The following is a 71805-nucleotide window of genomic DNA, read 5'->3' as shown; positions in this document are numbered from 1 at the left end:
TTATACAGTCCCTGGGACTGCCTGGAGGATCTGCCATGTCATTTGTGGAGGAGGTCCGAATTAGTTACAAAACAAACTTGATTGCCTTGCTATGTCCTGCTTTGGATGGAGCTCTTTTCCTCAGGGGTTGTGATGATTGGGCTAATCGCAGCCTCAGTGGGCGTGACATGCACGTTGCACTCTTCATCTTTCTTTCATCTTAAAATTGTACATGCCAACTGCGTTCCTCGTGTCATTCCACTGACTTCATGGGGGCTGCAGTGAGAATGAGCTTCAGGCTGTTTCTGAGTGGCATCAGCAGCATGACAGGCTCTAAAGGAATCTAGTCTGGTCCTTTCCATTCATGCTGGTCGTAGTTAGGGGCATGGGGCAGTTCATTCTAAACCGGCTAAGAAAGTGGGAGCCACTTTTTTGCATTCTTTTGAACTAGGTCTTAACTCTATTTCAGTGAAAATGAAACAGCCCTGACTTGTGTGGCTTTTAAGTGATAACTTGATTCACAGAATGGAACGAGGGACCTTGTGCTCCGTTTCATTTATAACAACTCTCTTACTTATTGCACAGGTGTCTAATCCCCAGAACAATGTATTAGTGTTCCAAGAATACAGCACTTTTCATGTGTGAAACACCAGTGAGTATTTGTGAGGGGCTTTGAAATCTTGAGGGAACTTCCAGCTTCTCACTTGGGGTTTATTTCTGACTCTGCCAATCACTCCTCTCTGACCTCCAACTCAGTGTGTCTCCGTTGACCTGCGGGGTGAACAGGTATAATTATAACTCTCCTGGTGCACTGCCTGAGGCTTCCTCTGATCTAAGCATTTCAAAGCACTTCACAAATGCTCATCAAGTGTTACAGGGCCAAAGAACTGTATTCATTATAGTAACTATAATAACTTTTTATTAGCTTTTGACGTTCCAAGCTGGAAGATTAGATTGACTTTAAAAATGCGTGTCAAGTTCCCAGATGTCATTCTGGTACTGGGCTCCTGATTTCTTTAGCCTCCGAAACTGGGGTTCTTTGATTTTCGTTACTGTTCCTTTGCATTTCCCTTTTAGATATATTGTAAAGTTGAAGGGTAGATGCTTAGCCAGTGAAATCAATGGGAATCATCAGTTCCTGCATCTCTATCCATGAGTACCCCAGAGCACTGGGTCTTGTGAGGCACTTCAGCTAATACAGTTAAAGAAGAAGCACAAGAAAGATAGAGCTAAGGAGAATTTCTTCAACGGTCACATTGCTTTGGGATTAGATGCGATTAGTTGGCAGAATGATCCCAGAAATGTTATCTGGCCCATACAGTTTTCAGAGGAAAGAGAGCTGCAGAATGTAATGTGCTCCTCGCCCCATGTGGAATTAGGAACAAACTAATCATCAAACACAGAGGAAAAAAATTCTGTGAATGGAAGGAGTTCTCAAAGTTTGGTTTGTAACTAATTGGGCCTTCAGGAACAAAGGGCCTCTCAAGCCCTCCCCCAGCCTAAAAACCTGTCCAAAACCACTCATGACTCAGGGGTCTTCTATCAGCTTTATCTAATTCTCCAATGTGAACTAGGGAATCCTGTTCAACTCGCTCTCTCCATAACCATTCAGGCGATGTGCTAGTGATCATTTTATTTAAGGAAGCCTCTTGCACAGACACTCTGTGATTCTGAACAGTGGGAAGGGTTTGGGGCATTTGTTGTTTCCCCTCGTCCCTCCACCCCCCATTCTTGAGTCGCAGGCATTTATTTCTTCATAGTTTAGAACAGGGGCATGCGGCCCATCAGGGTAATCTGCTGTCAGGCTGTGAGACATTTTGTTTACATTGATCGCCCGCAGGCATGACTCCCCACAGCTCCCAGTGGCTGCAGTTCTCCTTTCCTGGCCAATGGGAGCTGCAGCTGTCTTTCCTCTTTCTCTTTCTTCTGAAAACGTGATGGGACAACTACATTCCTTCAATCATTCTTCTAACTTCATAGATGCTTCACTGGGATATCCAGAAGCCTCGAATGGGAACTGTCCAATGCAGTTCAGGAGCAATGGGAAGTATGGGGAGGAGTAGTCACAATGACTGGTTTTATTGCTGACTCTGCCACTTGCTCCCTGTGTAACCTTCATCTCGATATGGTCTCTCAACCATTTTTTGGTTTCTTTCTGAAAATCCTGTCTCTGTCTCCCTGCCTCCTGCACCCCTTCAGAGAGAGCCCGCTCCCTGGAAGGTGGGTTGGGAACGCATCGGCCCACTGTGGAGTCCCAGATTCCCCGTGCCCTGGCCAGGGAGGAGTGGAGGAGCTGCGTATGGGAGAACCCCATCAATCGAATAATACAACCGGCTCCAAAGACAAGTCAGACAGCACCTATGGCTCTGCGCACACCTGCTTCGCACGTCTGTGGAGCCGCGGCCCAGAACCCCCGAGGAGGCTGCGTGGTGCAGGGTGCCTACCCCTGCTGGTGGCAGCAGCACAAATATCAAGGTGGCGCGTCGCGCTGCCCTTGGTAACTGTTAGAGATCTTATTCCTTCTCTCTCCCACTTGCCTGGTCCTTCTCGCATGAACAGAGAGCTACAATACCCGAAGTCCGAAGGTGCAAACAATTCGATGTTTATTGGGGTGAACTTCCAGCAAGCTTAAATACAAGCTCCTTTTTCCTCATTTTCTAATCCCAACTTACTTCCTGTTTGCCCCTAATTTATATAGTAATATTCTGAGCTATACCTTAACCAATCATTTTACTGAAATTTAACTAACCAATCCTAATATATTGTAACATGATTAGCTAACCAATTATATCCCACCACCTTAATTAGTTTACACCCAGCAAAATTAATTATACGGCAGATAGAAACAATCACAGAACCAGACAGAGACCATGCCAATAAACAATAGCAAAGTGGGAACTATAATGACAAAACAATGCAGAAGTGAGGATTTCACAACTACATCTATAAAGACATAAGAGTTTCCCAGCTGTGTCTATGGATAAGTGAGTTCTTACCAGACAGAAAACTGTCAACCTAAATTTCCTTTTACATCTTCTAGGCACTTCCCTTTTTCTGGAGGGGATAGGCATTATCAGGACAGGATTGTATTCCTAACAGCCCAATAGCACCTTCTTTCAATGTGACTAGTTTGGAATGTGAGGATGTGACCAGTCGCTTCCTAGCTTATGGCTGCCTCTGTCTCTTCGCCAAAGGCCATAGCCTTTAAGGTTTCTGATGTCATACGACTATTCAGTGATGATTCCTAGCCTCAGAATTTGGGGCTATTTGATTTTCATTCCAAAAAGGTTTACATTCCCATTTCTTTAACAAACGTTTCCTTGTAATACTCCGGGGCAGATCCTGAGCCACTGCACCTTAGTAGAGCTCCACAGACTTCACTGACTTCTGTGCCTTAAAACTGAGCTAAGGAGTTTTATCCTGCTCAAGTTAGAACCAATCCTGATAGAGGCGTACTTTCTACTTCAAAAATCATTCTAATAATGGCTGAAAAGCTTTCTGTCAGAGAAGAGTCTTGCACAATTCTGTAGGTTGGTCAGTCTTTCAATTAATCACATCTAATCCCACAGCAGTGTGACCTTTGAAGAAGTTCTCCTTATCTCTATCTTTCTTGTGCTTCTTCCTTATCTTTATTTGCTGAAGTATCTCACAAGACCCAGTGCTCTAGGCTACTCATGGATAGAGATGCAGGAACTGATGTTTCCCATTGATTTCACTGGCTCAGCATCTACCCTTCAACTTTACAATATATCTAAAAGGGAAATGCAAAGGAACAGTAACGAAAATCAAAGAGCCCCAATTTCGGAGGCTAAAGAAATCAGGAGCCGAGTACCGGAATGACATCTGAGAACTTGACACACATTTTTAAAGTCAATCTTATTTTCAAGCTTGGAACATCTAATGCTAATAAAAAGTTATTATTGCTATAAGGAATACAGTTCTTTGGCCCTACAACACTTGATGAGCGTTTGTGAAGTGTTTTGAAATGCTTAGATCAGAGGAAGCCTCAGGTAATGCAGCAGGAGAGTTATAATTATACCTGTTTACACCACAGGTCAACGGAGATACATTGAGTTGGAGGTGAGACAGGAACGATTGGCAGAGTCAGAAATAAACCCCGATGGTTGGGACGATTCATGCCAATACTACCCTCTATTTCCTAAACCTGTCTGGATACTTAGCGTCCACGGCTTCCAGATACCTCCCTGACCTGGGAGTAACTCTTACAGAGGCTCATTCTGGATATTTTTTTATTTGGTTTTGATAATTTTAGAAGGAACTTTTGGGTGAAAGATCTTCTCATCTACGTGTGAACAATGATGAACCATCAAACCTCTTCCAGTGCCCTTTAACTCTCTTTATTTGAAGGTGTTGGCTCAGTGGTGGATATTTACACTTCAGCAGACATAAATTGTCTTGTCACAAAATTTTTCCCATTCTGAATTCTATATTGAGGTTTTTTTCTTTTAGTACACATTAAAAAAATTCAAAAGTACACACTTACAATTCCTTTGGACCATTCTTATCCTCAGGTATAAAGAAGGCCATGTGGCAGACATAACCTGTGCTGTACCTCATTTCACAAACCAGAAAGAATTCATTACCGTTGCCTGACTCTGACCCACTACAGAGATGTATTTCTAAGAAAAGAAAAAGTGGTACACACGGGGCATGTGGTGACTTCATCCTGACAGGTGGTTTGACTTAAAGCAAGTTTGTGATGGTTGAATTACATATGGAGATTTCCAAGGCCACCGCACTCGTGGAGAAAATTGAAACTGACAGACTTGTAATTCCTATGGAGAAGTATTATCCTCATGTTTAAGAAGACACAGTGAAAGTGGATCAGAACATTAGCCATTTTCTCTAATTGTTGGTGCTTAGATCCAAGGATACAAACATTTTTAACCCGACATGTTACTACGCTTGTCTTGGAACACAGTGTAACAGGGATCAACCTAGGGCTCAGCCTGTGGTAGGATGCGTCAGAAGTATTAGGGTGTATTTCTGTTTCTGCCGCTGAGCCCCATGTGACCTTCACCTCAATGTGCCTCTGTTTCTAGGCCTATGAAACAAAGAGAGTCAGGGTGTTAAGGCTGGAAGTTCTTCAGGGTGCTTCAAACACAAGATTTCAAAGCCCCTCACGAACACGCACTGTTGTTTCACACATGGAAAGGGTAGTATTCTCAGCATATTAATAAATTGTTGTGAGGATTACACAACTCCACACTGATTAACAGAGTTATTATAAAAAAAGTGGAGGCCAAAGTCACTAGTATCCTTCTGTGAATCAGGTTATCACTTAAAGCCACCCAATTTGGGGCTGTTTCATTTTCATTGAAAGAGAGTTTTGCATTTGGTATTGTGAGGGGGCAAGGCCCACTAGCTATAGAAAAGTAGTAGAAGATAGATATATTAGCTCCAGGCTAAACAAATCCCTGGTACCTGGATAAGTGAAATGGCAGCTGCTCCAGGTCAATTAAGATACCTGGGGCCAATGAAGAGCTTTCCAGAAGGCAGGGAGGATGCTAGGTTGATTGGGACACCTGAAGCCAATCAGGGGCTGGCTGAAACTAGTTAAATGCCTCCCAGATACTCAGGTGGGTGCACATGTCAGGAGCTGTGGGAGGAAGCTGCGCTGTTGGAGATACTGAGCAGTACACACCATATCAGGCATAAGGAAGGAGGTCGTGACGTAAGGGGGAGGTGGAGCCTGAGGAAGTGGGGGCTGTTGTGGGGAAGAAGCCCAAGGAATTGTACGTGTCATGTTTCTAAAAGGTCAGCTACTATAGCTGATACTATTAGGGTCCCTGGGCTGGAGCCCAGAGCAGAGGGCAGGCCCAGGCTCCTCCCCTTTGCCCCCCTGATTAATCACTGAGACTTGGAGACATCAGAGACTGTGCAAGGGAGGATAGCTTCTCCTCACCTCCCTCACTGGCTTATGTTGAAAACGGCTCAGTAGACTGTGACCCTTGTCTCTAGAAAGAGAAGGGCTAGGTGGAGGGTCAGAGTGAGCCTCTGAGGCGAGCGAAATCCGCCAGGGAACGCGGGACCCACGGAGGAAAGGACAGAGCTTTCTCACAGTATATTTACAAAGATTGGTATTGGAAAATGCAGGTGCTCTCTTGGTGTAAATCAGCACAGCTGATTCAACTTCAAAGAGCTTCAAGTGGTTGCTTGAAATCAAAGGAAGATACTTCTGAATTCCTCCCTCCACATGGGACCCACTCTTGAGGACACATTTTACACTTCAAACAACATTCTGGTTCTGGCAGGAATGTTTACTGCAACATGCCCTGTGGTTGGTCAGATTTTATCTCAAATCTCATCACACAGCCATCTCTTCCTTCTCCAAGAATACGTGATTTTTCTCTCTTCTGGTCTTGTTGCTGGTCTCAGTCAGCTGAATTGTCTTACAACACCTCAATTTCTTTCTATAAAAGAGCACTGCTTTCCTTCACTCTCTGCCATCCCTAGACTTGACCCATGAGCAAAGCTGCTGGACGAAGCCCTTTGAGACAGCATTGGTGACCCAAATGGAGGTCCAGTGGTAAGTCAAGTTGTACTCATCATAGGGTGAAATTCACCCTGAGCAGCAGGTCATCGCAAAGTCCCAGGCTCCTCTGAAGTCCCTGATAAGATCTAGTTTATAAATTCATTGTGGGATTAAAGTAGTGTATAGGCATCATACTATCCCCTGTGCCAAAAGGGGAATTTCAGACTAAGGGTCCAGACAGGAAACACACTGGAGGCAATGAATGAAAGGGATTTGGATCTGGCCCACTGGAGATGGAGCTGGTAAGAATGCAAAAATGTGGCTCCCACTTTCCTAGCAGGTTTAGAATGAACTGGCCCATGCCCCTAACCACGACCAGCATGAATGGAAAGGACCAGACTAGATTCCTTTCATCAGAGCCTGTCGTGCTACCACTCAGAAGCAGCTTGAAGTTCATTCTCATTGGAGCCCCCATGAAGTCAGTGGAATGACACGAGAAACGCAGTTGGCATGTACAATTTTAAGATGAAAGAAAGATGAAGAATGCAACGTGCATGTCACGCCCACTCAGGCGGTGATTAGCCCAATCATCACAACCCCTGAGGAAAAGAGCTCCATCCAAAGCAGGACATAGCAAGGCAATCAAGTTTGTTTTGTAACTAATTCGGACCTCCTCCACAAATGACAAGGCAGATCCTCCAGGCAGTCCCAGGGACTGTATAAAAGCACACAAGACTCAGCGCTCTTCTAAACACTTCTCCGGACTTCATCTCCTCAGTGAATTGGGTAAGTCCATTTCGATCCAATCTCTTACTAACCATAGAGATGTCACAGTAGGGTCCATTTCTATGTAGGACTGAATCTTGCACTTACTCCCTGTGATTTTTGATCAGCGATCAGAATTTTCTTCCACTTTTATGTTGTGCAGTTACTCATTTGCAGGTGCTAGAGGATTCATGATTCGAAGCTGATTGGGGAATTTAGGAGCAACATATGCATTTGGGAAACATAATTCCTGTTAACTGGAAATAGAATTGGGGCATTTACATCTTCTCGGTAACTTTAGGAAGTCCCTTACCATTTTTCACTTAGTTGGATTAGGAAGAAACTTGTTCAGGTTAGTCCAGAAAGAGCCAATTCAGTGGTCTTCTCCTTCCTAATGCTGCTGTTACTCCTCACTGTTGGAGACAGGAGAATGGATGAAGCTGACAAGTGGTGTGATTCAATCTAGCAATTCCTATGTTCTTCTGAGCAGTAATACCCATTGCAGGTGCTTCTTCTCAGATGGTGTAATTTAGTGTCACTCCATGGAAATCAGTGGACCTAAACCCATTGTACCCAAGCTTGTCCTTAGTGATTTCTTTGGAGAAAAGCAAAGTCTCTGTTTCTTATTCATCAAAGAACTACACTGTGATACCGGACTCAACTGAGTTGCAATGCAGAGGTGAAATCCTCAAACAAAGAGATTCAGGTACCATGAAACCAGCCATGTTCTCTTTGTGAAATGTCTCAAATGAACACAGAATCCTAGGTGTCCAGCATAGAAATAGTTCCCGTTATTCCAGTCGGTGTTTTTTAGACAAAGTCATTGAGAGGGGCTCAAAGGGGCCGGTTGGGAGGGAAGTTCAGTGCGAGTGGACAAGAGGCATAGAAACAGGATATAGGAAGAAATAGGTGGCCATAAACATAGGGACTAAGGAAACTTATCTCTCTCTCGGGCCCCAGAAAGATCTCGCTGCAATAGTAACTGAGATTTGAAGCCTTTCATCCACTGGCACTTGTACCTTTTCTTTACTCTAGTCCCTGGTGTGTGTGTTACAGGTTTACCTCCATCCCAGAAAGATGGCTTTCTCCGGCCTGTGCTATCCAGAATGCGGGGTGGCCCGACCCAGTCCAGTCACTGGCAGCTGCAACGTGCCGTGCGTTAGGCAGTGCCCTGACTCTGAAGTGGTGATTAGACCCTCACCGGTGGTCGTGACCCTCCCAGGACCAATTCTCAGCAATTTCCCTCAACACAGTGAAGTGGGAGCCATAGGAGCACCTGTGGTCGGACCCGGTTTCGGGGGCTCCTTCGGTCCTGGGGGATTGTACGGCTATGGAGGCCGTTACGGAGGATGGTATGGTTTAGGGGGTTATGGTGGTTACGGTGGCCCTTGGGGTTACGGGAGATGTGGTTATGGGGGATTAGGTGGTTACCCATGCGGTTATGGTTACGGGGCGGGAGTATGCGGTTCCGGGGTATCTTGCCATAGGTACCGTAGTGGAAGCTGTGGGCCATGCTAAAGCCAGGAGGAACATCCGTGGATGAAGGAAGAACCAGAAAATGAACAGCAAGATCCAGATTCACCGCTGACCTTTTGGGCATGGCTTTCAGAAGTGCTGTGCAAACATGGCTCCACTTGAAGTCAGTGGGAGCTGTGTGTGCTCAGCACCTTGGTCTGATAGCCCTGCTGCATTTCTAATGTTACGCTTTAGGACTCTTTCTGAGTGGGGAAAAGAGACCTTGCTGTCAAGCAGAATTAGGCCATATATGTTCTATCCTTTTCATCAATCCGTATCTCTGGTGTCTTGCTTTGACCTTTGCTGCCGCAGATGTCTTATGGAGAAGCTGCATAGTTCCTGCTTCTCTTTTGCTTTGTCTCATTACACATGGATTGGGGTAAAACAATAAACTTAAATTGGTTATAAAGGAGACTCGTATGTCAACCTCTGCAGCTGCACCAATGCAAAAAGAACATTGTGTCTGAAATACATCCCATTGAGGCCTTTGATCAGTCACAGCTCTCCTTGAATCACTGGAAATACATTCTTTCTGCTCTGTATAATTTCTTCCTGTAACTCTGTACTGCCAATTGCATTTGCATTAAAACCTATGCTGCATCATAAGATCAGTCTCTGGTTCTCTTTGTTCCTCCCTCCTCGTTTAAAAATCGCGCTGGAGGAGATTCATCCCTTTATCAGCGGCAGCACCAGGTACTTCTCAAGTTGCACCTTTTCGAAGCCATGGAGTGATCGGAGCCATTGAAGCGCTTCAGTTCACAGCATTATGAGGGCCGTCCATACCATGGTGGAGTTCCTCCTTGGTTTACCTCTTTTAGCAAAGGCTCTTTATCTGCAAAGACCAGACAGCTTTTTCATTTAAGAATGGAAGTTTTCCTATGGTTTGAAGAAGACCAGTCATATGGCTCACTATAAGAGTGTTTGTGAGTCTTTGCAGGATAGTGACCCTATCCTGGTTTTCAGGTTTTCAGAAGGAAAAGAAAAGTGGCCACCAAATGGCTTGATTAAGGCAAGGTTAACTGGAGCCCCAAATCCTTTCCGGACAGGCTGATTTTGCTTCTGGAGTGCTTTGAAAGATTACCTCTTCACGAGAAAGGTCTTCTCAACCTGAACTCCACAGGCCACCCACCCTATTCAATGGAGCCTGCCTTCCCTGGCTTTGGGTGTTTCAGTAGGGATTATTCATACAGACAAATGCTGGGAAAACTTTGGTAACCTCACCATTTGTTATGGGTACTATATAAGACAGAATATATCGTATTGCCTCTAGATAAATCTATCCATCCTAAACCAGTTCTTTTGAATCCTTGTTTCTACCTTTCTCCTAAAATGCTACCATTTCAAAGAAGTATAAATGTGTAGAATTTTTATCATTAATGCTTGGGATTCATAGTCCGTTAAAAAAATATCACGCAGAACATGCCTGGGATAGCATTAATAATGCTGGTTTCCTTCTTAGGATGTAACTTCTACTTACAAATGAGTTCAGTCCAGCATCACAGTGCAGTGCTCTGGTTTGTAAACCGTAACGAGACACCAGTACTAGCTGATGAAAGAACAAAAGTGCGATTTTTTCTCTTTACAAAAAAACCCACTGAACACTAAACCCACTAAACTCCTTCCCGGGTGTAAATCTGCAGTGTTCCGCTGGCTTCACACTGGAGCTGCACTAAGTTAGACCAGATGAGGCTCTGCATGTATAATTACTTCTGCACACGAGAACATAATTGCCAGGCTGCAAAAGACGAGAACAACCAGTCTTCCCATAGCGGCACACCACGGCGAAGACAGACCAAGCCCAAGCCCAGCCAGCCAGCTCCATGACAGAGGTGCTGTCTGTCTTGTCTCTGGTGTCAGTTGTTGTCATGGTTTTTTCCCCACTCTGAACTCTAGGGTACAGACATGGGGACCTGCATGAAAACCTCCTAAGCTTACTTTTACCAGCTTAGGTTAAAACTTCCCCAAGGTACAAACTATTTTACCCTTTGCCCTTGAACTTCCACTGCCACCACCAAACATTTATCTGGGTTTATTTTTATTAAGAAAGCGTAGTTTGGAAACGTCTTTCCCCCCAAAATCCTCCCAACCCTTGCACCCCACTTCCTGGGGAAGGTTTAGTAAAAATCCTCACCAATTTGCATAGGTGACCACAGACCCAAACCCTTGGATCTTAGAAGAATGAAAAAAACATTCAGTTCTTGAAAGGAAACATTTTAATAGAAGAAACAGTAAAAGGAACCACCTCTGTAAAATCAGGATGGTAGATACCTTACAGAGTAATTAGATTCAAAACATAGAGAATCCCTCTAGGGAAAACCTTAAGTTACAAAAAAGACACACAGACAGGGATAGTCATTCTATGCAGCACACCTGTTTTCTCAGCCATTTAAAGGAATCATAATCTAACATATACCTAGCTAGATTACTTACTAAATGTTCTAAGACTCCATTCCTGTTCTGTCCCCGGCAAAAGCATCACACAGACAGACCCAGACCCTTTGTTTTTCTCCCTCCTCCCAGCTTTTGAAAGTATCTTGTCTCCTCATTGGTCATTTTGGTCAGGTGCCAACGAGGTTACATGTAACTTCTTAACCCTTTGCAGGTGAGGGGATTTTTCCTCTGGCCAGGAGGGATTTTAAAGGTGATTACCCTTCCCTTTATATTTATGAGAGTTGTAGTATTCGATCGACGGGGCTCTCCCATGTACAGCTCCTCCACTCCCACCTGGCCAGGACACGGTTGAGAAAGCCCTTTAATTCTAATCCACAATTTGGGGGCATATAATCCAAGGAAAAAATTCTACTATTAAAATAATACATCCCTATGCACACACACAACTTTAATGAGCCTCAAATGCTTTGAAGTCCTTTGATTTGAGGAAGCCTGTGATTCTCGAGCAGAATATCACTATTCGATCTGGTTGATGTGGAAATGAACAAGCACATTGAGGTGAAGGTTACACAGGGAGCGAGTGGCAGAGTCAGCAATAAAACCAGTCATAGTGATTACTCACTCCCTGCTCACCACTGCTCCTGAACTGCATTGGACGGTTTTCATTCAGGGCTTCCGAATCTCCCACTGCACCATCAGTGAAGTCAGTAGAATGATCCCAGCAATGTAGCTTACTCAGACAGTTTTCAGAGGAATGAGCTGCAGGGTGTAATGTGCACCTCACCCCATGTGAAGTTAGGAACAAACTCATCATCAAAACTACGGAGGAAAAAAATTCCATGATTAGAAGGAGTTCTCAAAGTTTGGTTTGTAACTAATTGGGTCTTCAGGAACAAAGGGCCTTTCAAGTCCTTCCGCAGCCTAAAAACTGTCTAAAAACACTCATGACTCAGGGGTCTTCTATCAGCTTTATCTAATTCTCCAATGTGAACTAGGGAATCCTGTTCAACTCGCTCTCTCCACAACCATTCAGACGATGCGCTAGGGATCCTTTTATTTTAGGACTGCCTCTTGCACAGACACTCGGTGATTCTGAACAGTAGGAAGGGTTTGGGGGTTTTGTTGTCCGTCCCCGTCCCCGTCCATCTCCGTCCACTCCGCATTATTGAGTTTCAGGCCTTGGTTTCTTCATGGTTTAGACGTTAAGCCCTGGATTTTCAGAGCAAGACATGGAGTTGGGACACGAGAGCCTTTTGAATTTAGTAGGAACTTGGGCATTCAAATCCCTTCGGGAGCTCTGACTAATCTCACCCCCAATTTTGCATTTCAGGTTTAGGAAGAAAGTCTCTAAATTTGCTCCATAAATGACTAATTCATTATTCTTCTGCTGCCTTCTGAAGCAGCTGGTAAGTGATACTCATTAAGACAGGATACTGGCTCTGATTGGCCACTCATGTCTTGCAGCCTGGCAATTACTACATTCTCATGTGCAGAAGTAATTCTAGGTGCAGAGCTTCATCTGTGGATTAATGTAGATTTACAGCAGGGGAGGACGTGGTGGTTTGTGTTTTGTTTTGAGTAAAAAATCCACCACTTTTGTTTAGTCATCAGCAAGTGTTGGTGACTTCCTAAGGTTTACAAACCAAAGAACCGCATTGTGATGCTGGATTGAATTCATTTGTAAGTAGACGTTACATTCTGGTAAGGAAACTGGCATTATTAATGCTATCCAAGCCATGTTCTGCGTGATATATGTTTTAATGGATTGGAAATCACAACCATTAATGATACAAATTTGACATATTTATACGTCTTAGTGACAGCATTCTTTAGGACAAGGAGAATCAAAAGGATTCAAAAGACCTTGTTGCATTATTCTTTCTTTCTTTCTTTCTTTCTTTCTTTCTTTCTTTCTTTCTTTCTTTCTTTCTTTCTTTCTCTTTAAATTTTTTATTCCACTGACCCATGTACCTTTAGTTTTGTGTTGCCTGCTGTGTCTTTACAATTTATCTCCAGAGCAGAAAGATCTCTTACTTCACAAACATGTGCAGTGACATTCCACAAAGCAGGCGTAACAGCGACAAGAAGCCAGACGTAAGGCAGTGCCCTGACTCTACAGTGCTGATCCAACCCCCACCGGCTGTTGTGACCTTCCCAGGAGCAATGCTCAGCTCTTTCCCAGGAAAGCAGAGTGGGATCCTCAGGAGCAGCTGATATCAGAGGTGTTGATGGGGGCGCATGTGGTGATGAAGACTTATAAGGTTATGGGTGGATGCTAAGGTTATGGGTGATCCTGTGGTTATGAGAAATTATCTGGTTATGGGGGCCCATTTGGTGGTGGGAGATTATATGGTCACAGGGGTGCAAATGGTGGTAGGGGAATGCAGAGTTAGGTAGTAATGGGGCCATTGGTATCTTAATAGAAACTATGGGCCATGTTAATCCCAGCAGGCATATCCATGGGAAAAGAAAGAGCCATGAAATGAAAGGCACGATACGTATTTACATCTGAGCTGATAGGCCTGCCATATGTGTGAAGTAGACCGAACTCTGGCAATGATATAGACTCTTGTGCTTCAGGGTATCGTCCATTAATGGAAGTAGATGTGATTGATGGGGGAGAGTGAAAAAGTTATTCGATGGACAGGGATCCCATACCTGTGTTCTACTGGGTTTCTTGCACTTCCTTGCGAAGTCTCTAGTACTGCCCACTGTGGGAGAGAGGCCTGATCTTCTGTACCAATGCCTATGTTCTTGCATTCCAAGGAGTGGTCCATAGGCATAGTCTGATATAGAAGACTAGAGCTGGATCGCTCATAAACCAAACCCAGAGCCAAATGGCTAAATCTCCCTTCACCACCTGATTATTTTATCATGTTCTGAAAGAGGTAGGCGGGTCGGGATACATTTTTCCTTTTGTGTCGTCAGATCCAAAACCTGATTAGTGGAGTAGGGTCGTCTTCTGGGAATGGGGAGGCCCACTATCTTGAGGAACTCCGTGGTGGGAAATGCAGTTCCTGCAATATGAAGTCATGGTATATAAAGGGACTTGGAGTGAAGAATCATCGAAGCGTAGGGTTTGAAGGGACCTCAAGAGGTCTTCTAGTTCAGTCCCCTGCACTCAAGGCATGACTAAGTATTCTCTAGACCATCTATGAATGGTGTTTGTCTAACCTGCTCTTGAAAATCTCTACTGATGAAGATTCCACTGCCTTCCTGGGCAATTGTTTCCAGCGCTTAGCTGCTCTGCCACTTAGGACATTTTTCCTAATGTCCAACCTAAACTGCCCTGGCTGCAATTTAAGCCCATTGCTCCTTGTCCTATCCTCAGAGGTTAAGGAGAGCTATTTTTCTGCCTCCTCCTTCTTACGATCTTTTATGTACTTGAACACTGTTATCCTGTCCGCTCTCAGCCTTCTTGTCACGCTAAACAAACCCATTTTTTTCAATCTTCCCTCATAGATCATGTATTCGAGACCTTTAATCATTTTTTTTTTTTGCTCTTCTCTGGACTTGTTTCCAATGTGTCCATATTTTTCCTGAAATGTGCCTCCCAGAGCTGGACACAAGACTCCAGTTGAGTCCTAATCAATGCAGAGTAGAAGAGAAGAATTTCTTCTCGTGTCTTGCTTACAATACTTCTGCTCATACATCCCAGAATGATGTTTGCTATTTTTGCAACAGTATCACACTGTTGCCTCATATTTAGCCTCTGATCCTCTATGACCCTCAGAACCCTTTTCAGACTACTGCTTCCTAGGCAGTCATTTTCCATTTTGTATTTGTGCAACTGATTGGTCCTTCCTAAGTGGAATAGTCTGCATTTGTACTTACTGAATTTCCTCCTATTTACTTCACATCATTTCTCCAGTTTGTCCAGCTCATTTTGAATTTTGATCCTCTTCTCCACAATACTTGCAACCCCTGCCAGGCTGGTCTCATCTGTAAACTCTATGAGTGTCATAATTTAAATCACTGATGAAGATATTCAACAGAATCGAACGCAGAATTGATCCCTGGGGAACCCATTTTGTAATATCCATCCACCCTGAGTGTGGACCTCGATAACTAATCTCTGGGAATGGTTTACCAACCAGTTATGCACCACCTTTTAGTAGCACCATCTAGGTTATATTTCGCTCGTGTGTTTATGAGAAAGTCATGCAAGAAAGTATCAAAACCTTATTAAAATTAAGATATACCACATCTACCGCATGTCTCCTATCCACAAGGCTTCTTACCCTGTCAAATAAGCTATTAGTTTTTTGGAAACAATTTGTTCTGGATCAATCCATGCTGACTATTACTTATCTTATTATCTAGGAATTCTTCAAATGGATCCCTTAATTATTTGCTCCACTGTCTTTCAAGACTCCTGCAGATGACTTTGTTGTACATGTCGCTGGAGTTCCCAGCAGAGCAGAAGAGAAGAATGTTCTGCAAAAAGGAGAATTAGTCTGAAAGAGGGCTGCTGGCTCCATAATTAAGTCTCCGCAGAGTCTCTGTTGGAGAGTTTCTTTTTCAAAATGCTCAACAAAATGACTTTCCAGAAATATATAGGTTTGAACATTCATCCTTAGCCCCTGGCGGAGCAATAGGAATGGAAACGGGGATTGGTTTTGGCTGAGGGCTCCAGGGAAGAAATTAAGAACATAAGAAAAGCCAAACTGGGTGAGACCAAAAGTCTATCTAGCCCAGTACCTTGTCTTTCATCAATGGCCAATGCTAAGTGCTTCAAAGGGAATGAACAGAACTGGTAATCATCAAGAGATCCATCCCCTGTCTCCCATTCCCAGGTTCTAGCAAACAGAGGCTAGGGACACCATCCCTGTTCATCCTGGCTAATACCCATTGATGGAAATGTCTTCCTTGAATTTATCTAGGGTTTTCTTTTTGAACCTTGCTCTCCTCTTGGCCTTCACAAAATCCTCTGATAATCCACAGGTTGACTGTGCATTCTGTCAAGAAATACTTCCTTCTCTTTGTTTTAAACGTGATGCCTATTACTTTCATTCAGTGACCCCTAGTTTTTGTGTAATGAGAAGGAGTAAATAAGACTTCCTTATTTACTTTCTCCACCCCAGTCATCAATTTATAGACCTCTATCATATCTCCCCTTAGTCATCTCTTTTCCAAGGTGAAAGGCTCAGTCTTCTTAATCTCTCCTCATAGAGAAGCTGTTTAGTGTAAACAGCCTGTGTGTAATTCAGAATGAGTCCACATAGAATCATAGAATCATAGAATATCAGGGTTGGAAGGGACCCCTGAAGGTCATCTAGTCCAACCCCCTGCTCAAAGCAGGACCAATTCCCAGTTAAATCATCCCAGCCAGGGCTTTGTCAAGCCTGACCTTAAAAACCTCTAAGGAAGGAGATTCTACCACCTCCCTAGGTAACGCATTCCAGTGTTTCACAACCCTCTTAGTGAAAAAGTTTTTCCTAATATCCAATCTAAACCTCCCCCACTGCAACTTGAGACCATTACTCCTCGTTCTGTCATCTGCTACCATTGAGAACAGTCTAGAGCCATCATCTTTGGAACCCCCTTTTAGGTAGTTGAAAGCAGCTATCAAATCCCCCCTCATTCTTCTCTTCTGCAGGCTAAACAATCCCAGCTCCCTCAGCCTCTCCTCATAACTCATGTGTTCCAGTCCCCTAATCATTTTTGTTGCCCTTCGCTGGACTCTCTCCAATTTATCCACATCCTTCTTGAAGTGTGGGGCCCAAAACTGGACACAGTACTCCAGATGAGGCCTCACCAATGTCAAATAGAGGGGAACGATCACGTCCCTCGATCTGCTCGCTATGCCCCTTCTTATACATCCCAAAATGCCATTGGCCTTCTTGGCAACAAGGGCACACTGCTGACTCATATCCAGCTTCTCGTCCACTGTCACCCCTAGGTCCTTTTCCGCAGAACTGCTGCCTAGCCATTCGGTCCCTAGTCTGTAGCTGTGCATTGGGTTCTTCCGTCCTAAGTGCAGGACCCTGCACTTATCCTTATTGAACCTCATCAGATTCCTTTTGGCCCAATCCTCCAATTTGTCTAGGTCCTTCTGTATCCTATCCCTCCCCTCCAGCATATCTACCACTCCTCCCAGTTTAGTATCATCCGCAAATTTGCTGAGAGTGCAATCCACACCATCCTCCCGATCATTTATGAAGATATTGAATAAAACCGGCCCCAGGACCGACCCTTGGGGCACTCCACTTGATACCGGCTGCCAACTAGACATGGAGCCATTGATCACTACCCGTTGAGCCCGACAATCTAGCCAGCTTTCTACCCACCTTATAGTGCATTCATCCAGCTCATACTTCCTTAACTTGCTGACAAGAATACTGTGGGAGACCGTGTCAAAAGCTTTGCTAAAGTCAAGAAACAATACATCCACTGCTTTCCCTTCATCCACAGAACCATTCACGTAAAATCAAAAATGAGCACATGGCTGGAAAAGCCTTTGCACAAAGGGTCCTAAAGCGTAACATTAGAAATGCAGCAGGGCTATCAGACCAAGGTGCTGAGCACACACAGCTCCCACTGACTACAACTGAAGCCATGTTTGCACAGCACTTCTGAAAGCCATGCCCAAAAGGTCAGCGGTGAATCTGTTTATTGCTGTTCAATTCCTGGTTCTTCCTTCATCCATGGCTGTTCCTGCTGGTTTAGCATGGCCCACAGCTTCCACTGAGGTACCTATGGCAAGATACCCCGAAACTGCATATTCCCCCCCTGTAACCATAACCACACAGGTAACCGCCTAATCCCCCTTAACCACATCTCCCATAACCTCAAGGGCCACCGTAACCACCATAGCCCCCTAAACCATACCATCCTCTGTAACGGCCTTCATAGCCGTACAATCCCCCAGGACTGAAGGAGCCCCCGAAACCGGGTCCGACCACAGGTGCTCCTATGGCTCCCACTTCACTGTGTTGAGGGAAATTGCTGAGAATTGGTCCCGGGAGGGTCACGACCACAGGTGAGGGTCTGATCACAACTTCGGAGTCAGGGCACTGCCTAACTCACGGCACGTTGCAGCTGCCAGTGACTGGACTGGGCCGGGCCACCCCGCATTCTGGATAGCCCAGGCCGGAGAAACTCATCTTTCTGGGATGGAGGTAAACCTGTAACACACACACCAGGGACTAGAGTAAAGAAAAGGTACAAGTGCCAGTGGATGAAAGACTTCCAATCTCAGTTACTATTGCAGCAAGGTCTTCCTGGGGCCCGAGAGAGAGAGAGAGGAGAAGTGGCCTTAGTCCCTATGTTCATGGCCACGTATTTCTCCTTATATCCTCTTTCTACGCCTCTTTTCAACTTGCACTAAACTTCCCTCCCAACCGGCCCCTTTGAGCCCCTCTCAATGACTTTGTCTAAAAAACACCGACTGGAATAAGGGGAACTATTTCTATGCTGGACACCTAGGATTCTGTGTTCATTTGAGACATTTCTCAAAGAGAAGATGGCTGGGATCATGGTAATTGCATCCCTTCACTTGAGGACTTAAGTTCTGCATGCAAACCAGCTGAGTCCGGTATCACAGTGTAGTTCTTTGCTGGTGAAGAAACAGAGACTTTGCTTTTCTCCAAAGAAATCACTAAGGACAAGCTAGGGTACAATGGGTTAGGTCCACTGACTTCCATGGAGTGACACTAAATTACACCATCTGAGAAGAAGCACCTCCAATGGGTATTTCTTCTCAGAAGAACATAGGAATTGCTTGATTGGATCACACCACTTGTCAGCTTCATCCATTCTCCTGTCACCAACAGTGAGGAGTAACAGCAGCATCAGCAAGGAGAAGACCACTGTATTGGCTCTTTCTGGACTAACCTGAAAAAGTTTCTTCCTAATCCAACTAAGTGAAAAATGGCTAAGGGAGTTCCTTAAGTTACCGAGAAGATGTAAATGCCCAATTCTATTTCCAGTTAACAGGAATTATGTTTCCCAAATGCATATGTTCCTCCTAAATTCCCCAATCAGCTTCGAATCGTGAATCCTCTAGCACCTGCAAGTGAATAACTGCACAACATAATTATGGAAGGAAATCCTGATCGCTGATACAGATCACAGAGAGTAAGTGCAAGATTCAGTCCTAAATATAAATGGACCCTATTGTGACATCTCTATGGTTAATAAGAGATTGAGTTGAAATGGACTTACCCAATTCACTGAGGAGATGAAGTCCAGAGAAGTGTTCGGAAGAGCGCTGAGTCTTGTGTGCTTTTATACAGTCCCTGGGACTGCCTGGAGGATCTGCCATGTCATTTGTGGAGGAGGTCCAAATTAGTTACAAATCAAACTTGATTGCCTTGCTATGTCCTTCTTTGGATGGAGCTCTTTTCCTCAGGGGTTGTGATGATTGGGCTAATCGCAGCCTCAGTGGGCGTGACATGCACTTTGCACTCTTCATCTTTCTTTCATCTTAAAATTGTACAGGCCGACTGCATTCCTCGTGTCATTCCACTGACTTCACGGGGGCTGCAGTGAGAATGAGCTTCAGGCTGTTTCTGAGTGGCATCAGCAGCACGACAGACTCTGATGAAAGGAATCTAGTCTGGTCCTTTCCATTCATGCTGGTCGTGGTTAGGGGCATGGGGCAGTTCATTCTAAACCGGCTAGGAAGCTGGGAGCCACTTTTTTGAGTTCTTATGATCTAGGTCTTAACTCTATTTGAATGAAAATGAAACAGCCCCAACTTGTGTGGCTTTAAGTGATAACCTGATTCACAGAATGGTACGAGGGACCTTGGCCTCCGTTTCATTTATAACGACTCTCTTACTTAATGCACAGGTGTCTAATCCCCAGAACAATGTATTAGTGTTCCCAGAATACAGCACTTTTCATGTGTGAAACACCAGTGAGTGTTTGAGCGGGGCTTTGAAATCTTGAGGGAACTTCCAGCTTCTCACCCTGACTCTCTCTGTTGGATAGGGCTAGAAACAGAGGCAGGTTGAGGTGAAGGTCACTTGGGGATCAGTGGCAGAATCTGAAATACACTTCTCATTCCTAATTCACTTCTCATTCCTCCTACCACAGGTAGAATGAGCCTCTGTAAGAGTTACTCCCAGGTCAGGGAGGTATCTGGAAGCCGTGGACAGTAAGTGTCCACCCAGGTTCAGGAAATAGAGGGTAGTATTGGCATGAAGAGTCCCACCCATTGGGGTTCATTTCTGACTCTGCCAATCACTCCTCTCTGACCTCCAACTCAATGTGTCACTGACTGGGGACTCATTTGTCAACCTCTGCAGCTCCACCAATGCGAAAAGAACATTGTGTCTGAAATACATCCCATTGAGGCCTTTGATCAGTCACAGCTCTCCTTGAATCACTGGAAATACATTCTTTCCGCTCTGTACTATTTCTTCCTGTAACTCTGTACTGCCAATTGCATTTGCATTAAAACCTATGCGGCATCATAAGATCAGTCTCTTTGTTCCTCCCTCCTCGTTTAAAGATCGAGCTGGATGAGATTCATCCCAGCATAGGCGGCAGCACCAGGTACTTCTCAAGTTGCACGTTTTCGAAGCCATGGAGTGATCGGAGCCATTGAAGCGCTTCAGTTCACAGCATTGTGAGAGCCGTCCTTACCTTGGTGGAGTTCCTCCTTGGTTTACCTCTTAGCAAAGGCTCTTTTTCTGCAAAGACCAGACAGCTTTTTCATTTAAGAATGGAAGTTTTCCTATGGTTTGAAGAAGACCAGTCATATGGTTCACTATAACAGTGTTTGTGAGTCTTTGCAGGATAGCGACCCAGGTTTTCAGAAGGAAAAGAAAAGTGGCCACCAAATGGCTTGGTTAAGGCCAGATTAACTCGAGCCTCAGCTCCTTGATTGGCAGTGAAACTTTCAGGAGCGAATGACTTTGCTTCTAAAGTGCTTTGAAAGTTTAGCTCTTAACAAGAAAGGTTGTCTCAACCTGAACTCCACAGACCACCCTCCCTATTCAATGGAGCCTGCCTTCCCCTGGCTTTGTGGGTTTTAGCAGGGATTATTCATACAGACAATTGCTGGGAAAATTTTGCTAACCTGGCCATTAATTATGTATACTTTATAATACAGAAAATATCATATTGCCTCTAGATATATCCATCCACCAACATTCTGAATGCTGCGTACAGATGTGGTTGCCCCCTCTCAGAAAAAGATATATTGGAATTGGAAAACTTTGAAAAGGACACCAAAAGGCAGTACAGCTTCCCTATGAGGAGAGATTAATAAGACTGGGACTTTTCACTTTGGAAAAGAGATGAGTAAGTGGAGATATGATAGATGTCTATATAATGATGTCTAATGTGGAGACATTAAATAAGGAAATCTTATTTACTCCTCCTCATAACACAAGAACTAGGGGTCAACAAATGAAATTAATAGTCAGCAGGTTAAAACAAAGAGAAGGAAGTATTTCTTCACACAATGCACAGTCAACCTGTGGAACTCTTTACCAGAGGATTTTTTGAGAGGCCAAGAGTATAACAGGGTTAAAAAAAACCCTAGATAAATTAATGGAAGTCAGGTCCATCAATGGCTGTTAGCCAGGATGAACTGGGGTGTCCCTAGCCTCTATTTGTCAGAACCTGGGAGTGGGTGACAGGGGATGGATCACTGATGACTACCAGGTCTGTTCATTCCTTCTGAAGCATTTAGCATTGGCCTTTGATGAAAGACAGGATACTGGGCTAGATGGACCTTTGGCTTGGACCAGTTTTGGCTTTTCTTTTGTTCTTAATTTCTTCTCTGGAGCCCTCAGCCAAAACCAATCCCTGTTTCCATTCCTATCGCTCAGCCTGGGGCTAAGGATGAATATTCAGACTTTTGTATCTCTGGCATGTTATTTTGTTGAGCATTTTGAAAAATAAACGCTCCAACAGAGACTGTGTGGAAACTTAATTATGGAGCCAGCAGCCCTCTTTCAGAATAATTCTCCTTTTTTCAGGACATTCTTCTCTTCTGCTCTGCTGGGACCTCCAGTGACGTTTGGCACTTAGCATCCATCAAGAAAGCTCTTTTAAGACAATCTATTGGGAGGTTTAAATTCAACCAGGTCTGCTCCTTGACACTAATTTTGTACGCGCTTTGCAATGCTGGAGATGAGCTAAGAAGTTTTAGGGCAATGGGGCAGAAACAGTTCAGCGTCATATTGGGATTTTGGATTTCATTGCCCCAGTACACTCAATTCAATTAATCTTCTCTAAGACTTTGCCCACATGTGTTCATCAACTGGTCAGCAGCCATGTCCACTCCTTGGTCAAATGACACGACCTAAAGTTGACTTCAGAAGGATATTGCAAATACACCTGACTGTGTCTGTTGTGCCCATATAGATAAATTACTCTACACCAAAGTCATTTGCAGGAGTCACGAAAGACAATGAAGCAAATAATTAAGGGATCAATCTGAAGATCCCTAGAAGATAATAAGAACTGACAAGTAATAGTCAGCATGGATTTATCAAGAACAAATTTCATCAAACAAACTAATAGCTTATTTGACAGGGTAAGAAGCCTTATGGATAGGGGGCAAGCAAAAGATGTTGTATATCTTAATTTTAGTAAGGCTTTTGATAATTTCTTGCATTACCTTCTCAAAAATAGACTACCAAAATACAACCTAGATGATGCTACTAAAAGGTGGATGTATAACTGGTTTTCGTAAACCATTCCCAGAGAGTAGTTATCAGAGGTCCGCAGTCAAGCGGTATACCACAATGGGTCCCACCAGGATCAGTATAATCGCCAATAACCACAGGGACCCTGTAGCGAGGCGGTCTGGTTCCCCGCCTCCCCTCAGGGGGATGAGCCTTTCTGGACACCAAAGTGGGCAGAGCCAGTGAATCCTGCACCCGCCTCCCAGAGGTCAATGTGCAGGACAGGAAGTGCACCGCTACAGACTAGGGACCGAATGGCTAGGCAGCAGTTCTGCGGAAAAGGACCTAGGGGTGACAGTGGACGAGAAGCTGGATATGAGTCAACAGTGTGCCCTTGTTGCCAAGAAGGCCAATGGCATTTTGGGATGTATAAGTAAGGGCATAGCCAGCAGATCGAGGAACGTGATCGTTCCCCTCTATTCGACATACGTGAGGCCTCATCTGGAGTACTGTTCCGGTTTTGGGCCCCACACTACAAGAAGGATGTGGAAAAATTGGAGAGAGTCCAGCAAAGGGCAACAAAAATTATTAGGGGTCTGGAACACATGACTTATGAGGTGAGGCTGAGGGAACTGGGATTGTTTAGTCTGCAGAAGAGAAGAATGAGGGGGGATTTGATAGGTGCTTTCAACTACCTGAGAGGTGGTTCCAAAGAGGATTATTCTAGACTATTCTCAGTGGTAGAAGATGACAGGACAAGGAGTAATGGTTTCAAGTTGCAGTGTGGGAGGTTTCGGTTGGATATTAGGAAAAATTTTTTCACTAGGAGGGTGGTGAACACTGGAATGCATTACCTAGAGAGGTGGTAGAATCTTCTTCCTTAGAAGTTTTATAGGTCAGGCTTGACAACGCCCTGGCTGGGATGATTTAATTGGGGATTGGTCCTGCTTTGAGCAGGGGGTTGGACTAGATGACCTCCTGAGGTCCCTTCCAACCCTGATATTCTATGATTCTATGATTAAGTATAAAAGCCCAACCCCAGAACTCACTAGAAGAACAGCTGCCGGAGAGGCCAGACACCTGTGGCCTATCTCCCTGTTGGGAGACCCCGGCAATCGGCAGCCGACCCGAAGACTGGCATGATCTGCCGATGCCCGTCACCAACCAGAGCCCGGAGGAGCTGTCAAGCCTGCCCCTCGCAAGTTACTCAGAAGAGCTGCCAAGGCTACCCCTCACCAGTTACCCTGAGTAGCCCATGGTGCTTGATCCCTTGGAGGACACCGTCTGGACCCAGGTACCTCTAGAGGGGGAGTTAGGAAGTAGCCTGGGGGAAGCCGACGACCCAAGTCTGGCTGCAACTCTGCCAGAGCCCATGTCAGTGTGTTGCGGCCAGGATCCTCACTGACTCAGCAGCGGGTCTTCTGCCGCTGCTAGGGCCCCGGGCTGGGATGCAGTGGAGTAGGTGAGTCTGTGTCCCCCCTGCCACCCAACTTCTGGGTGGCCATCTCCCCCTCTCCCAGGTGCTTCGGAGCCAAAAGTCTGGACTTGCTGTTTACCTGCGTTTGCTCAGCCCCTGCCTGAGGGCCTGAGCCATTGACTCTCTGTTGACCCACCCCATCCCAGGGCCGGGGCCTGCTCATTATAGAACAGTTGCTCAGCTCCTGTCTGAGGACCTGAGCCAGTGACTTACTACTGTCCGCCAACCAGGTGTGATAACTGTTGTGTTTTGCCTCTACGGCTGCCAGAGTGAGAGACTCCCATGGCCAGGCTAATTCCCCATCACAACTGAAAGGAAATAGCAAGGTGGTATGGTTCTCCATCTCCCCTGAGAGGGCCAACTCCTCTACAGACCCCCATAAACGTAAATTCTTCCATAAGACTATAAGCCTCTATGACCACATTTTCCCCCATCACCACCTCCAATGTCATCTGCTCCTGGGGATCCCACTACACGTTCCTGAGGGAAAGAGCTGAGAATTGCTCCTGGGAAGATCACAACAGACAGCGGGGCTTGGATCAGCACTGTTGAGTCAGGGCACTGCCTTATGTCTGGCTTCTTCCAGCTGTCCACACATGCTTTCTGGAATATCACTCCACACATTTGTGAAGCAAGACAGCTTTCTGCCATTGAGATAAATCTGAAGCATGCAGCATGGAAGACAGTAAACTTAATTTATATGGGTCCATTGAATAAAAACTTTAATGATAAGCTCCTATTGCAATTGAGGATATGAAAAGAAAGAAAGAAAGAAAGAAAGAAAGAAAGAAAGAAAGAAAGAAAGAAAGAAAGAAAGAAAGAAAGAAAGAAAGAAAGAAAGAAAGAAAGAAAGAAAGAAAGAAAGAAAACCTTAATCAGCTCTTTTGAATCCTTGTTACTTCCTTTGTCCTAAAAAAATACTCTTTCAAAGAAGTATAAATGTGTAGAATTTTTAGCATTAATGCTTGGGATTCACAGTTCATTTTAAAAAAAACATATCACGCAGAACATGCCTTAAAAAAGAAAAGAAAAGTCACTACCAAACGGCCTGGTTGATGCAAGGTTAACTCAAGCCCCAACCCCTTGAATGGCACAGCAACTTTCAAGACAGGATGCCTTTGCTTCTAGAGTGCTTTGAAAGTTTCCCTCTTTACTAGAAATCTCATCTGAACCTGAACTCCACAAATAGCCCTCCATGTTCTACAGAGCTTGCCTTCCCCAGGCTTTGGGTGTTTCAGCAAGGTTTATTCATTCAGACAAAGACTGGGAAATCTTTACTAACCTGGCCATTTGTTGCTTGCTTTGGAGCCTTCTGATTAAATCAATCCCGATTTCCATTCCTATCTCTCTTCCAGGTGTGATGTTATTGAGATGAACTGTGACCGTATAGATCATTGTTGCAACCAAGGTCCTCTAGTTGTGTAGGAGCAGGATTTTTTATAATTGTAATATGAGAATTAATGTATGATTTGACTTCATCCTGCCAGTCACCCTATTTGAAAAGCAAAAAGGAATGACCCTTTGGGACTATGGGATTCTGTTTCCCATACGCATTACAAATTGGGCCCTTTTAGTTTTTTGTTTTAAGGTTTAGTTAGTAAAACACAAAATCCTGTATTGGGTCTATGTTAAGGAAATTAAAGGAGCATTGAAGGCCTAGGCCTCAATGTGAATTGTTTTGGTTATAAAATTTAGCAAGGTTTAATTTACAATGTCTTTTCGCTCAATATAAAATACTGCTGTTTATATTCTCAAAGGTCTCTGTAAAAGACTGTTTGTGTGAATAAAAAATGCATGCATCAAAAAAAAAAGGTATAAAGGCCATTGTTAACCAAATGGTCAAAAAAAAGGAGCAAAAACACTTATCAAAACTTATTGACACCAGAGAACCATCAATGTGCATCCATAATTGAAAAAGGGCAGATTGACAACCCTAAGGTAAAAGCTGGCACCCCTAAAAACAATTAATTAAATCAAATCCAGGACAGAATAACCCTCTCGGAAATGTTTTAAAATGTTAACAAAAAAAAAAGCACCAATTAAGGAGTAATCGGTCATAAACTAACACAGCAAAATCCATAAACTTCAACAAAAAAACCAAACTATAAAACCAGGGTGCTTTGCCATAGAACTTTGGGTTCATCTTGCCACACTCCAGGAGCATCAGTGGCTGGCCACTAGATTGATCCAGACTCTGGACTGGTAACTATAAATATTGACTGGCGGGACGGTGTGCATGGTGTGTGTATGTAACTAAAAAGCATATGCTAACTGCTGTATTCTCAATAAATGCAGTGTTTTGCCTTCTCCCCTGTAAAAGATCTCATGTGCTTTGTATAGCATAACAGTTGCACCAAATCTTCTACAAAGAAGGTCAAGTAAGGTGTATATGAAAAGGTTATGATTTGCTGTTTATAATTATGCTATCTGTATGTATGTATCATTTTTGTATTTAAAGTTATAAGTATTGACTCTATACTGTCTGTATTTCTAACTTGTGCTATGCTTCTGGGTGACACCCCAGACAGTTTGGCATCAGCACTGCCTAGCCTGCTTGATGGCCCATTAAGGACCCTCAGCTATACAACTGACCCATTGAGAGAAGGCAGATACACCTTATGACTCAGCAAGACATGTAGGGACATGCCTATGGAAACAACTCTAAGGTTTTCAAGCCATGTGCTGAGCAGCTTGTGTTTGAAACAAAGGAAGCACAGGCCTCATTGCAAGAGAATATAAAAGGCAGCTGCACCTCCTTCATTATGTCTTTAATCCTGCTTCTTATCTCTGGAGGATCTTTGCTACGAACTGAAGCTCTGAACAATGGACTGAATGACCCATCCAAATCTGTGGTTGTATTCCAGGGACTTGATTTGAGCCTGCAATTTATTCAGTCATTGCTACAAGCCTGAACCAAGAATTTTGTCATTACTATATGTAATTGATTCCTTTAACCAATTTCAGTTCTCATCTATAATTCTTTCTTTTTATGAATAAACGTTTAGATTTTAGATTCTAAAGGATTGGCAACAGCGAGATTTGTGGGTAAGATCTGACTTGTATATTGACCTGCATCTGGGGCTTGGTCCTTTGGGATCGGGAGACCCTTTTTGTTCTTTTACTGGGATATTGCTTTTCATAACCATTCATCCCCATAAGGAGCAGTGCCAGTGGTGATACAAGGGAACTGGAGTATCTGAGAGAATTGCTTGTATGAATTCTGGTTAGCCAGGGGAGTAAAATCAAAGTCCCCTCTGTTTGGCTGGTTTGGTGTGCCTTGGACTGTGACTGCCCTGCTCTGAGCAATTTGTCCTGAATTGATACTCTCAGTAGTGTCCCTCCAGAGGCCGCATTGTTACACCAGGTGCTAAGGATGAATGTTCAAACTTATATATCTCCGGCATGTCATTTTGAGATCATTTTGAATAATAAACTGTCAACATAATGACAAAGTCAGCAGCTCTCTTTCAGAATAATTCTCCACTTTCCAGGACATTCTTCTCTTCTCCTCATGACATGTAGCACTTAGTATCCATCTAGAAAGCCGTCTTTTATGAGAACGTAATGGGGGTGCAAATTCAACTGGATCTGCTTCTGGACATAAACTTTGCACCCACTGAGCAATGCTGGAGATAAGCTGACAAGATCTAGGGCAATGAGGCCAAAATAATTCAGCTTCATATTGAGATTCTGGATTTCATTGCTTCAATAAAACTCAGTGAAATTAATCTTCTCATTCTTTTCCCTCGTGTGTTTATCAGCTGGTCAGCAGCCATGTTGCTAAAAGCCATATGTTAGCTAAGCCTGTAGAGCAGACTCATTAATCTTTCTCTCTAAGTGGTCTCGGTGCCACTAGATGGGACAGAACACCACACCCAACAGGTGTGTGGATTACAGATTTACTATGGCTGGATATGCAGGAACTACAAGATATAAAGATTAAATTTCCCACTAAATTTTTCTCTAACATTTTTTTGGCTCTCCGGTCCCAGAAGGTGAACATATTACTGTAATCAAATTTTTGATTTGACTACACAAAAGGAAAGATTTATACACATTTTTCTGTATCTTTAGGGACATGATACAATACTCAGGTGGTGAGGACACTCTTTGTAACTTGGAGGAACACCCAGCACCCCCATGTTCATCTTTGTAAATGTTTGTGTGGTATCCAAAGCAAAGTTTGTCATGTCGGGTGTCTTTGGAAGGTTCATGATGCACTGAGCGTTGTTGTTACAGTAATGTTATAGTCATGTTATAGGTTCTAATTTAATGTATGTAGTTATGAGGCTGAAAATGTACGCTGATGGCTTAAAATAAGCCCAGGCAAAAACTCTCCAAGAGCAGAGAGGCAGTTCACACCTCATCAGGGAGAGTATGGGACAAACCCAGCCCAGCCTAACAGGAACAAAGGACGCTGGCCTAGGAAGCAAAAAAAGGATCTGTTGGACTCTCAAGTGAGTCACCTCCATCCTTTGGACTGCAATGAGGTAATGAGGCAGTTTTGGACTGTGATGAGGTAATGCTTACCTGACTTTGAAGGGGAGGGGAGGCAAAGCCAAGAGGGAAGAAAGAACATGATAAAAAGGAGAGACATTTGTCATGCTGTCTCTCTCTTCCACCTACAGCTACAGACACCACACCAAGTGACTGAAGCACTGATTAAAAAGGAGAGCCTGGCTGAACAGCAACCAGCCAGCCTGTGGTGAGAAGCGTCTAAGTTTGTAAGGGCACTGAAAGTGTTAAGATCAGCTTAGAATGCGTTTTCTTTTATTTAATTTGACCAAATCTGACTTGTTGTGCTTTGACTTATAATCACTTAACATTTATCTTTGTAGTTAATAAATCTGTTTGTTTTTTCTACCTGAAGTAGTGCATTTGGTTTGAAGCGTCAGGGACTCCCCTGGGGATAACAAGCCTGGTACATATCAATTTCTTTGTAAAACTGAGGAACTCATGTAAGCGTGCAGCATCCAGCCAGCACAACTGGACACAGCAAGACGGAAGTTCCTAGGGTTGTGTCTGGGACTGGAGATATTGGCTAGTGTCATAGAATCATAGAATATCAGGGTTGGAAGAGACCTCAGGAGGTCATCTAGTCCAACCCCCTGCTCAAAGCAGGACCGATCCCCAATTCAATCATCCCAGCCAGGGCTTTGTCAAGCCTGACCTTAAAAATATCTAAGGAAGGAGATTCCACCACCTCCCAAGCTAACCCATTCCAGGGCTTCACCACCCTCCTAGTGAAAAAGTTTTTTCCTAATATACAACCTAAACCTCCCCCACTGCAACTTGACACCATTGCTCCTTGTTCTGTCATCTACCACCGCTGAGAACAGTCTAGATCCATCCTCTTTGGAACCCCCTTTCAGGTAGTTGAAAGCAGCTATCAAATCCCCCCTCAGTCTTCTCTTCCACAGACTAAACAATCCCAGTTCCCTCAGCCTCTCCTCATAAGTCATGTGTTCCAGTCCCCTAATCATTTTTGTTGCCCTCCCCTGGACTCTTTCCAATTTTTCCACAACCTTCTTGTAGTGTGGGGCCCAAAACTGGACACAGTACTCCAGATGAGGCCTCACCAATGCCGAATAGAGGGAATGATCACGTCCCTCAATCTGCTGGCAATGCTCCTACTTATACAGCGCAAAATCCTGTTAGCCTTCTTGGCAACAAGGACACATTGTTGACGCCTATCCAGCTTTTCGTCCACTGTAACCCTAGGTCCTTTTCTGCAGAACTGTTACCTAGCCACTCGGTCCCTAGTCTGTAGCGGTGCATGGGATTCTTCCATCCTAAGTGCAGGATTCTGTGATTGTCCTTGTTGAACAACATCAGATTTCTTTTGGTCCAATCCTCCAATTTGTCTAGGTCACTCTGGACCCTATCCCTACCCTCCAGTGTATCTACCTCTCCCGCCATTTTAGTGTAATCTGTGAACTTGCTAAAGGTGCAATTAATCCCATCATCCAGATCATTGATAAAGATGTTGAACAAAACTGACCCCAGGACCGACCCCTGGGGCACTCCGCTTGATATCAGCTGCCAACTAGACATTGAGCCATTGATGACTACCAGTTGAGCCAGACAATGTAGACAGCTTTCTATCCACCTTACAGTCCATTCATCCAATCCATACTTTTTTAACTTGCTGGCAAGAATACTGTGGGAGACCGTATCAAAAGCTTTTCTAAAGTCAAGATATATCACATCCACCCCTTTCCCCATATCCACAGAGCCAGTTATCTCATCATAGAAGGCAATCAGGTTGGTCAGGCATGACTTGCCCTTGGTGAATCCATGTCGACTGTTCCTGATCAATTTCATCTCCTCCAAGTCCTTCAAAATGGATTCCTGGAGGACCTGCTCCATGATTTTGCCTGGAACTGAAGTGAGGCTGACCCGTCTGTAGTTCCCCAGGTTCTATTTCTTCCCTTTTTAAAATATGGTCACTATATTTGCCTTTTTCCAATCGTCTGGGACCTCTCTCGATCGCCATGAGTTTTCAAAGATAATGGCCAATGGCTCTGCAATCACATCAGCCAACTCCCTCAGCACCCTTGGATGCATTAGATCTGGCCCCATAGACTGGTGCATGGCCAGCTTTTCTAAATAGTCCTTAACCTGTTCTTTCACCACTGAGGGCTGCTCACCTACTCCCCACACTGTGTTGCCCAGTGCAGCAGTGTGGGAGCTGACCTTGTCTGTGAAGATTAAGACAAAAAAAGCATTGAGTACTTCAGCTTTTTGCACATCATCTATCACTAGGTTGCCTCCCCCATTCAGTAAGCGGCCCACACTTTCCCTGACCTTCTTCTTGTTGCTAACATACCTGTAGAAACCCTTCTTGTTACCCTTCACATCCCTTGCTAGCTGCAACTCCAGTTGTACCTTGGCCTTCCTGATTAATGGTCTCAAGTTGCAGTGGGGGAGGTTTAGGTTGGATATTAGGAAAAACTTTTTCACTAGGAGGGTGGTGAAACACTGGAATGCGTTACCTAGGGAGGTGGTAGAATCTCCTTCCTTAGAAGTTTTTAAGGTCAGGCTTGACAAAGCCCTGGCTGGGATGATTTAATTGGGGATTGGTCCTGCTTTGAGCAGGGGGTTGGACTAGATGATCTCCTGAGGTCCCTTCCAACCCTGATATTCTATGATTCTATGATTACACCCCTGCATGCTCGAGCAATATTTTTATTCTTCTCCCTAGTCATCTGTCCAAATTTCCACTTCTGGTAAGGTTCCTTTTTGAGTTTAAGCTCACCAAAGATTTCACTGTTAAGCCAAGCTGGTCGCCTGTCATATTTGCTATTCTTTCTGCACAGTGGGATGGTCTGTTCCTGCTCCTTCCACAAGGCTTCATTAAAATACAGCCAGCTCTCCTGGACTCCTTGCCCCCTCTTATTAGGGTCCCAGGGGATCCTGCCCATCAGTTCCCTAAGGGAGTCAAAGTCTGCTTTTCTGAAGTCCATGGTCCGTATTTTGCTGCTCTCCTTTCTTCCTTTTGTCAGGATCCTGAACCCAACCATCTTATGATCGCTGCTGCCCAGGTTGCTACCCACTTCTACTTCCCCTACCAATTCTTCCCTGTTTGTAAGCAGCAGGTCAAGAGGAGCACAGCCCCGAGTCGGTTCCTTCAGCACTTGTATCAGGAAGTTGTCCCCAACACTCTGCAAAAACTTCCTGGATTATCTGTGCATTGCTATATTGCTCTCCCAGCAGATGTCAGAGTGATTGAAGACCCCCTTAGAACCAGAGCCTGTGATCTGGAAACTTCAGTTAGTTGTCCGAAGAAAACTTCATCTACCTCATCCTTCTGATCCTGTGGTCTATAACACACACCTAGCATGACATCACCCTTGTTGCTCTCACCTCTAAACTTAACCCAAAGACTCTCAACAGGCCTTTTTCCAGTTTCAAACTGGAGCTCTGAGTAATCATACTGCTCTCTTACATACAGTGCAACTCCTCCACCTTTCCACAAATACCTGTCCTTCCTGAACAGTTTATATCTATCCATGACAGTGCTCCAGTCATGTGAGCTGCCCTACCAAGTTTCTGTTATTCCAATCATATCTGAGTTCCTTGATTGTGCCAGGACTTTCAATTCTTCCTGCTTGTTTCCCAGGCTTCTTCCATTCGTCTACATGCACCTAAGATAATTAGCCAATTGCCCTACTTTCTAAGTATAAATAGGAGGCTTCCCACTAGGTACCCTCCTCCTTGTGTTTCCTCCCGGTATCCCACTCCCCCACTTACCTCTGGACTTAAGTCACCATCCCTTGGCAAATCTAGTTTAAAACCCTCCTCACTAGGTTAGCAAGCCTGCCTGCAAAGATGCTCTTCCCTCTCTCTTAGGTGGATCCCATCTCTTCTAGCAATCCTTCTTCCTGGAACAACATCCTATGGTCAAAGAATCCAAAGCTCTCTCTCTCTGACACCACCTGCGTAACCATGCATTCACCTCCACAATTTGACAGTCCCTACCTGGATCTTTTTCTTCAACAGGGAGAATGGACGAGAACACGACTTGCACCTCAAACTCCTTTATCCTTCTTCCCAGAGCCACGTAGTCTGCAGTGATCTGCTCAAGGTCATTCTTGGCAGTATCACTGGTACCCAAATGGAGAAGTAGGAAGTGGTAGCGATCCAAGGGCTTGATCAGTCTCAGCAAACACTCCATCACATCCTGGATTTTAGCTCCAGGCAAGCAGCACACTTCTCAAGTCTCCTGGTCTGGTCAGCAGATGGATGATTCTGTCTCCCTTAGGAGGGAGTCCCCAACCACCTAATAAACCCTTCTGTTTTACAACACTGGCTGAGAGTTACAGCTGACTGAGAAATTGGGGTACATGGTCCACTGGAGGCAAGTAAGGCTTCCCTGGGTGTCCCACCCAGGTGGACTCAATAGGGGGAGCTCACAGGGTGAATGGGGTGCTGAATGCTCTGAACTCAGACTCAGGAAGTGCCGGAGCCAAAGAAGCTTCTTGCCATGGTGTAAGGGTGCCTAGAGAGGGGAGTCACACTGCACCAGAGTTGTGCCAAGTTTCACTCAGAGCAGATCCAGAGCACCCAGACTGCAATTCCCGTGAGACACCTAGAATTACTTCTGCACATGAAAACCTAGCAATAGCCATGCTGGAAGAGACAAGTGGCCCATCTAATGCAGTATCCTGTCTCAATGAGTGTCACTCACCAGGTGCTTCAGAAGAAAGCAGAAAAACAATGAATTAGTCATTTATGGAGGAAACTTAGGGAGGCCTGTAACTCAATAGTGGAAAAAAATTGAAAAAACCCCAACCCTCCCCATTGTTAAGAATCACAGAGTGTCTGTGCAAGATTCATTCCTAAATTTAAAGGTTCCCTAGCACATCGTCTGAACAGTTAGGGAGAGAACGAGTGGAACAGGATTCTCTAGTTGACAGAGGAGAATAATTTAAAATGGTTAGAAGACCCCTGAATCATGAGTATTTTTAGACAGATTTTTACTCTGCTAGAGGACTTGAGAGACCCTTTGTTCCTGAAGGCCCAATTAGTTAAAAATCAAACTTTGAGTAACTTCGTCAACTGATGTAATTTTTTTCCTCCATGTTTTTGATGATTAGTTTGTTCCTAACTCCACATGGGGTGAGGTGCGCATTATACTCTGCAGCTCTCTTTCCTCTGAAAATGTTATGGGCCAGCTACATTCCTGGGATCATTCAACTGACTTCACTGATGCTGCCATGGGATATTTGGAAGCCCTGAATGGGAACTGTCCAATGCAGTTCAGGAGCAGTGGTGAGCAGGGGGTGAGTAATCACTGTGACTGGTTTTATTGCTGACTCTGCCACTCGCTCCCTGTGCAACCTTCACCTCAGCGTGCTTGTTCACCTCCACATCAACCAGCTCTCATAGTGATATTCTGCTCGATGATCAGAGGCTTCCTCAAATCAAAGGACTTCAAAGCACTGCAGACTCATTAGAGTTGTGTATGTGCACAGGGCTGTATTATTTTAATAGTCGAAGTTTTTTGTGGGATTCGAGGACCCCAGGTTATGGATTAGGATTCAAGGGTTCTCACAACAATTTTTTTGGTGGCCTCTGAGAAACCCGTTTCTCCGTCCCTGCTTCCGGCAGCCCTTCAGCGACAGCCTGCCCTGGGGAAGGTGGGTTGGGAACTCACTGGCCACCTGTGGAGTCCCAGGGCCCCTGTGCCCCAGCCGGGTGGGAGTAGGGGCAATGCCCAGGGGAGCGCCCCGGTGACTTAATGCCTCAGCTGCCTCCACTGACAAGAGCCGCCTGCGGCATCACGCGCACCAGCCCTGCGTGTCTCCAGAGGCATTACCCAGAGCCTGCAAGGAGGCTCCGCGGTGCAGGGCGCCTACCCATGCTGGCAGCACCAGCATGAACACTATGGCGGCGCATCTCGCTGCCCTTGGTAACAGCTATTCAGCGGCACCAGGTGGGTGTTGCAGAGACAGGCCACTGCTTTCCCACCCCATCTCCGCCCATGCTTTGGAGGCTCTCGTGCCCACAAAAAAATCCACGGGTGGCCGCATGCAGGCATGGTGTCCACATTTGAGAAACATTTCCTTAGACTCTCCAGTCTATCTTGCCACTGAGAGAAGCTGGACTTAGTGATAAATGGTCACTTACTTACAGCAGAAAGCACACCACATTCAGGTTGCTTCCAGTCCCGAGAGACCGGTCATTCTCCCCAGATCAATTGGTACCTTAGATCTTACATCACCTGTCGTGAATCCATGCCTGTTCCAGAACCTGCCTTCTGTGCTGGTAAGAAATCATCTCGTTTCCGGCCTAAATTTATTCATAGCGAGTTTATACCCATTAGGGCAGCGTTGGCAGTGTCGTGATTTGACACAGAGAATAACAGATACAAAAGTCTTCGTAAGAACCATCCCCATCTCTGAACCCTCATAGTATAAAGCAGAGACTTGAGCTACTCAGTCACCTGGCCTTCCATTAGCCTCCATGGGAGTTTACAACAGACACTTCGTAAAAAGACACATGGTGAAAAGTAACAGGAGACAAACCATTTAAAAATGATTATTAGTGCTAAAGAGAATGTCACATGATGATGGAAAAGAATCAGAGGAAGAGCTGCTTTCTTCTAACGCTGAACAAGGAACTCTATTTGAAAACAGGACCAAATTCTGCTCTCAGTTACACTGGGGCAAGTTTAAAATAACCCCATTGCAGTTGATGAAATCGCTCAAGAAGCATTTACACTGCCTCAAGCAGCTTCTCTCTCTCTCTCCTTCACTGCACAACTTCTGTTTAGGACTGTCCCAAGTCCCCTCTTGCCTGGCTTGCTGCTAGTTTTAAAGAAGCAGTACAAGATCCTGACACAGAATCACAGAAATGTAGGGCTGGAAGGGACCTCAATAGGTTACTAGTCTAGTACCCTGCACTGAGGCAGAACTAAGTATTTTCTAGACCAGGGATCTCAAACACATGGCCCACGGGCCACATGTGGCCCACAGAGCTATTTGCTGTGGCCCGCCAAGCTTCCCGTGCCCCCACCCCATCCCCTCCAGTTATTTCCTGTGGCCACCAAGCTCCCCTCCCCCACCACCACCCCAGCGCGCCGTATACCCGCTCCTCCACCTACCTCCAGGCGCTTCCCGCCGCCAAACAGCTGTTTGGCGGTACTTAGCAGTTTCCAGGAGGGCGGGGGAAGAGTGGGGAGTCATGTGCTCAGGAGAGGAGGCGCAGAAGAGGTGGGGCAGCGGTGGGGATTTGGGGAATGGGTTGGAATAGGGGCAGGGAGGGGGTGGAGTTGGGGTGAGGACTTTGGGGAAGGGGTTGGAATTGGGGCAGGGAAGGGGCGGGGCAGGGCCTCATGGAAGGGGTGGAGTGGGGGTGGAGGCGGGGGCAGCTGGTGGGCGATGTCTGTGATGCAGCTCTCGGGACAATGTATTAGTCTTCATGTGGCTCTCCTGGTAATTTGAGTTTGAGATCCCTGTTCTAGACCATCCCTGACTTCTGCTTGTCTAACCTGTTCTTTAAAATCTCCAGTGATGGAGATTCCACAACCTCTCTAGGCAATTTGTTCCAGTGCTTAACCACCCTGACAGTTAGGAAGTTTTTCCTAATGTCCAACCTAAACCTCCCTTGCTTCAATTTAAGCCCATTGCTTCTTGTCCTATCCTCAGTGGTTAAAGAGCAACTTATCACCCTCCTCTTTATGACAACTTTTCACATATTTGGCGACCGTTACACGTCCCCCCTCAGTCTCCTCCTCTCCAGACTAAACAAATACATTTTTTTCAGTTTTTCCTTGTAGGGGTCATGTTTTCTACACCTTTCATCACTTTTGTGGCTCTCCTCTGGACTTTCTTCAATTTGTCCACATCTTTCCTGCAATGTGGTGCCCAGAATCGGACACAATACTCCAGCTGATGCCTTATCAGAGTGGAGTAGAGTGGAAGAATTATTTCTACTGTCTTGTTTACAACACTCCTGCTAACACATCCCAGAATGATGTTCTGGGTTTTTTTGCAACAGTGTTACATCATCTCAATTCTATATGCCTGCAGAACTTAATGCAAATGAAACTTAATCTCTTGGTACTTAGCATATATATGGGACTTTTAATTTTCAAACTGATGAACAAACATTACTGAACCTATGCTCCTATGTGAGGAAGAAGACCATTAATAACAGATGAGGAAACTAAGGCAGAGATTCAATTACTATTACCAGACTACAAAGAGAGTCAGTGTCAGAGAAAGGATTAGCACCCAGGAGTTCCTGGATTCTATTCTTGGGCTCAGCGCCCTGGAAGTGTCTGTATTGTGTTTTGCTTAAGACGATCAAGAATTTTCATGCATTAGTTGTCTGTCTCTCCAGACAGGGCAGCCATTCAAATGATGACCACGAGATTATACACTCTGGAAAGCCAAGAAAAGAATTGTTTCTGTGTTTGATGGAGTCAGAACAAAACCCTCAATTTCCCACCATGTTGAACTCTGTATCAACAGTAACCATAAGGAAACTTTTCTAAACTAACATGAGCTGACAGTGTCACAACCTTGACTCTCAATCTTTGGGTTTCAATCAGGCACTTGACAAAGTGCTACAAATGGCAACAAACCTTTCAGGAAATGGGAGGGGAAAAAATCCCACAGTCATTGAAGATATTGTTGCAGGGATTAGAAAGCGGATGGTAAACAAGGAATATATAAAGGGTAAGACCTCCAAGTGGGAGAAGTATCATGTTGAAACAGACCTTTAAGAAAATTGGATCAAAGCCAACTGCAGTATGTTAAGGCCTGAGCCAAATCCAACTGAAGTCAGTCGCAAGCCTCCCATCAACTTCACTGGGCTTTGGATGTGGTATTTTATAGGTAATCTGGAAGAAGGTGTAAACTGAATTGGGATCAGATTTGCTGACAACCCCCAATCAGAGCAGTGGCAAAGACACAGGGGGCAGAACCAAACTCTGGGGAGACCTGGGGAGACTGGGCCAATGGGCTGCAGGCAAGAAGGGGTGATTCTGAACCCGCCATTTAAAAGCTATACCATTATTTCATGTGCTTTCTTGCCAGTCTTGAAAAACCAGCCCTGCCTCCTGAATCAAAGGAGATTTGGCGTATCAAGCTATTCCTAACTCTTCCACTGTAATGAAAAGGGAATTAGCAAAGCCAAATCCATCTCACAGCCTTTATTCATACAATAACATCCCCGACCCCTAAATATTCCGAGCATGTCAGGACTTAACAGGTCTCTGCAATAACAGGGTGCGTGGCTGAGGAAATGCAATACGAAACGGGCCCTGCAGGAGACGATGGTGTCTAGATCTTCATCACTCATTCTGGATTCAGCTTTTTCCTCTTTATGGAGCAGGAAGGCATTCTCGGTGGAGCACCCTCCACTGTGCTTCTGGCCTCTTCTGGCCGCCCATCACAGCTTGAGTTGACTGATCATCAGAGCATGAGGCAAGGCCCTTCTTTTTGGACAAGCCATTCTGCCCCAGCCTGCCATCGTTGAGCCATGGACCATTTTCTGGGCTCAGAACTGTGGCTGGAACTACTTCTGCTGCCCTGAGCTGCCAACCTCATGTGGCTTCCTCGCTTCAATTACCTCTCCAGCAGCCATAAGGGGGCGGAGCGGTGTTCCCAGGATGATGACAGTAGGGCCACCAGTCCCGCCAGAGGCCGCAGATCTTTCTTCCACAATCACAGCACCCCCTACCGGCTCCTCCTCCTCCTTCTATTGGAAGGCTGTTCCAGCACCTCCCACCTCTGGTGGTTAGAAACCTGCTTCTCAATTCCAGCCCAAGTTTACTCACAGCCAGTTTCTCCCCATTTGTTCTTGACCCACTCCGGGTGATCTGATGCGTCTGCTGAGGGTTCTGGGTGCAGCCCCATGCACCACCCGTTGTATTAATCCCACAGGACTACAGGGCTACAGGAAAGGAGCCCATGGCAAGGCCCGCAGCAGAGGAAAAGATCAGTGTCGCTTTCCACGCAAGAGTCTGAAAGTGGCACGGTTCTTTCCACTCCCTGGGGGTCCAGAAGATGCCAAGACTGCACCCCAGTGGAAAAGGGGATGAATATCAACCCCCGAGAGTGACTGGCAGGCACCACCTAGCCCATTCCTCTAGTGCTTCACCCGGCCAGCCAGCATTGCTTCTGTCCGCTCCACTCACACCCAAACCCCAGCCTTGGCCAGGTCCTGGGAAAGCAGAGAGACAACCGTCGGGGATGGACCCCAAGAGCGTGTAGAGCTGTACCACACGCACGTAAACACTGGACCCCTTCCTCAGCGTGTCATTCACTCAGATGTTGGCTCGCAGTGTTTGGAATGTACCGGTTCCGGCAGAGACATGCCTGAAGTCCCTGAAGGGAGGATGTACGTTTAGTATCTCAGGAGTGCCCCCAGTGAGCCAGCTGCCTTCCTGGCCAGTGGGTCTACAAAGCCCTGGAGAGTTTATAACTGAAACGGACAAAGCTCATCAAGCTCCGGGTCTGGGGTGGTATTTTTCATGAGCCTCACTCTGTCCTGTACCGACTTGGAAGAGGGAGTGGAATCTACTAAACCAACTCAAAGCCAGTGCGCCCCTCCCCAGCCCCCCGCTTTGGGATGCCCCCTTCCCTCTACGTCACAGCACTGCTTTCCTCCTCCTCACGGCTGCAGTGACGCTTCTTCTGCCTAGCCCTAATGGCATTCACCCATTGGCTCCAATGATGCTTTTTCCACCAGCATGAGCCCTCCCCAGGGAAACTGATACTCCCTTCTCCTAACCTCAGTGATTCCCCCTTCCACTTTGCCCTAGTCCCAGTGCCCCACCCCTTCCCATCTCCTAAATTCGGGGACTGGATTGCAGAGCACTGTGATGGGATCCTACACCAGCAGCTGACATTTGAGTGGCCCGTGAGCTCTGGCTTCTCTGTTAAAAGTAAAGTTGGGCAAATTATCTGCAGAAAATAATTTATGAGATGAAGTTTTCCCTTCTTGGTCTGGAAATAGCCACAGGGAAAAAAGTTGTTCGGCAAAGACTTTGGGCTTGACTCTAACCAGAGCAGATGCAGAGGGCCAGGTAACAGGTGATCGGAAGAAAGGACAGCACGTGGGGAACTCGATCCCTGATTAACAAGAGCACCACCGTGTGGCTGCCAGGTTACTCCAGACCAAAAACCTGCAACCAGGGCATCATCTCTGACTCCATCCTCTTCCCCACCTCACAGAACCAAACCACGTCCAAATCCTGCCAATTCTTCCTCCGTGACATTGCCAAGGTCTTGTGTTTTCCCTCTGCCCACAGAGCACCAGCTCTTCTCACCTTTGCCTCCTTCTGCTTTCATAGCAGCAGCCTCCTCCCCTCTGGCCTCCCTGAAGCTCGCACTGTGTCTCCCCCTCAGGCCCATTGTTCTGCCCCCTGCCTCTGTTTCCCCTTCTCCACCACCTCAGTTAAGCTTCTTGTCTTCTCCTCTGTGGCCCTTCACAGCTCTGCTCCCGCATGCTTGTCCATGCTTGTAGCTTATTGCATCATCTCCAACACACACAAACACACACATACAAAGACACCAGGTCACAATCCCCACACACACACACGCACACACCCCGCAACACATCCACCACCCACTTCTCCCCAAAAGCAACGTTGCAACTTCTTCCCCAGGGCCCCAAACATTTTACCCTCTTCTCCTTCGAATCTGACCACAAGACCCACTTCTACCATGGTGCCTCTGGGAAATTCCAAGCCACGACGTGGCTGATAGGGTGGGCGGCAGAGTGGGACTAGTGATGTTTATCTCACTTATTTAACAGTGTCTTGGAACTGAAATAAAGAAATGTAAATGGAACCAAGTTGTAGCCATGCTCCTGTCCTCATCCTCCCTCCCCACTCCACCTTTTGCACCTTGTCATAAATTAGATCACAGACACTTCAGGGCGGAGACCACATCTTACTCTGTTTGCACAGTGCCCAGGTCAGTGGAGCCTGATTCTGATTGGAGCCTCTGAGGGCTACGACCCATACGTCCGCTTCCCCTCTAACTAACATCAATAACATCAATAACCAATAGGCTAACATCAATAACCAATAGCAAATAAACCTAACAGGAGAGAGATTTAAGAGGGGAGCATGTAGCGTCTCTCATCAATGCCACGGGGGCAGTTACCAGATTGACTGTATTTCCTGGGTTTCAGAGATTTAAGCCACCCACCACCTCCTGGACCAAGGCAGAGCTAGGAAACCTTAACTGTGCATGAACAGAGTGTGTATTGGGTGGAATGAGAGAGTTAATCGCAAGGGGCTACGCTGGGTATGCTGCTGCCCCACGCTAGTATAAACAAACTCCACCTAACTCCCCTGCGGGGCCCACTCGGTAAGTGTGCTCAGAGCTTGTCTACCCAGTGGGGACCTGTATTTCCCAGGATAAAACAGGCCTCCCTCATAACATTTAACCCAGGGGTTAAGGTACCCAGCTGGGATGTGGGAGATGCCCAGCTCAAGTCCCCGCTTTGCTTGAGGGGCAGAAGGGATTTGCACAGCGATTGGCTACCTCTCAGGTGAGCGCTCTATTCACTGGGCTCTGGGACAGTCTGATGAGGGCCTCCCTCCTGTTGACGCTGTGCATAAATAATTGGACGAGTCATTGAAGCAGGGGGACTGGAGACTGAGGCTCCCAGGTGAGTGCTCAAAACAGCAGGTTAGAGTCATTTTCCTACATGCTTGCTCTCTCTCTTGTCCGCCAAAAGAGGGTTTGCAGCTGACAATCCCAAGCAGTCAGGCGCCTTCCTGCAGCCTGGATTTAGATGCTGGACTCCCTGAGAGGGCAGGTCTTTGTTTATACCCCTCACCTCGGCATCTCCCATTGGCCAGCTCAGGCGAGCAGGTGCTGGCTTTCGTGAATTCCAGGGCTTGTCTTCACAGACAGCACTCCAGCTTCTCTCGTTGGCGTAGTTAATCTACCTCCCCAAGAGGCAGTATCCGCGTTGGTGGGAGAAGTTGTCCCATTGTCATAGTGCTGTCCACATGGCGGGGGTAGGGCGGTATAGCTGCATCCTCACTCAGGGGTGTGGAATTTTCACACCCTTGAGCAATGCAGTTATACCAATATTGGTCTGTAGTGTAGACCTTGCTCCACTCTGAGGCACCTATCTCTTCCCATGCAGTGTACAGGCAGCCTGGGCCTTAACCCAGGCTTCATAAATCCCAGTGAGTTTCTAGACTCTGAGCACCAACACACCCAAGTTTCTTTGTGAATCTGGCCCCAAGTGAACATAAGAATGGCCGTACTGGGTCAGACCAAAGGTTCATCTAGCCCAGTGTCCTGTCTTCCGACAGTGGTCAATGCCAGGTGCCCCAGAGGGAATTAACAGAGCAGGTAATCATCAAGTGATCCATTCCCTGTCACCCATTCCCAGTTTCTGGCAAACAGAGGCTAGGAACACCATCCCTGCCCATCCTAGCTAATAGCCATTGATGGACCTATCCTCCATGCATTTATCTAGTTCTTTTTTGAACCCTGTTATAGTCTTGGCCTTCACAATATCCTCTGGCAAGGAGTTCCACAGGTTGGTAGTTCATTGTGTGAAAAAATACTTTCTTTTGTTTGTTTTAAACCTGCTGCCTATTAATTTCATTTGGTGACCCCTAGCTCTTGTGTTATGAGAAGGAGTAAATAACACTTCCTTATTTACTTTCTCCACACTAGTCATGATTTTATAGACCGTAATCATATCTCCCCTTAGTTGTCTCTTTTCCAAGCTACAAAGTCCCAGTCTTATTAATCTCTCCTCATACGGCAGCTGTTCCATACCCCTAATCATTTTTGTTGCCCTTTTCTGAATCTTTTCCAATTCCAAATTATCTTTTTTGAGATGGGGTGACCAGATCTGCACGTAGTATTCAAGATGTGGGCGTATCATGGATTTATATAGAGGCAATATGATATTTTCTGTCTTATTTTCTGATCCCTTTCTTAATGATTCCCAACATTCTGTTCACTTTTTTGGCTGCCACTGCACATTGAGTGGATGTTTTCTAAGAACTATTCACAATGACTACAAGATCTCTTTCCTGAGTGGTAACAGCTAATTTAAACCTCATCATTTCTATGTATAGTTGGGATTATGCTTTCCAATGTGCATTACTTTGTATTTATCAACACTGATAAATGATAGTGGAATGAAGGTGGGAATAAGAGATGGAAAAAAGTCAAAGGAAAGGAACAGAAGGAAATATACAAGAACACACACACTGCACCTACTTTAAGTTAAGAAACTTTTATTTATTGTATTTACAAATAATTTAATTGTAGTTCTCTGAAATAAGAGGGCTATCAGAGCAGGGAATCCAGTTTAATTCTCCAGGGCATAAGAAATCATTTCCAATTTCATCAGACGCCACCTTGCTCACTTGTTCTTCTTGCAGAGACAGTAGTGTTTTGTAATACAATCCTTAGCATGGGACATTCCTTGTATAAAAAACACACAAGCGTCTTTTGCATCGTAGAGAACTTGTGCTCCCACAGAAGACCTGGAAAAGAAACACCAAATTTCAGTAGGGTCTAGTCACAAAGGATTTTACAATCCCAGCTTCCCCACTTACTTCACTGCTACCCTACTCCTCTCTGTGCCCGTGCAGCGCCCCACCCTGCCACCCCCAAGGGGCACACCCCTTACAACATCTTTGGACACCTCAGCTGTGTGCAGGTGGGCGTGTACCTGTGTGGCTTGGAAGTGAGCAGCTCTAACATGAAAAGGAGTACTTGTGGCACCTTAGAGAGTATTCTTTTCTTTTTGCGAATACAGACTAACACGGCTGTTACTCTGAAACAGCTCTAACATGTTTGTCAGCTCCACACTAAAGAAAGAAAACCAACCACAGCTTTAGGCATTGAGCCAGCTCCCCTGCTGCTGTAAGTCAGATCAGTCGTTCCGGTGGGCCACGGCTTTCACTGAGAAAAATGTGTGCCTTCTTTCCAGTTTGAATTGGTCTAGTTTCAACTTCCAGTTTCTTCTGCCTTTGTCTGCTAGCTTGACAGAGCCCTGAGCCCTTTGAGAGGTCCTAACTGGGGCAGATGCTTCATTGGTTTCTTTAAATTCCTGGTGTGGAGTCTCCAGCTCCTGTTCTAGGTCTTGTTTTAACTTCTGTTAGCCAGCTTCGAGTTTTGCGAGCATTTCCATTCTTTGTTCCCTCTTGGCTCAAGAGGAATGCCAACTCCCAGTTTCTCTCCTTGAACACTGGATCCCACTTTTAACACCAATGCCAAGCCTTTAGACCCAAGTGGCTAGCCAAAAATGTTTGGGGTCTACTAAGTTGCTCCAGTTGGGGGAGGAATTGGTGATGGAATCACGTCTTTCTTTTATGCAATTTTGTTTATGTAGAAAGAATCTACAAAGCCCCATTTCCCTGAACACAGAAAGACCCAAAGAACAGGAGACAGTTTTTGCTGACAGCTCCAAGGCTCTTTCAGGCAGCACCTGACCCAAAAGCCCTTTCTCTAGGCTTCTCTCAGGGCCACACACCATCCAGGCAGGGTCTGGAGCTTTCCTCTGTTTCTGTGAGCATCTCTACTTGTTTCCCTTTGCCCACCCTTTCCCAAAACAATTCCCAGCAAAGCCATCCACCCACATAGTTCTCATTCCTGGGTCAGCTTGCATATGCCATGGTTTAGGTGGGGGCTGCTATAAAGGAGCATAACTGTTTCCTACAGCTGTCTTCAAGGAAAGTTGGTGGTTACCTATAACACATTGTATCTGGTCTGAGAGCTGCATGAGATCTGTCCCCTTGACACTTTGGCAGCACTTGTACAGCTCGTATTCCTCATAAAGTTGTTTGGTTTGAATGGAGTGGAATTGCTTAGGGTGGCTCAGGAAGCTATTGGGATGATACTAAGCAATTTAGGCTGGATATTAGAGAACACTTCCTAACAAGGTAACACAGTGGAGAACACACTGCATGGACCAGTGCTATGCTGACCCACAGGAGGATGGATGAGCTGGGCTTTGCATCTCTAATTGCCATTAGATTGAACCCCAAGGATCAGGCTAAACAAAATCACCCAGGGACAATAATGTTTGTGAGTCAGATTGGGCCTTTCAGCCGCCGTGAGCAAGGAGGGGTGTGTCAACTGCACCAGCCCAGGAGGCATTGTGACTCAGAGGGGATTCTAAGACACAGATCCTCCTATATCCTCTGTGACCGAGGGGGTATGCACATGAGTGTCATTTGCTGAGTGCTGGCCCATGCCCAGCCCATCATGCTGGCTCAGCAGCTTTGACCAACAAGTGGCAGGTGGTGCAAGGCTTGGCCCATTTGCCATCCACCTGTGCCAGGGAAGGAGGAAGCAGGGGAGCTCCCACTAACCCCGCGTGTCTGGAGCCAAGGTTCAGGCAGCCCATGTCAGAGAGCTCTACCCCTGTGTGGGCCCATAGGCCCAGTCACAGTCTAGCCTGATGTTTCTTTGCCTTTTAAATGCAGTCACTGTCCCTGGGATTAAAGCCAGGAGGGGAGAGAGCTTGGTCATAGAGGGGCGCCAATCCACAACATGTAGTTGCATACATTTCATTGAGGGGCAGTTGTTGTTCGTCCCACTTGGAGCTGTTGGTTAATTCTGGCTCTAGTGAGGAGGGGACACTTACAGATCCAATGTGAATGGTGACCCATCCAGCCAGACCCACTTCTTGAGGCTGGCTTTGTAGGTCAGGCCAATCCAGTAACTGAAGTGCCGGCGGTACCTGAACTCGACACGGAACAATTTACGCGTCTCCCGTTTGAGGAACGCCTGTACAAGGATAAACACACGCACCATCAAACCCCACTTCCTCCAGGGGATCCGGACTGCGAACATACACTCAGGTCAGGGGGGTTAACAATTCCCTGGGCAGAGGGGAAAGCATAAGGAACCCCAAGGCTTGTGTTTTAGCAAATAAGAACAGAAATAAGGGAGGAATACATAGCTTCCTTGTTTGGGGTTCCTTGGATGCTGGCAGATTTGTCAGAGCTAGGCAGTGGGGACTCGACAGGATGACGGCCACAACCCAGAAGTTGGGTGTGACGAGAACTGGGTCACTCAATAGCGGCCTGAAGCTACAGGGGACAATGCTACCGGGAGGGAGGGAATTTAGTTCCAGCTCCAGCTGTGGCAATGCCTGCTTTCAGCTTTAGAGGTCCACGGTTCAATCCCCACTGTGTCATCCACCCCTAGACAGGGGCTATCGCACATTCACCACTTAAATCCAAAGTGGGAATAAAGGCTATAAATGGAGCTGCAAACACACACACACCCTTGGAGTCTTCTCCACATCAGAGCAAAGATGAAGTAAAGCCTTTAACCAGGGTGCAAATAAAACGTGTAAAAGCAAACTGCTTTTAAACAAAGTGGGTTTACACTGAAGTCAGCAGTACGAACGTAAGAATGGCTGTACTAGGTCAGCATGGCCCAGTGTCCTGTCTTCTGGCAGTGGCTGCTGCCAGATGCATCAGTGCAAATTAATAGAACAGGGCAATTATTGAGCGATCCATCCCCTGTCATGCAGGCAGAGGTTTAGGGACATCCAGAGCATGGGGTTACAGCCCTGATCAGCTCGATGACCTATCCTCCATAGCCTATCCAAAGGATAGCTTTACTCAGCCAAACCTACCCCTTGGCTGCTAGTTTGCACTTCCTCCTATGTGCTCCAGGCAGGCTTCATGAGCCAGCCTCCAGCTGTTTCATGAGCCTGCTGATTAACTGTTTCCTTCCTGCTCCAAACCCTGACCTAGAGTGTTGGGACTTTCTGAGCCAGTCATTCTCCCACCACTTCCAGGACCCAGATGAACAGCATGTCTCATCATGAATGGACTTGACAATGATGGTACCCTACAACAGTGGCTCTCAACCTTTCGAGACCACTGTACCCCTTTCAGAAGTCTGATTTCTCTTGCATATCCCAAGTTTCACCTCACTTAAAAATTACTTCCTTAAAAAATCAGATATAAAAATACTAACATGTCTCAATAGACTATTCCTGACAAATGGCTGACTTTCTCATTTTTGCCATAGAAATATAAAATAAATCAATTGGAATATAAATACTGCACTTACATTGCAGTGTATAGTATATAGAGCAGTAGAAACAAGTCATTGTCTGCATGAAATTTTAGTTTGCACTGACTTCACTAGTGCTTTTTGCATAGCCTGTTGTAAAACTAGGCCAATATCTAGATGATGTAATGTAACCCCTGGAAGACCTTTGTGTACCCCCAGGGGTATGCATGCCACTGCCCTAGAAAACCTTAGCTCAGTAGGCAGGCAGGCAGACAATCACAGCCCTCTAGCATGAGCCAACCAATCCCTCAGCCTACTGATATCAATGTATTAAACCATTAGGTCAAATATTAGTAAGGGAGAGAGAATAAAAACCATAGTTTTACCAGTTCTCCTTGAGAGTCCATCTTAACGAGTTTGGCACCCTGCTTCTTACAATGCTCTACACACTCTGGCCACTTTGCACTCATATTGGAGAAAAGGTAGCAGGTGTTACCATGCTGCACCCAGGTGTCCAGACAGGAGTCGCATCTGCTGCCTTGGAAGACAAAACACAGCTGGTAGAGTTCTCCCTTTCCGGACGGCTTGGGTGTGCTACAGTGTCTTGTGTGATGTGTGTAGGTCGTTTACCAAAAGAACGCATCCCAGGCTGTCTGGCTACATGCTGGGATGGATCCTACCTCAGGTCACTTGCTCCCCATCTGTATTTGGTTGTTTTGTTAAAGGGGGCACCCCTGCACTCAGCTCATCCCTCACCTTTGCCTTCTGCCTGCTTCTTCACTGAATCCTTGATCTTCTGGCTCTGTCCTTGGAGCATCGCCATCTTTCTCCTTGTTGCTTCCAAAACATGCAAATCTGAAATACACAGGGACAGATAATGCCAAATGCACCCTGTGAAACTAACGATGCAGCATGGGTATGGGTCATTTGTGTGAAATCTTTGTCCTTTACACTTTGACAGTGAAGCCGCGAGATATGTCTTTGAACATTTCACATTCTTCTGGGCACTTGCAAAGACCAGAAAGGAAGGAAAGTGTGTTTCTCAAAACTATATTAGCCATCTGCCTGTGTTAGGGCAATGAAGAGCTAGAGAGATGGAAAGGGGAATGGATGCCCATGGAATTGGAGAAGCCATTACAGGGGGCTGATCATGCCTCACCCTTCATATATGGATCTCCCCCACCCAGGAGGAATGGGGAGCAGCCCAATTTGCAGCAGCATTTCCTGGAACCCTGCAGAGGGCTGTCTGACAGTCTGAGAATCTATGCAGGAAAGGGCACTGGTAGGGCCGTGGAAGCACTGGGTGATCTGGAATGGAGAGATGCACATCATCCTCCCACAACAGCCCTCAGGAGTTCCCCAGATAAAAACAATACAAAGGCCAGATTACTGCTCCACAGCTAGTAGGGAACCCCCTTTTCATGGAGGGCGAGGGAAAGCCGCTAGGGAGTCGGATGACAAAGCCAGTATGGGGGCACGTGAAATAACATGCTCCTGGTGAAATCAGGGTCTCCAGCAGATACTCACACTTGCCAATCAAGCCCAGCAGTACAATGAGCAACACCAGGCTACAGACCCCCAGAATCAACGTCATCAGCCGCCAGTGATGAGGCCTGAAAGGAACTTCTAGTGGAAAGGAAAGGGGAAGACAAGAGTCAAGCACCACTCCTGAGACTCTGAGCCTGATTCTCAGGGCAGAATCAAGCTCCCAAAACCAGAAGTAATCAACCAGGGCTGAAAACTCCCTTCAAAAACACCCCCAGCTTGTGGGATGCTCCATAAACGCTGGTATCTCCACGTGTAGACATCAGGGCCAGGTTAGCCAATAATACCAAAACTCTAGCCAGGGTTCTCCCAGGCTAGGGGGCCCTACCACTGCAGCAGAGTGTTTCCTGCTCTCTCGCCAATGCCGTACAGCGTGATGGATGAGCTGCTCCACGTTGAATTCCCTCCTCCATCTGGGAGAAGTAAGGGGCAGGCTGGGGCAGGGAGATTGCATTGCAATGGCTCTGGAAGCTGGTTAAGGGTATTATCAGGGCCCTCAACATTGCTTGGGCCAACCCTGGAGACAGCATCCTTTGTTTATCCCAAGATGTGCCCTGCCAGTTTGGATCAGCCTCCCTGTTCCGAAGGGCTGTTAATTCTCCATGATCCACACAATCCATGGCCTCTCCACTGAGGGAGCCAGTTAGTGCCAACTGTAATGCTGTTCTCTGGGATGAGAGCAGACTGCCCCACTGGAACCAGGAGAGACTCCCCCTCAGTTTACTGCACACAGGCCAGCGAGCCACCATCGGAGGGCTGTGAGGAATCTCTACATTCAACTGTGACACTGGGGACAATGGGCAGGATCTGGCAGATGGGGTGTGCTTTTGGGCGGCAAAAGCCAGGAGATCTTAGGGCAGCAGGTTCCATTCCTCCCCTGGTCACAGCCCCTTTTTCTGTTCAATAAGGGACAATTTCCAGAGAAACATGGAGACTCCATTGCCAGGCCACAAATCATGTGGACAGTAAAAGAACGCCCTGCCCCTGCATCTTTCTGGGCTTCGGTGCACCCCTCTCCCCCGCCCAGGCTTCATGAGGGGACGTTGACAGGCCCCTCAGCACCATGCACATAAATCACATTTGGTGCCTAATGCTTGAGGATGCCCTGGACAAACCTCCAAGCCCCAGCAGCCAGAGGGCTTGTCTACTCTTGAAATGCTACAGAACTGCACTGCCCAGCCATAGCACTTCAGTGTAGACACTGCCTATGCCAGCGGAGGGGCTCTCCCATTGCTGTAGTTAATCCACCTTCCTGACAGGCAGTAGCTAGGTTGACAGAAGAATTCTTCCATCAGCCTAGTGCTGTCTACACTGGGGGTTAGGTCGGCTTAACTACACCACACAGAGGTGGGGATTTTTCACATCCCTGAGTGACATAGTTAAGCTGACTGAATTTTCTAGTGTAGACCAGGCCTGAGTCCTCATGGGAGTTGCTGCTGTGATGTAAAATCCCCATGCTCTTCACATACTTACTGCCAAAGGGGAAGACGGGCTTCTTGGGGGCCTCTTGGCTGGCCCCTCCCTCCTGGGGCATCTCCTGTTTGCCTTCCCCATTCTTGGGGGCCTCCTGCCTGGCTTTTCCCTTCTTGTGGGTCTCTGGGATGATCTCTCCCTTCTTGGGGACCTGCTGCCTGGCTTCTTCCTTCTTGGGGGCCTCTTGCCTGGGTTCTCCCTTTTGGGGGGCCTCTGGGCTGGCCTTTCCTTTCTTGGGGGCCTCCTGCCCAGATTCCCCACTCTTTGGGCGTTCTTGGCTGGCCTCCTCTTTCTTGGGAGCCTCTGGCCCAGCTTCCCCCTCCTGGGCAGCCCCTGGGCTGGCAGCCCCCTCAGCCACTGGGGCAGGTTTGATTTTTGCCTGTTTCGACAGCATTTTCTCCCTATTTGGCCTCTTAAGTGGCAGGAGCTGAAACCAGGAACAACCCAGCACAGGGGCTCCTCAGAAAGGGATGGGGACAGTGGTGCGTGGGTGGGAACCGGGGGAGCTCAGGCTGTGACCATGTCAGGAGCCACACAACGTCTCCTCACCCGCCCCCCAACCACCAACACCCACCAGGCACCCTTTACCCTGAAACACCCAGCGGGGGTCCTCTGCCCCTCCGATGCCCCTCGTGACCTCGTCCTCCCCTCACCAGGCCGTGCTGCCCCCTTTCCCCCCAACGGGCTGCGTTGTTCTGAGGATCGGGGCCTGGCGAGGCCGGGCAGGGGCAGTGGGGGGCAGCTGCCCTCGGTTCCCACAGAGACCGAGCTGCCCGGAGCCCTCCCAGGCGGTGCCCAGCCAGGAGCCCATGGGTAGCCACCCGCCCAGCCGCCCCTTAGCGCCCAGAGCCGGCTGGGACCGTCCTGCCCCCGCAGGGCTCACCACAGCCCCCATGGCTCTGTTACCAGCTGGGGCCGCCCTCCTTGGCCCGCCACAGCCCATTGCGGGGGGGGGGGGGGGCTCAGCATGGCCCCCCCGGATGCTCCTGGAGCAACGAAGCAGCGACGTGGCCTGAATCTCTGCTCGCCCGGCCCGGGGAAATCGGGAGCCAGGCCATGGCAGCCAGGGGAGCGGCCGCTCCAGACGCACAGCTGGCTGGCGAGAGTCACCCCGGGGCTCGACCCCTGCCCTGCCCTGCGCCTGGCTGGCTGGCTGGGGCAGGATCCCCCCCGGCTCCATCCACACACCCTAGTCCTCGATGGGGGGACCCCCCCTGGCCCTCGGGTGCTGAACGCAGAGGGCCCAGCCACATGGCTGAGCTCAAGGCAGCTGGCTCCACCCGCCGAACAGCCCCGGGGCCGCCTGGGCGTGTGCTGCCATAGGCCACGGCAGCGAGCGCCCCTCTGCCGGCCTCCCGATGGCCATGGGGCACTGCCAGGCTGTGAGCCCGCAGCTGGGGGCTGCCAGGGGGTGGCGCCAGGGGTGTCCCATGGCGCCAGGGCCATGGAGGCGGGAACCCCGTATTGCCACCTCTCCTGGTCCTGTTCCCCTCTAGCGCCCGGGGGGGGGGGTTAATATGTTGGATGAACACAGGAGGAAAACTTCCTCATTTTCCCTGATTCAAAATGGCTGCCACCTCCCATTGCTGTCCTTGGGGCTGAAGCCAGCACGGCGGCCGCCATTTCCCTCTGGGCCGGCGGCTGGGGGCCCGTGGAGCTGCCCTAAGCAAAGATGGCCGCCATCTCCCCTTGTTTTCCATGAGGTAGAAGCCAAGATGGCCCCCCCTGCGTGGGGCGTGGGCCGGACTGGGAGTGGGCGCAGGACTCGGCTGCGAGGCGCTTCAGAGAGAGACCCTGGGAAAGGTGGATGGGAAGAGTGAGGGGGGCGGGCGCGAGGGAGGGAGGGAGGGAGGGGGGCAGGGGATGTGGGGGTAGGAGGGAGGCGGAGGGAGGGGGCAGGGGATGTGGGGGTAGGAGGGAGGCTGAGGGAGGGGACAGGGGATGTGGGGGTAGGAGGGAGGGGGACAGGGGATGTGGGGGTAGGAGGGAGGCGGAGGGAGGGGGCAGGGGATGTGGGGGTAGGAGGGAGGGGGACAGGGGATGTGGGGGTAGGAGGGAGGCGGAGGGAGGGGGCAGGGGATGTGGGGGTAGGAGGGAGGCGGAGGGAGGGGGCAAGGGATGTGGGGGTAGGAGGGAGGCGGAGGGAGGGGGCAAGGGATGTGGGGGTAGGAGGGAGGCGGAGGGAGGGGCAGGGGATGTGGGGGTAGGAGGGAGGCTGAGGGAGGGGGGCAGGGGATGTGGGGGTAGGAGGGAGGCTGAGGGAGGGGGCAGGGGATGTGGGGGTAGGAGGGAGGCGGAGGGAGGGGGCAGGGGATGTGGGGGTAGGAGGGAGGCTGAGGGAGGGGGCAGGGGATGTGGGGGTAGGAGGGAGGCGGAGGGAGGGGCAGGGGATGTGGGGGTAGGAGGGAGGCTGAGGGAGGGGGCAAGGGATGTGGGGGTAGGAGGGAGGCGGAGGGAGGGGGCAGGGGATGTGGGGGTAGGAGGGAGGCTGAGGGAGGGGGCAGGGGATGTGGGGGTAGGAGGGAGGGGGCAGGGGATGTGGGGGTAGGAGGGAGGCGGAGGGAGGGGGCAAGGGATGTGGGGGTAGGAGGGAGGCGGAGGGAGGGGGCAAGGGATGTGGGGGTAGGAGGGAGGCGGAGGGAGGGGCAGGGGATGTGGGGGTAGGAGGGAGGCTGAGGGAGGGGGCAGGGGATGTGGGGGTAGGAGGGAGGCTGAGGGAGGGGGCAGGGGATGTGGGGGTAGGAGGGAGGCGGAGGGAGGGGACAGGGGATGTGGGGGTAGGAGGGAGGGGGCAAGGGATGTGGGGGTAGGAGGGAGGCGGAGGGAGGGGGCAGGGGATGTGGGGGTAGGAGGGAGGCTGAGGGAGGGGGGCAGGGGATGTGGGGGTAGGAGGGAGGCGGAGGGAGGGGGCAAGGGATGTGGGGGTAGGAGGGAGGGGGGCAGGGGATGTGGGGGTAGGAGGGAGGCTGAGGGAGGGGGCAGGGGATGTGGGGGTAGGAGGGAGGGGGGCAGGGGATGTGGGGGTAGGAGGGAGGCGGAGGGAGGGGCAGGGGATGTGGGGGTAGGAGGGAGGCTGAGGGAGGGGGCAGGGGATGTGGGGGTAGGAGGGAGGCGGAGGGAGGGGGCAGGGGATGTGGGGGTAGGAGGGAGGCGGAGGGAGGGGGCAGGGGATGTGGGGGTAGGAGGGAGGCGGAGGGAGGGGGCAGGGGATGTGGGGGTAGGAGGGAGGGGGACAGGGGATGTGGGGGTAGGAGGGAGGCTGAGGGAGGGGACAGGGGATGTGGGGGTAGGAGGGAGGGGGCAAGGGATGTGGGGGTAGGAGGGAGGCTGAGGGAGGGGGCAGGGGATGTGGGGGTAGGAGGGAGGGGGGCAGGGGATGTGGGGGTAGGAGGGAGGCTGAGGGAGGGGGCAAGGGATGTGGGGGTAGGAGGGAGGCGGAGGGAGGGGGCAGGGGATGTGGGGGTAGGAGGGAGGCTGAGGGAGGGGGGCAGGGGATGTGGGGGTAGGAGGGAGGCTGAGGGAGGGGGCAGGGGATGTGGGGGTAGGAGGGAGGGGGACAGGGGATGTGGGGGTAGGAGGGAGGCTGAGGGAGGGGGCAAGGGATGTGGGGGTAGGAGGGAGGCGGAGGGAGGGGGCAGGGGATGTGGGGGTAGGAGGGAGGCTGAGGGGGGGTACAAGGGTTAGGGGGGATGGGAGGGAGGTAGAGGAGGTGCAAAGGACAAAGTTGGGGTGGGAGATGGAGGGATCAGATAACAGTTCCCCCAGCCATGGGTGGTTGTGGGGTAGGGGAGTCCCCACGGAGCAGCCAGGGAAAGGCCGTGTTGCAGTGTCACCATTCTCACGGATGGATCGCAAGTCACCGGATTTGGGCGCCTGCAGCAGGAACTGCCGTGATGGTGCAAGAGGCTGGATCTCCCAAATGTCAGGGCTGGGTACACGGATAGAGCTGGGCAGGAACCTTAGGGCTGAGGATGCAGACCAGCCCTGCCTTCATATATGGTCCTGGAGCAGAGAGAGGGTCCCGGGGCAGCAAGAGGCAGGGGAGAGGGAAGTTGAGAAAGTGGTGATGTGGGACCCAGTCAGAGGAAAAGCCCTGGGGCAGTGGCTGGTACATTAGATTAATAGATTGCAAGGCCAGAAGGGACCACTGTGATCGTCTAGTCTGACCCCTGTATAGCACAGGCCACAGAACTGCCCTACAATAATTCCTAGAGCAGATATTTGAGAAAAACGTCCAATCTTGATTTAAAAATCATCAGTGATGGAGAATCCCGCACAACCCTTGATAAATTATTCCAGTGGTTACTTACTCCCACTGTTAAAAATTTACCCCTTATTTCCAGTCTGAATTTCTCTAGCTTCAACTTCCAACTGTCAGATCATGTTATGCCTTTGTCTGCTCGATTGAAAAGCCCATTAGTAAATACTTTTCCCCTGTGGAGGTAGTTTATAGACTGTGATCAAGTCAATCCTTAACCTTCTCCTGGTTAAGCTAAATAGATTGAGATCCTTGAGTGCTGGTGCCGGGTCGAAGACAGCAATAGGAAATGGATGGCAGTTCCCTTATCATAGAGGTGAGGGATGCTAAGCGGGGTCTCCATCCGATCAGGCAAAGAGAGGCGTGCATTTCTGAATGCATTAAAGGTTGACTTTTCAACCTGAAATTGTCGCATACATTGGCAAAGGAATAGAAACAGACTAAAAAACACTATTTGATTTTTTTTTAAGAAAACATGATTTCTTGGGCCAGTTTCATGATTCTTGAGGGTCTGACGCATGACTTTTGATCTCTTGAGGTGAGACCCTCTCCTGTTGGTGGGTTCTCTCACCTGCAGGCCCCCATGCCTGTGCAGCAGAGGAAGGTGAAGGGCACTCCATCTGACATCTACGAGTCCAAGGATGAAGGGACAGCCAACGCGCAAGCCGGACCAGCTGCTGTCATTGCAGGTGCAGGGGTCTCCTCCCACAGCAAGGGGAAGGGTGACCCAACCACTCAGTCTCCTTTCTCCCCCTGCGCCCCTGAGACGGGTGCCCTGACCCCCTCCCTGGTCTGTGCCCAGCCTTGCCAGACCCTACCTGCCAAACGCCTCCCTCTTCTCATGTGACAATGGTGAAGAATAACAGAAAGAGGTTCTATCGCAATAAGGGAAATAGGGTGATCCCTAAAGCTCCTCTGCCTCTTTCACTGCAGAGCGGCTCCCCACAGCCTTCCCAGCCCCACTCCTGCCTGGCCCACCCTGATCTCTAGGACCTATGCTCCTGTCGACACTGCATCCTATCTGCCTCCTTAATCCACTGACCAGGGCCAGAATTGGCAGGGAGGCTGCCTGGAGATGTGATCAAGGAGGATTTCTGCTGGAGGATAGCATGGGGGTGCCCCTGTCTGGGGAGATCAGGAAAGGTTTCTGTCAGGAAGTCACCCCCATTTTGCTGGGTTCCATGGCTGCAGGCTGCCTTACCTGGACAGCTAGGACACAGCACACAAGGATTCCCTGCGCCATCCAAGAGGCAGGTAGCCGGGTGCTGGAAGACCATGAAAAGAGAGCACCTTGGCTGCCAATCTGTTTAACTTAGTTGTGTAGGACAAGGTCGTTATTATTAACGTAGCTCCTAGAGGCCCACCCAAGCTCAGGGCCCCATTGTGCTGCTGCTGTATGAACACAGTGGGAGAGAGTCTCTGATCTGAAGCGCTTAAATAGACATGTGGGAGAAAGGCAGTATCGTTATCCCCATTTTACAGACAGGGAGCTGAGGCACAGAGAAGAAAGGCCAGGTTCACAAAGGGGTTTAGGGCCTAACTACCTTTTTAGCCACCTGAGTCCAATATTTAGGTGCTCCTGATGTTCTCAGAACCACTGCTCAGCTGCTGCCTAACCCAGTAGGTACTTAAGTTTACTAGGTACCTATGTTTCTGCTGGTAGTTGGCTTTACTTATGCCTAGCTCATGGCACTGCCCCACAGCTAATGAGCTGCTCAGAGCCCTAGCTCAAGCCAAAGCCCTGGGAGCCCTGAAACAAGATTCTCAAACTACATGTTCCTCCATCTGTCTCACTAGTGGGGCATGATCCCCCTCAGTGCATACCTATGGCTTGGAGCCTGCACAAAAGACAGCCAGGTGTGTGTGTCCCAGAATACCCAGTAGCCCAGTGGATAGGGCACTCGGCTGGGATGTGAGAGACTCTTGAACCCAGGTTTTCCACATCCCAGGTGAGAGCCTTAAACACCAGCCTATCCGGGGGGGTGGGGGGAGTTGCAGCTGCTCTCACAATCTCTTTCCATTTGTGTAAATAAATAACTATTTATTGGAGCAGGGACTGAACCTGACTCTCCCCCATCCCAAATGAGTGCCCAAACCACCAAGAGTCAGTCTCTCACTTTCCCTGGCCCAATGAATATTTAGTGATTTGTACCACATGGAATAGCTCCAACATACAAGACTGGGAGAGCCTCACCTCCGAATAGCCAACAGCCTAGCATTTGGGGCATTCACCTGGCTTCAAGCATCTGCTCCAAATCAGGCAGAACAGGAATTTAAATCTGGGTCACCCACATCCCAGGTGGGAGCCCCTACCACTAGGCTATTGGCTTAGGCACCTAACTCCAGAAGAGGGTTCCCAGCTGAGGATCCCAAGCAGAAGGAAGTGCATGTTCATGTTCTCCATTTCCTTCCTGTTAGCATCTCCCAGTGCATCTCCATGGTGGCTCTCTGCCACCATCCTTGGGCCAATCTGCCTGATCTTGCTGATTCTGGTGATCATGATGGCTCAACAGGGTGAGTGTTTCATAATTCATAGATTATAAAGCCAGAAAGGACCATTCTCATCATCTGATATGATGTCCTGTAGAACACGGGAGTAACTGAATTAATTATTTTTGAACTACAGCAGATCTTTTAGAAAAAAAATCCAATCTTGATTTCAAAATTGTCAGTGATTGAAAATCCACCATGGCCCTTGGTAAGTTGGGCCAATGGTGGTTTACCCTCCCTGTCGGAAAACTGAGGTTCTAGCCAGAATTTGTCTAGCTTCTATTTCTAGACATTGGGTCTTGTTATACCTTTGCTACATTGAAGAGCCCTCTAGTATTAAATTTCTGTGCCCCATGTAGATATAGACTGTGATCAAGTTACCCTTTAACCTTGTCTTTCTTAAGTTAAATAGACTGAGCTCCTTAAATCTATCACAGTATAATGCAAGTTTTCCAATCCTTTAATAATTCTCCTGGCTCATTTCCTGAACCCTGTCCAGTTTTCAAAATCCTTTCTGAATTGTGGACACCAGAACTGGGCACAGTATTGCAGTAGCACTCGCACCAGTACCAAATACAGAGATAACAGAACCTCCCCAGTCCTACTCAGAATTCACTTGTTTATACATCAGAGAATCACATTAGCCCCTTTTGGCCACAGTGTCACACTGGATGCTTATGTTCAGCTGACTGTCCACCATGACCCTGAAATCTTTGTCAGGGTCTTACGTTTGGCCATATTAAAACTCATATTGTTTGCTTGTGTCCAGCTTGCCAAATGATCCAGCTTGCTCTGGATCAGTGACCTGTCCTCTTATTCATTTACTGCTCCCCCAGTCTTTTTGCCTTTTGAAAACTTTATCAGTGGTGATTTTCCATTCTCTTCCAGGTCACTGATGAAAATGTTAAATAGTGTAGGGCTAAAACCCAATCCCTGCGGGAACTCACTAGAAACACACCTGCTTGATGATGATTCTCTGTTTACAGTTACATTCGGAGACCTATCTTTTATCCGGTTTTTAATCCATTTAATGTGTCCTATGTTAAATTTATATTCTAATTTTTAATGAAAATGTCATGTAGTATCAAGTCAAATGCCTTACAAAAGACTGAATATATTATGTCAACACTGTTGCCTTTATCAATCAAACTTGTAATCTCATCACAAAAAGATACCAATTAATTTGACAGGATCTGTTTTCTATAAACCTGTGTTGATTGGCATTAATTATATTACCCTCCTTTAATACTTTATTAATGGGGTCCCGTATCTGCTGCTCCACTATGCTGCCTGGAATTGATATCAGACTGACAGGCCTATAACTATGCAGGCCATCCTGTTTACTTTTTTTAAATATTGGCACAACATTAGCTCTCTTACTGTCTTTGGGAACTTCTCCAGTGTTCGAAGAATTATTGAAAATCACCATAAATGGTCCAGCCTGCTCCTCAGCCAGTTGATTTAAAAATGTCTGTCTTAGTAGCTATTATTTAACATCCTTATGAGTTACCACTGGAATGGAAGGAGTGTCATCATCATGATCTGGTATGAGTACATCTATTTCTTCCCAAATATACAACAGAAATATTTACTGAACACTTCTGCCTTTTCTGCATTATTAATTCTATCATTTCAGTCTAGTAATAGACCAGTCCCATTGTTAGGATACTTTTTGTTACAAATATATTTTTAAAAGTTCTATTGTACTTAATTATGCTGACCATTGATGTCTCCTGGTGCCCCTTTGCTTCCCTTATCAGTTTTCTACAGTTCCTAATTTGTGATTTATATTCATTATTGTTGACTTCCCTTTTCTTCTGCTTATTATGTATTGAAGGTTTTTATAGCTGCCTTCATAACCTCTCTAAAAAAGGCTGGTGTTTTAACCAGCATGGCCTTCTTCCCTGATTGTGGCATAGTGATTTTGGGGCATGTAGTAAAGTGTTCTTAAACACTTCCCTATTACCATTCACATTTTTTGATTAGGTTCTTCCTCCCAGCTGATTTGGCTCATAATTATTTTCAGTTTTGTGAAATTGGCCCTTTTGAAGCACTATAAGTATCTATATTACTGGTTTGGACATTATTCTGTTTGCACATTATAAATTTGATCAGGTCATGATCACTTGTGTGTAATCAACTACTAATTTTTATTTCTGTGATCAGTTCATCTTTATCTGTCAAGACAAATACAGACTGCTTCTGTATTGGCTGCAACACTTTTTTACTTAGAAAATTGTCATCTATATTATTTAGAAATCCAGTAATGTTTTAGTACTGATCCAGTGATGTTTTAGCATCAGACCGCCAACACATGTCACTGAAATTGAAGTCCCCGGTGATCACACAGCTTTTTCCCCCCTACATATTATAGTTAGGTATGTGAGGATCCAGTCATCCTCTTCTCCCTAATGTGATTTGCTGGTCTGTAGCAGACACCAACTAACACTCATCTTATGCTTTATCTGATAGGACATTGATCCATAACTATTCAGTCCTCCATCAGCCATTCTTTTATTTTGACCAGGATTGACATCAAGTTGACAGGGCAATATAATTACCCGGATCATCCCATTTACCCATTTTAAATATTGGCACAACTTTCATTTTCTTCCAGTTCTCTAGAACTTGCCCAGTATTCCAAGACTTATTGAGAATCAACATTAATGGTCCAGAGCTTGCTCTTCTAAACCCATTTGATCCAAGTAATCCAGACCTGCTCATTTTAGAATGTCTGACATTAGTGGCTACTATTTAACATCCTCCTGAGTTACTGTTGGAATGCAAAGTATTTACTCATCATCATCATCAGACTATATTATCTGAATTTTCCCAAATAGAGAACAGAATATTTGACCACTGTCTTTTTTGCATTTCACTTGTTAATCTGTAATGTAAAGTGATTATTCAGTCCCATCTTTCTTACTCAACCTTCCAGCTGCTGCTTTCCATGGGGCTGGGGATTTATCAGTTACTTGTAAGACATGGCTCAAGCCCCGTCACTTGTACACTGCACAGTCCTCCCCCCGCAGGACACTTACAGGTGACAATGAACGATGGACTGAGTTAGAAACAGAGGAGGAACTGGCAGTTTGTGGGGCCCTCACGGGAGTAACATTCACCACCTCATCTGTGACCCCTCATGCCAATGAGCCCCTCAGGCTCTAGCAAGCTCTGTGGCCTCTGATGTCCCCGTCTGTGAACCTGGAAGCCAGGAATCAGTCCTAGTTCTATGTTCCAGTTGGTGAGGTGGGTAGGGCTTCTAAGTAATTGACCCTCTGGCCTGGCCCTCTAATTGTCCTGTAGACTGAAACTCAAGGGAGGCAGGGCCAGAATATCTTCATTGGCACTGGGGATCAGATTAGGCCTGAGTCCTGCCATTTTAATGCCCAGTACAAGACCCGCCTCTTGGAGTGAGACCTCTCACCTAAGGTTCTGCCATGGAAAACATCCACCTAGACTGATCCGACCTGCAGACGTGGCTATAAATGGGGTGCAGAGTGACATCCATCTTTGAACATGTATAATCGTGACCCCATCAATCAGTACAGAGGTACAGTCATAGGCACAATGAAGTGCAGGTGGAGAGACACTCAGGACCTCGCATGGGGAATCAGAGCTGGGACATTAGCTGTTGTATTGTGAGGTTCATGGTAGATTAGGGCCCTCTGGATAGACCAAAGGTGCCACAATGGGGGATTCTGGTTTTACAGACCAGCTCTGAACTCCTCCTGGACCATCAGAAGTCAAAGGTTATTTCCGTGGTCATTGGAATGGTAACTGTAGGTGCCTAGATACCATGGTGATGGATGGGGGAAGGAGACCAAAGCCCTGAGTTAAGTGGGGAAGTGGGATACCAGGAGGAAGCACGAGCAGGAGAGCACGAGAGGGGAGGGCTCCTGTCTCATACTGAGAAGGAGGGATGATCAGCGATTTATCTTAAGTGCCTATACACAAATGCAAGAAGCCTGGGAAACAAGCAGGGAGAACTGGAAGTCCTGGCACAGTCAAGGAATTATGATGTGACTGGAATAACAGAGACTCGGTGAGATAACTCACATGACTGGAGCACTGTCATGGATGGATATAAACTGTTCAGGAAGGACAGGCAGGGCAGAAAAGATGGGGGAGTTGCATTGTATGTAAGAGAGCAGTATGACTGCTCAGAGCTCCGGTATGAAACTGCAGAAAAACGTGAGAGTTTCTGGATTAAGTTTAGAAGTGTGAGCAACAAGTGTGATGTCGTGGTGGGAGTCTGCTATAGACCACCGTACCAGGGGGATGAGGTGGATGAGGCTTTCTTCCGGCAACTAAGGGAAGTTACTAGATTGCAGACCCTGGTTCTCATGGGAGACTTCAATCACCCTGATATCTGCTGGGAGAGCAATACAGCATGCAGAGACAATCCAGAAAGTTTTTGGAAAGTGTAGGGGACAATTTCCTGGTGCAAGTGCTGGAGGAACCAAGTAGGGGCAGAGCTGTTCTTGACCTGCTGCTCACAAACCGGGAAGAATTAGTAGGGGAAGCTAAAGTGGATGAGAACCTGGGAGGCAGTGACAATGAGATTGTAGAGTTCAGGATCCTGACACAAGGAAGAAAGGAGAGCAGCAGAACATAGACCCTGGACTTCAGAAAAGCAGACGTTGACTCCCTCAGGGAACTGATGGGCAGGATTCCCTGGGAGAATAACATGAGGGGGAAAGGAGTCCAGGAGAGCGGGCTGTATTTTAAAGAATCCTTATTGAGGTTACGGGAACAAACCATCCCGATGCGTAGAAAGAATAGTAAATATGGCAGGCGACCAGCTTGGCTTAACAGTGAAACCCTTGCTGATCTTAAACACAAAAAAGAAGCTTACAAGAAGTGGAAGATTGGACAATTGACCAGGGAGGAGTATAAAAATATTGCTCAAGCATGCAGGAGTGAAATCAGGAAGGCCAAATCACACTTGGAATTGCAGCTAGCAAGAGATGTTAAAAGTAACAAGAAGGGTTTCTTCAGGTATGTTAGCAACAAGAAGAAAGTCAAGGAAAGTATGGGCCCTTTACTGAATGGGGGAGGCAACCTAGTGACAGAGGACGTGGAAAAAGTTAATGTACTCAATGCTTTTTTTGCCTCTTTCTTCACGAACAAGGTCAGCTCCCAGACTACTGCACTGGGCAGCACAGCATGGGGAGGAGGTGACCATCCCTCTGTGGAGAAAGAAGAGTTTTGGGACTATTTAGAAAAGCTGGATGAGCACAAGCCCCTGGGCCCAGATTCAATGCATCCAAGGGTGCTGAGGGAATTGGCTGGTGTGAAAACTCATGGCAATTGGGAGAAGTCCAGAGGATGACTGGAAAAAGGCTAATGTAGTGCCCATCTTTAAAAAAGGAAAGGAGGAGGATCCGGGGAACTACAGGCTACTCAGCCTCACCTCAGTCCCAGGAAAAATCCTGGAGCAGGTCCTCAAGGAATCAATTCTGAAGCACTTAGAGGAGAGGAAAGTGATCAGGAACAGTCAGCATGGATTCACCAAGGGCAAGTCATGCCTGACTAATCTAATTGCCTTCTACGACAAGATAACTGGCTCTGTGGATGAGGGGAAAGCAGTTGATGTGTTATTCCTTGACTTTAGCAAAGCTTTTGACTCGGTCTCTCACAGTATTCTTGCCAGCAAGTTAAAGAAGTATGGGCTGGATGAATGGACGATAAGGTGGATAGAAAGCTGGCTAGATCTTCGGGCTCAACAGGTAGTGATCAATGGCTCCATATCTAGTTGGCAGCCGGTATCAAGCGGAGTGCCCCAAGGGTTGGTCCTGGGGCCTGTTTTGTTCAATATCTTCATTAACGATCTGGAGGATGGTGTGGATTGCACCCTCAGCATGTTTGCAGATGACACTAAACTGGGAGGAGAGGTAGATACGCTGGAGGGTAGGGATAGGATACAGAGGGCCCTAGACCAATTGGAGGATTGGGCCAAAAGAAATCTGATGAGGTTCAACAAGGACAAGTGCGGAGTCCTGCACTTAGGACGGAAGAATCCCATGCACCGCTACAGACTAGGGACGAAATGGCTCGGCGGCAGTTCTGCGGAAAAGGACCTAGGGGTGACAGTGGACGAGAAGCTGGATATGAGTCAGCAGTGCGCCCTTGTTGCCAGGAAGGCCAATGGCATTTTGGGCAGTATGAGTAGAGGCACTCTGGTCCTGTGGTGACTCTGGCTGTATAAATACCTGCTTAGGTACAGATAAGCATAAAAAGGATTTGACCCATGACCTCTGGGTTGTGGGATGTTGCTGATCTCCCTCTACAAACATACAGCCTTGAGTACATTTGGAATATCCCCAATGTAAATATTGATGGTTCTGTTACTGGGAGGGGGGATGGATCCGGTGGCCAAATAGGTCTCTGTCATCTGTCATGTAATGAGTTAACATTTGTCAGCCCCATCTGAAATGTACGATATGCAAGTTCCAAGCATTTGTTTGGATTATTTGTCGATAAAATGCAGGGAGCGCCCATCTCTGATATTTTCTGTAGAGAAGCCAGTTTCAAAACAGTGGTGCTGATTTCCCTCTCATTCACCCTGGGGTGAATAAGGAACGACTTCTCTGATATCAGTGAAATTTGACTAGTGTAAAATTGGTGCAAGCAAGAGGAAACCCATGCCTCACATTCCATCTGTACCCCGACATGCTCACAGTCCATCTCATGCTGTAAAACACCCCAGGATGATCAGTGCTGGAGCAATGCACTGGCTCTGAGCACTGTCTTATGATTTTTCTTGTGTCTTTAAAGTTTACCAGCTGTCCCAGAAATCAGAGCAACAGCTGGAGGTCACTGAAATGGAAAACATAGTCCTCTTGGACACTCTGCAGCAGCTGACAACTGGCAAGGGTAAGGAATTACAGCTACAGCCTCTGAGGAAAAAACTCCACCCATCCACCAGTTCCTCCCTCTCCCCCTTACACCCTCAGCTAATCTCTCCTTTACCTATACTCCTACCTATCTCTGATCCCTCCCTGGATCCTTCTCTAAGCTCTCACTCTCTCCCTATATTCTTCTCTATCTTTCCTTCCATCCTTATTTATTCTCTCTGTTCCAGATCTTTATCTGATCTGTCTTCCTTTTACTGTGTTCATCACCATGGGAACTCAGTGCCTACTAATTCTTGTCTCCATCTCCCTATAACTCCTGTTCTCAGAAGATGGGCTATAACTGTCCCTCACTCCTGACCCACCCTCCTCACTGAGATGAGAACTCATGATACCAGTTTACTATGCATCCTACTTATTGCTTGAAGAAAGGAGCTGATGGTAAAAGGCAGTAGGGCCAGCTGAACTGCTCAGGGTGAGAAGACATGTGCAGGGGTGGGTCAGCAGTTCAGAATTCTGAGCAAGGGGAATTTCCCATCATCCTTCACACCCAGCAGTGCGGAGCTCCGGTAACAAAATGATCTTGGAGAACGAGGATTGAAAGTCTGTCTGTTTTTCCTTTTCTTCAAGAGGACAACTGCAGCATGTGTGAGGTGGACTGGGACCAGCAGGCAGCCAGCTGTTACTCCTTTTCTAAGAATGCGAAATCCTGGCATAACAGCTTAGATGCTTGTACTGCAATGTCGGCCAGTCTGGTGAAGATAGACACGAAGAAGGAGCTGGTACAGAGCCGCCTCCTCTTCTCTTCTTTATTGATATTGGTTGCTGATAAGACAATTGCATACACACTGACGCTATGTTTACACTACTCAGCTTTTGGCCACACGCAGTGTAGCCACTGTTTGTCGGCAGGAGAGAGCTCTCCTGCCGACAGTAAACTGCCGCCCCCAATGAGTAGCGTTTGTGTTGTCACCAGGAGAGCGCTCCTGCCCACAACGTGCTGTTCGCACCATAACTTGTCGTCTGCAAAACTTTTGTCTTTCTGGGGGGGGTATTTTTTTAACACCTCTGAATGACAGAAGTTTTGTCTTTCACTTGCCAGCGTAGACGAAGCCTTAGTATCTGTGGCAGTCTGGGGAGGAGCGAAGGGGGGGATGACTGGCTAGGACATGAGGCCTGTCATCTCCAATGCACCAGTTCCAGCCCAGACCCAAGTCAGTAGTGACATCTTCCATTGAGTTCCCAGTGAGTGTTAACTGGCCTGCTTGTTGTCATCCTCGTTAGAATCCAAGGATGGAACAGGCTATGGGAGATAATACCTCTTCTCCTATAGAAGTCATCATGCAGAGCACGAGGAGAAGGGAGCTTGCCCTCGGAGTTCAGTTTCTGCTTCTGTCATTGTAGATCCTTTAAAGAGCACAAAGTGCATTTAAAGAACAGTTAGGTCTTATTAGTTAGCATTAGTGACTGGCAGACCCATTGCAAATGACTGAACTTTGTGAATTAGCAAGCAAGTGAAAAAGTCAAGCTAACTATCTATGGAACTCACTTCTGCAGGATACTGAGGCAAATAATTTAGAGAGATTTAGGAAGGAATCCAATTTCTGCCTGAATGAGAAGAGCATTTAACAACGTGAGCTCAAATAAGAGAGCTAGGGCCATTGATCCTTGTGCTTCAGGGCATAAAAAAATCAGCTAACTGGGGAGTCATGGAGGAATGACCTCCATGCTGCTGTATTGTACAGTGGGCAAGATGCATTATGGGTCTTTTCCTACCTCGTGGTGAAGCATCCAGCAGTGGCCCCTCATGGCGGTGAGCTACTGCATGAGATGGGCCATCGCTGTGCTCTGGTTTGGCAGTTCTTGGGCCCTTGGTTCCTGCTTTTATTCCTCCTTGCCAAGAATAATCTATGTGGAACTCTTGTTTGGGAACAGCACATAGGGGTAGGATGGTTTGGGGGTTAAGTCAGGAACTAGGAGCCAGGAAATCTGGGGTCTGTTCCATTGGTTCAGTACGTGACCCTGGGAGGGTCACTTAGGCCAATGTTATCAATCACGGAGGCCTACAGAGTCAGACACCTCTACCCATAGTTTAGACAATTAAATCGTTGGCCTGATTTCCAGAGGGACTCAGCCCCTGTTCTCACCCAGATGCTTTCAAAGGGGAAAAAATGATTATTCGGGGATTGATTGTTGTCCTTTGCTGTTCGGAGCAGGCGTTCTTGAAAAATGAGATCTCCAAACGCGTGTACGTGTACCGGGGACAGCAGTTCAGCTTCAATTTCTGGACAGGGCTGAACTACGACAATGACATCGGGAACTGGACGTGGGCTGACGGCTCCCCTTTCTCCTTCCAGCTGTACGTCTCTCCTCGCTGCCTGTGCCCATTCAAGGGCACTGATCCAGTTCAATACTGGCTCTGAACGGGGTAGCTCCTCCTCCATAAATGGGGATAACCGTTAGAACCGGTCATCAGAACATTTTTTCCCGCAACAAATGGCTTTTCATAAAAAATTTTCATTTTTTTCAAAATTTTCCAATTTTCAAACTGAAAAGCTTGTGGTAAAAATTTCCACTTTTCAGTCAAAAGGTTTTGGTTTTGATTTTCAGAAACCAAACATTTTTACCAAAATGAGAATATTTAGGGGGAAATTTTTAAAAAAAAAAAAGGCCAGGTGGAATATATGTAGTTTCTGAGCAGCTCTAACCACAATGATCCCCCTTTGCAAAGTGCTTTGGGACCTTTGGCTGTAAAGTGACAAGTATCGTTTATTACAGCATACCAGATTTAGAGTAAATCTCAGGAAAAACTTCCTAACTGTAAGTCCAGTAGGACTGTGGAGCAGACGCCTAGGAAAGTCGTGGAATCTCTTTCACTGGAGGTTTTCAAAAAGAGGCCCTCTGTCTTGGGTGGTTTAGACACAACAAATCCTGCATCTTGGCAGGGGATTAGACTAGATGACCCTTGAGGTCCCTTCTGTGATTATTGGTGTCCCCAGGCTGTGCCTATTCAGGTGACTTTGCGCAAACCTCATACCGGATAGCTGTTCACAAGCCACCACCCATGCAGCTCAGTCTCCTATGCTATGGCTATGGTGGCTAGGAGGCTCTCATTGGCTCATGACTATGCTGGCAGAGGCTCCAAGGAATGAATGAGCCACATAGACTGAGCTCCCCTAGGAATGGGGCACATCCGCAATGAGGGGAGTGGGAGAAAAACACGCACCAGCAGGGAGGTGGGAGAAAACTTGCACTTCTGCTGGCCTTCAAACAAGCCCCCATGCCTCTCCAAGCCCATCATAAGAAGCAAGCACCCCACAGACCAGGACACACCTCATGATTTAAATCACTAGTCAGGAAGACTCGTTTTAATCATGGTTTTCTACATAAAAGTGCATTCTTGTTGGTAGTTATAACCTTAATACATATTCTTCACAACACAGAGACAGATGTAGGTTTCATTTTTAGAAGGTGCACACTATACATTTTTAAACAGTGATTTATTTTGAAAACTTTTCAGATAAGTTTTACAGCTATGTCAGAAAATGAATGATTGTTTGGATATTTCACTTACCAAAGGTAATTGAAACAGATATTTATGAAGTCATTGGGAGGTGCACTATCTCCAATTCAACAGGTTAATCATTAATATTTGGAGGATTTTCTTGCCATGCTGTATTAGGAGGAGAACATCACCAGACAGACATTTAAATTGTTTTATTTAACTAAAACAACAATGTTAAGTATTCTGGATATTTTTCTTCAACAGCAAACATATAATATTTTAACAAAAAAGCATATGTCCCTCACTTCTCACATTTATCTCCAGACTTCTTATCCTTGTCCAGATCTATTCCGCCCCAACAATCTTCTATTCATTGAACTTTTTGAAACTTTGCACTTTTAGAGAGAGGTAAGGGATTGACCTGTGTACACAAATTTGCAGAGGGACAATAGGGTTGAGGTCTGTTATTTCTCACCTCTATATATTATTTATTTATTTTAAAACGTTTTTGTGGTTAACAAACATGTTACCTCTGGAGACACAAATCCACAGTTTGAGTACTGCAAAACTAAGCATCTGTTATGGTGTCTTCTAGGCTGAGCACTGAGTCCCACTGGATAGATAGAAAGATTAACCTAAATAATCTATACCGAAGCCCCTGCAACCCCATCAGATTGGGTCCCTAATCCATGAACTATTGGAACTCATTTACAAAACTTTTCTGAAACATTACATGAATATATTGGCTCATTCTATAGAATTAGGATTTATAATCCCTGTTCCATGATAAGATATCTTTGAGCTATAATGTATCTTAATTAAAACTATCTTTAGATAAAAGAAAAGGAGTACTTGTGGCACCTTAGAGACTAACCAATTTATTTGAGCATGAGCTTTCGTGAGCTACAGCTCACTTCATCAGATGTTTACCGTGGAAACTGCAGCAGACTTTATATACACACAGAAATCATTTCTGTGTGTATATAAAGTCTGCTGCAGTTTCCACGGTAAACATCTGATGAAGTGAGCTGTAGCTCACGAAAGCTCATGCTCAAATAAATTGGTTAGTCTCTAAGGTGCCACAAGTACTCCTTTTCTTTTTGCGAATACAGACTAACACGGCTGTTCCTCTGAAACCTATCTTTAGATAGGTTTTTTTTTCCTCAAAAAGCATTATATCATATCTGATGTAAGTAAAAAAAAACCATTTTAAATAAAAAATCCGAATTTTTTTATTTTTATTTTTTAAATCATTGATTTTTTTTTCCACTCTGGGACACACTGACTCCAAGTGGCACCAGATTCTGCCAGAACAACAGATGCAAAACCTGCAGACATAGCTCCACTGGCACAGTGATCAACACCCCTCACAACACACCTTTCAAGATCCCTGGGTCCTGTGTGGTGTACCTCATCTAGTGTATATGTGCCCAATAATAACTATGTGCGTGAAACCAGGCAGTCACTACACGCTCAAATGAACTCACATAGGGAAATGAGAAAGGACAAAAACACCCTAATTCGTGTGGGCGAACACTTTGCACGAAACAATCACTCAATCTGACTCTCAGTCTCAAAGGAAATCTGCACAACACCTTCAAAAGGCGAGCCTGGAAACTTAAATTCATAAGTTTGCCAGACACTAAAAATCCTGGACTGAACAGAGACAATCTGTGACTCACTAACAACCCTTCCCCTCCCCCCCCCCCGCTGCCTTTTTTCCTCCCTTTCTTTATTGCCTAGCACTGGAGGGTTATTAAAAGGCCACTTCACCTTGAACTGTCTCTTGAAATATGTATATAGTGTAGTTGTAGCTGTGTTGGTCTCAGGATATTAGAGAGGCAAGGGAGGGGGAGATAATAGCTTTTATTGGACCAACTTCGGTTGGTAAGAGAGACAAGCTTTGAGCCACACAGAGCTCTTCTTGAGGTCTGGGCCTCAAAAGCCTGTCTCTCTCTCCAACAGAAGTAGGTCCAATAACAAATAGTAGCTCGGCCACCTTGTCTCCCTTGAAATATTATGTTAACTACTTAGCCCTGGTCTACATTGGGCGCGGGGGGGGGGGAGGAATTGACCTAAGATACGCAACTTCAGCTACGAGAATAGCGTAGCTGAAGTCAACGTATCTTAGGTTGACTTACCTCACATTCTAACGGCGCGGGGTCGACTGCCGCCGTTGCCCCGTCAACTCCGCTTCCGCCTCTCGCCGCGGTGGAGTACAGAAGTCGACAGCAGAGCGATCGGGGATCGATTTTATCGCGTCTACACTAGACGCGATAAATCGATCCCTGATAGATCGATCACTATCCGGCAGGTAGTGTAGACATACCCTTAGGCTAAACAATCTGTTCCACCTCGTATTTAACTGTGACCTTTATACCTTTTCCAGAGCTGAAGAAGAGCTCTGAGTGGCTCGAAAGCTTGTCTCGCTCACCAACAGACGTTGGTCCAATAAAAGATTTTACCTCACTCACCTTGTCCCTGCTGGACACAGAGACGCACATGGTGATGGGAGCCATATAAGAACCTACCATTAGCAAAATGGCAACATGGGCCTGACTATGCAGTGCCTGGCCCTGTGTGTCAGGCAAAGTGGGTGTTAAATACATTCAGATTTGGTTTTCCTCCCCCTTTGCAGAGGTGTCACTGATGACCGAGATGCCGGGCAGGGAAGACTCACCCAGGGTTGTCAATCTGACCCCCTCTCATTTATGCACTATGGTAAATGCACTTTGAAGACAATTCTTACCAAGGCAGCCAAGAAGGGGTAAATGCCCCAGCCTGTAGCTGTTCCCCCAGGGCTGGCAGTGAGATGGGGCTTGTGCTTGGCAGGTTCCGCGTCCAGGGAGCTGAAGGCTGTGCATACATACAGAAGGGGGACATCCGCCTGCAGAGCTGCACCAAACGGGAGGTTTATATCTGCGAGAAGCCAGCCAAGTTTGGGGGGAACTGAGAAGCAGGGCAGGTGCAGCAGAAGGAGTGGCCTCAGGGCCTCTGCAGATCTTCCCCATCCTGGCACCATGTGGGTGTCACGCTCAGCCTGTTCATCACAACTGCACTGAGCCCAGTGGGGACACCTGGCCAGGAACCTGCTACCAAGTTTTCCCTGTTGACGTTAGTTAAAGGTGTGTTGATAACAGCTGTAAGTTGCTCAGTTATTGACTATGCTTGAGGCAGTAAATAAAATGCTGATTTTAAAAAGCCAAAGAAGCCCTTGCGCTTTAGTCTATGTTTCCTCATAAATTGCTCTGGGTGGGGCTTCGTCTATGGCCCATTATGAGAATTAATTTTCTTTAATGGGTGATCAAGCTGGAATAGTCCACAATGAACTAGCCAGAGTGGATGATAAACTAAACAGTACTAAGACACCAGGAGCAGATGGTATCACCCAAGAGTTCTGAAGGAACTCAAATGTGAATTGCAGGACTACTAACTGGTATGTAACTGATCATTTAAATCAGCTGCTGTCCAAGATGAATGGAGGATAGCTAATGTGACACCGGTTTTTAAAAAAGGCTCCAGAGGGGATCCCACACTTTGTACTTCGTACAAGACTTGTTGCAGTTGTCTAGCAGTGGCAATATCAGTGATATACGTGGTTCTGTTTCAATCATGCAGCATCTGACTCTGCTCTGTTTCATTTCTTAGAGCGGGGCAGGGCCCCAGCTGGTGGCATGCTGAGCTAGCGTTTCCTCTGTGCAGTAAGTAGCTGGTTATCGGAACCGCAGCCGTATGGGCAGGGTGATTTCCCACCGTGCAATCTGCAAACATGTCCCAGCCTGAGGACTCCGGCTGCATCTTTTCTCTGTGGCTATTGACAGCCACCAGCTTCCCAAAGGCTCCATTTGTGGCTTCTGCTTCCACCCCTAATATTGGAGTTTTGTCACATCATATAATGTGGGGCTGCAGGCTCAGTCGGTAGAAACAGGAGGAGTGGGAAAGGCAGCCCTCGAGGCTCTGGTTAGAATGGCTACCAATGGTCCGTGGATATTGGCTGGAGCAGCAGTTACCCAGGGTGGGATGTAAAAGACCAGATTGTCTCCAGCAAACCAGGGCTATTGGCACTTTCTGACAAAAGAGTCCGGTCTGGACAGCTCAGGATTGTATGAATCCATACACAGATAACTCCCTACCTCCAGGGGGCAACTAAGTCCTCACACCATCAAATGAGATTGATGTCAATATATCTTAGGTGAATATTATTAAAGAAAAGAGATTTTAAAAGTATTTTTACCAGTTCTCCTTGGGATTCCACCTTAGTGAGTCTGGCTCCCTCCTTCTTGCAATATTTGACACACTCTGCTCCGGTTTTCTGGTGAGAGGAGATGAGGTAGCAGAACTCACCACAAGGCACCTAATTGTCCAGGCCCAGGCTGCATTTGCTGCCTTAGAAGACAAAGCAGCGGGTGGATTTTCCCCTCTTTGGAGGGATCAGGTGTGCTAGCGTATTAGGTGGTGCGTGAATGTGATTTACCAGCAGAACCCATACTAAGCTACCTGGTTACACACGGGAATAGTCAGCCCTCCGGTGGCACTCACTCACCATCTGAATTTGGTTCTGCTGTTACAGGGTGCAGGCCCCATCACTCCATTGATCAGTCACCTTAACCTGCTCTCAGGTGCCTTACAAACTCCTTCAGTTTCTTGGCCTGCCTTCGAAGAATTCCCATCACTCTCCTTGTTGTGCTGGTAGCATGGAAATATGAAATTCACGTTAACAATTAATGCAAAATGTACCAGGTTGGTTTGAATGAATTTATTTTGTCCTTTGCACTTTTACAGCCACAGGGTGAGAGGGGGTCTTTGAATAGCTCATCTTCTTCTAATAACCATAAAGAAAGCAAAAATATGCTTTTCTGAACTTCCTTTGCTGTCTGCTTATTTTAAGGTAATGAAAGCAGAAAGACAGCGGGGGGGGGTGGATGAATGGATCCAGTGGGATCAGAGAAACAACTAAAAGTTGCAAAAAGAAAAGGAGTACT

The 71805-nt window shown here is 47.1% G+C and overlaps 1 protein-coding gene across 7 annotated transcripts; it reads left to right on the top strand.

Moving 5' to 3' along the window:
* The first annotated feature begins 51355 nt into the window (after nt 1–51355).
* Nucleotides 51356–71583, top strand: LOC140905516 (natural killer cells antigen CD94). Of its 7 annotated transcripts, XR_013635240.1 has the most exons (8): nt 53428–54287; nt 54510–54660; nt 56390–56485; nt 63242–63340; nt 63949–64100; nt 65535–65677; nt 69213–69544; nt 69656–69734. XR_013635240.1 is itself a non-coding variant. In XM_078851206.1 (7 exons), the coding sequence occupies exons 1-7, from the start codon at nt 54261–54263 to the stop codon at nt 69774–69776; spliced, it is 789 nt and encodes a 262-aa protein (XP_078707332.1). In that variant the 5' UTR covers nt 53428–54260; the 3' UTR covers nt 69777–71583. The 7 variants fall into 7 exon arrangements, 5 of the variants coding, with proteins under 5 accessions (XP_078707333.1, XP_078707332.1, XP_078707335.1 ...); XM_078851206.1 differs by lacking the exon at nt 69213–69544 and having other exon boundaries at nt 69656–71583; XM_078851209.1 differs by having other exon boundaries at nt 69213–69747.
* The last annotated feature ends 222 nt before the right edge of the window (nt 71584–71805 follow it).

This window comes from Lepidochelys kempii, chromosome 1 (assembly GCF_965140285.1).
Source record: "Lepidochelys kempii isolate rLepKem1 chromosome 1, rLepKem1.hap1, whole genome shotgun sequence".
Lineage (NCBI taxonomy): Eukaryota > Metazoa > Chordata > Testudines > Cheloniidae > Lepidochelys > Lepidochelys kempii.
The sequence above is the reverse complement of the archived record's forward strand: the minus strand, read 5'-3'. Positions and strand labels throughout refer to the sequence as shown.

Bases quoted from the DNA above. Each gene is read 5' to 3' on its own strand.
- LOC140905516 (XM_078851205.1), top strand. From the start codon at position 54,261: ATGGATGGCAGTTCCCTTATCATAGAG. The intron at 54,288-54,509 runs GTGAGGGATGCT...TGATCTCTTGAG, and splicing joins GCAGTTCCCTTATCATAGAG to GTGAGACCCTCTCCTGTTGG. The intron at 54,661-56,389 runs GTGCAGGGGTCT...CCTTCCTGTTAG, and splicing joins ACCAGCTGCTGTCATTGCAG to CATCTCCCAGTGCATCTCCA.